Raw genomic sequence first — 71,555 nt, 5'->3', positions numbered from 1 at the left:
AGCAGATCAATGATAGAAGAAAACATAGTAATCAAATTCAAAAAGTGACCTGTAATGAGATCCCCAATGACTATCCCCTGGTCTTTTAAGTCCAATTTCCTAATACAAGCCATGTCCTGTTTGAAGTTCACCATCATTCAATGCTTATTTAATTTTTCAGCTTATTTCTCCTAGAGAATATCTCTATACTTGCAAGAAGCACCAACAACATTCAACACATTATCTGCTAAGTTAAATAATCAAGCAACATCATCATGATTTTTTTCAACTGCAACAATTTGTTAATTGAAGTTGATGTGCAAAACAATGAATAGAATGTGTTGACTTAACTTCTCTCATAATTAAGGTTTTTAGGCCATTAATCTACCATTGCATGTTGATAGCTCTATTATAATCTTGCCCACGTATACTAAATGAACTTAATGAATGTTTAGCAAGTAAAGAATCAATTGCTCCCCTTAATGACAAAGCATAGGTATCACCCACATCAACAAGACTAATAAATCACTCAATTATAATTTCCCTTTTATCAACATAACGTAAAACTAGAGCCATTTGTTCTTTATATGATATATACGAAACTCATCAGCTAATGTACTAAATAAATCATCATCAAGATAACTAATAATGGCATTAATTGTTTCTCCAGCACAAGCATGAATAATGTCCTTTTGAATAAAAGGTGCAATCATTTGTTGATTTCCTAGAGCATTTTCTAACATAACATTTTTTCACATTTTGATTTCGATCAGCGTATCATTATAAAAGTTTAAGAAAACTTTCTCTATTACTTGAGTATTCATGCTTATCAAGCCACAAAATGGCAAACCTTGTCGTAACAAAACTCCCAAACAATCAATTGATGCATTTACACGAATTTGATACTCATTTTTAGCTTGCTTATGTTGTTTATGGAATACAGCTACTATGGATTGCTTTCGCTTCATCAAATTTTCACATTTTATAACAGCTTGGTTATGACTACCATTACATCACCAATATGCAAATTCAATTTTTTTTTATTCCATGCCTTAAATCCTCCCTTGATAAAAGAATCACCTCCAATATGTTTTCAACAAATAAATAACAACACAAGCAAAAAGTTGCATCTTCTTTTATGCTATATTCTAACCAATATTGAAAATCATCAAACCAAGAAGGACTAAATCTATGAAGAACTCCATATATATTTTTCTTTGGAAAAAATTACGATTTGCGTGGTTGGCAAGGACGTCTTTATAAATATACTCTCCTTACTTCATCTTGATCATTTGGATGAAAAGTAATTATTCCTTTTCTTAATGCTAGATCGGCTTCAAGTGAATTAAGATCAACACCTCATTCTTGAAGTTGAACGTTACTCTTTTTTGTGATGAAGAACTAGAAGGAACTTGTCTTTTAAAGTATCTCTCCATTATCAATTGTTATAAAAAAAAAAAATTGATTAACAATATAATATATTGTATATTCTAATAAAAGAATAAGTTAATTAATTAAACAGGTAAAAGTAAGCACATATATTACTTCGTTTCAGCTCTATTTATATAAAAGTAAAATTCAGAATAGGCGAAGGACCATTATCTAGAAGATTTAATTATGGCAAATAGAATAGTAAAGATAATAAATTTATAATTAGCTACAAGAAGACTCGGACTTGACTAAAATATTTGCAAATAATAAACATCAATATTAGTTGGTATTGTTTATTTTCTTTTGGGGTAAAAAAAATATTTAATATCTATTTATTTTGATATAGTTAAATTGGTTTGTGGAAAGCTAACAAGCTGATTAAGACAATAAGCTAGGCAAGCCAACAAAACAAGGGGCAAAAAGAAATTAATAAATTTAGGTAAATACTACGGTAAAGCTAACAAGGTGGCATCATTTTTGAAATTGTTGAAATGCGTATGCTTTAAACTTAGACTTGGTTAAAGAAGGCTAGCTATATACAATGCTGAATGTAATTAGAATTATATAACATGCAATTCCTAAACGGTTAGGAATAGAACTAGCACTATATATGATACTAAAGTTTCTAAAATAGAAACTAAAAATTTTAATTTGACTTATTATTAATCATCAAAGATAGACCATAAATTAATTAAAAGAAAAGAAAATTTTAAATTAGTTATTATAGCTATAAAATTAAAATCAATCATGTCTTCCATGGAAAGCATAAAAGAGGGTTTATATAATTCAAATCAACAACTACAAGCAATTCATTAGGTAATACAATTTGAAATTAGAAAGAGTAAAAAATAGTATTCTTTATTGTTACGACCCGAAACCATGGGCTGTACCGGCACTAGGACCAATGTAAGCATAAGGCCCCCGAAGCCAGTAGTAAGTCTGAACCAAGAAATTCAACCATAATAATTTGAATTTCAAACAATCAGCCCATATTGCCATAACTAATAAATCTCATAATTATATTATACTTTGGCCCAAATCTAGCATCTTAAACATTTTATAGCTCGCCTAATTATAATACAAAACATTCATAATATGGGCTAACTGGTTCGTGCATTCATATAAATGAATAACTAAACATCCTCATAAGTTTATCGATTACAATCCTAAAACTGCGGAGTTCACTAGCAAATAAATATAAACAAGTTCTCGTATATATGCTCTATAATAAATTAATTACTGAAATTGAAAATTTTCTTTTCTAGCTCTGCGAAGAAGGAAACAGAGCTTTAGCCAGGACAAAGAAGAATCTACTTTCTAGGAAAGTTAAACAAAAGAAATGTGAGTTTAATAATGAATAGTAATTATTGTATAACACAAGCATTCACACGAAATGCTTCCTAAAATACTAAAATGAACCCACAGCCGATCAAGCATATGACACAACATCAGCATCCACAAGTAATTACACCTTCAGGTAATCAACAAGTGGAAATTGGTCAATGGCGTCACTGAAAACCCCCGATGAGCGGTCCTCACACATGGCCCATCCTCTCATGACGTGTGCAACAGGGAGCCGATCCCTCATACATGGCCGACCAGTCTAATCCTCACTTGACCAGCCCTCTCATTTTTTTATACTCTCTTTTCTTTCCATACCAACAAGAGCCCACCCCTGAGGTTTTCCATATAATCCATATCATCAGATGCACACGGGGACGCCAATCTCCCTATACATGGCCGACGGTATCAAAGACTGCCCTCACAAACCCATGGTGACCCACTTCCTCCTAATTCCACACAAGCAATGCATAGCAATATCACAACACAAATAATCAAACATCGCATTTAAATGCAACACATTAACAAACAAAGATTATGCAATTGTACAAATATTATGCAATTGTACAAATATACACATATATACAATAAGTAGAAAGTAATGAATTAAATAAGTAATAATCAAATAAATAAGTAATGATAGCATTATATGGTAATGTAACTATGCATGATGCAGATGGTAGTGCACTGTTTATTATTATTCACAGTGATGGAGAAAATAAGCTCTTAGATTCAGATTCACAGGAGCGGTGGACGAGCTCGGACGATTTAATAAATCATAAATGCAAAGGAAATAACTAAAGTAAATAAAGAGATTTATTTTGAATATATCAAATTAAAGAATTATACAAACAAACCTATTAACTTAGTCATTAAATATAACTAGCTTAGATTCGATCGAGATTTCGGCAGAACCTCCCCTAAAGATAGGACTTTCTACCTGTTAAGATAATGTCAACTACTCACAATATTTTTATTCAATCCACATAGCCCATACATCGGGCAATCAATCAAATCAAATGCCCATCCTCCTCTTAATACCATCACCAACATCCAACCATCAATTTACAGCTTACAATAACCTCCAATCATGTTCCAATGATATATCATTCTTTACTTCATATAATTATAACTAGCTTCTATAGCTCTTTACCTAACAAATGAAAGCTTTAATACATATACATTCGAATAAGACTTATATCATTACGTTAATTTCAATTACTTTCACTTGGTAGTTCCTTAGTGTCTAACTATTATGGTACTCTTCATCAAATCTTCATTCCTTTATCCTTGCTTAAAGATAACAACCACATATTTATACCTTTATTAAACTTTATATTAGTCACTAAGAACAAATGCTTCAATTAAACTAAAATTTAATGAATACATCTACTAAGAAATCCAACTTATAACTTAAAATATACCAACTAACTAATCCCTAGTAAGAATTAATTCTACTACTTCAAATATTCCAATTTATCTTGCACGTTTTTATTCATAACAATCATTCTAAATGACTTGTATTCATAAGTTCAGAATTAAGTGTATTTACCTATCGAGGTTCCCTAACAATAATCATAACAATTTAACTAGGCCTATTCGGCCACTCATAATTTCAACATAAAATCAAAACTCCTCTTATCCCAATTCATGTCAATTTCCATGCTTAGAAAACATTAAAATCCATATAAAGTTATAAAATCAAACAAGACAAATAATCACAATTAAATTCAGACCCAAATCAAATTGACTCAACCCATTTTTAATCACACCATTCACAATAAAATTCTTTGCCCAAAATCAAATTTTCTTAACTCATTCCAGCTAAACCATTAAGCTCACATTTTTTATTCTCCACACGTATAAACTAAAAATCAAGTGCATTTCACAATTAATCAATCATAACTCACAATCTTCTCAAAACTGTGCAAATTTTAAAATTAATGCATAAATATAAGCATTAATCGTTCATTGAAATTTCAACTACACCATTGCATTCACGGCACCGAGGAGAGAATTTCGTCTCTTGTCCTCGCTGGCCGGAAAACCGTGGCTTCTTAGAATCGAGCGCTCTTCACACCATCTAGCTCGAATTTCACTCAAGAGTTCATTTTTGGTATTGGTTGGGCGAGATCAACCCTCTAACTGCCCGGAATGGCTCAATTGCTTGTTGCGGCGATTGCAAATAAATGGGGAGGGAGAGAAAGACGACCCCGTCGCCGAGGAAGGCGTTGGAGTCGTTCGACCGTGATGGCATTGCTAGCAATGAACGAAGGCGTCCTGCACCGTTCACAGAGAAAGATTGTAGCTCGCCTAATTGCTGTGCTGTTCGTAGAAAGGAAAGTAGAGAGAGAGAGAGAGAAGCTAGTGATGCAGCGACAAAGAGAAATTGGCGTCGACTAGCTCAGCTGGTGGCCGGAAAATCAAAGAGAGGGAGGAACGGCGGGTCTAGCGCTGGACCAGGAGAGAAGAAAGAAAACAAAAGAGAAAAAGAGGGTTTCAACACATTCTAGGGCATTCTAGTTTGATTCAAACTGGGTTTGGTCCAACTCAATGGTTTGGTTCATTTTTAACTGATTTACATGTTTTTCGATTCAGTTTGACGATTTAAATTTGGTTTTCGGGTCGATTCGTAGCGTAGAAAATTATTTTCCATTAAATTTCTTTGCTTGAAATTTACGGTTAAATTTTTAAAAGAACAATTTTTGAAAAAAATTTCCCGGGTTGTTTCATTTATCTGTTAGAAATTGATGATGACTGGTGTCACGTTGTGTGTGTGTGTGTATATATATATATATATTGTGTTTCTTAACCCGTTTGACAAAATATCCAAGTGAGTTTTGGAAGAAAAACAAAAGCAACTCTTATAAAATTTTTAGCTTTAATAATAATAAAAAATTGGAGAATTAATTTATACATACCTTAAATTGCCCCAAATATGTACAATTTAGTTTAAAATTAGAAAGACTGAAAGAGTTAGAAGTAGAACTGCAAGTCTAGAAAAGGGTAAGAGATGAACGATAAAAAACATTAGAACGTTGAGAGGAAAAGAGTTTTGTTTGAAGTAAATTACATGACTCTGCCGTTTCCATTTGTTTCAATTTTCAAAAATATATTTTTTACTTATTTTAACTTTAAACTTGCAAGTGGTAGTGTTTTAATAGGATATTTAATTTTTTTTTAAAAAAAAAAAGGGTCAATTGACCCTCCTTTACGGACATACATCCGCCACTGATGGCAACCCGACAAACTCATACTTCTTTCCTCGAAACGAGCGAGGTAACATCATTTCAATATACAATACCTACTTTCAATACTTCTGCAGTGTCTTTCGACACACTTAATGGATCTATATCCTGTGTTAGGCACTTGTTTCATAATTTCTTTAAGATGATAATGGCACCCAATCAATAGACTCATCTAACATTTTCAAGCCTTCAACAACCATTTGTGAGTAGAGTTCAAACTCCTCACATGAGTGTCGATATAAATATTAGAGTATGGAGAAGAATATAAAGGCATTAGAAAAGATGCAGTACATCGAAATCCAGATCATAATAGAAAGCCTCCAATATCTGGTACAAGAGGATCCGTAGGTAGACTTTAATATGACTAATTTCCATATATTAGTTATTAAGACATTTTTAACGTAATACAAGTTCAACTCGAAGTACTTTATTGCTCTTGGTAATTTGTAATTGTGTAAGGAAACTTATGTTTTTATTATTTAACTTGAAGTATATATAAACCAAAACTACCAGATAATAGATGTGTTTTGGCGAAAAAAAATACTTTGACAAAACAAATATTTTTTTTATTAAAACCATTAGGTAACCTAGTGGACTCTTAACAAAATACTATTCTCTAATGTATTTTTTGTGACTGGTGGCCACATTCCATATTTGCACTAAATGAAAGGTTAATTATAAATTTAGTGTTTGAACTCTTTAAAATTTTCTATTTTAGTATCTGAACGGAAAATTTTTACAATTAAATAACTGAACTAAAAGACAAAATTCAACCAAGTCGATAGTGCCTATGTGGCCAGCCAAAAAAATTATTAGGATGAATTGGCCCCACAATACGAGGAGAGATTTGCTGATTAGGCAAAAACTAATTAAGCCATGTCAAACTCGGGATTGAAATGAATAAATTGTCCCTTTTCTTTTCTTTTGCTCCTGATTCAATTTAAACCCATATGGCTAAATTGAAATATCTAGACATTGAAGAATGAGAATTGCAGAGAGATGTAGTTTGTGGATAGTGATGATATTATGAGCCAATTTAATTAATCATTCCAAAACCACTTGTTCCTAAGATCTTAAGAAGTTTCTCCATTTACAGAAATATAAGTCGCACTATGTGTTAAATAGTAAAAACCAGTATCATAAAATTGTTCTTACTCTTCACAAACAGTCATATAAAAATAAATATATATATGACCAAATATAATTCAGAAGTTACTTAATATATGATAGACGTTAAGAAGTTTAACTCCTACACTACATATTTACAAATTGAGGAGGTGACATATGCAGACACAATTGATCCTGATCTTAGTTCCATTTCTGTCTGTCTGAACAGAAGAAAGTTTGACTGCTAAAGCCTCCTAGCCAAAATTTGAAAAAACATTAGCATTTTATATGATATGCTACTCAATGAGTAAAAACCAGCATAAATGATTATTTGAAATAACATAGCATATCATAAGCATCTCAAATAAAGCACATAGTGTAGTCCAATAATCCAATCATTTTTAACTCCTCGGGCCATCAATGCCTGGCATCAATAATTTTCAGATAATAATAGTCATTCATCAAATCATTCACAGCAACAATGTGCAGTGTGCAGATATCACATCATTCTCATCGACAGAAACCATAGTCATTCAAGGCATCACAAATACGGTGCTACAGAGATATACTTCAGAAGTATGATGTAGATGATTGTCAGATTATTTATGTTATGACTTGTCAAACCAAACTTTCACCCCCGAGGTATCAAATAACAGATTTCAAATATTAGATTTAGCTGGCCAGCTTTCAAATCAGATTTTTGAGCACGCAACTCCAGATTTCAGATTTATGAGCATGCAGCTCCAGATATAGATTCGAGCTTATAGCTCCAGCTAACAGATTTAAAAGCACGCAACTCCAGATACAGATTATGAGCACATAGCTCCAGATTCAAACTATGAGCACGCAGCTCCAGATACAGATTTACGAGTTGGTAATGACAGTCATAACTTTCGTTTATCTCAGATGCAGAATTAACAGAATTGCACTCACAGATTAGGTTCACATGCCTCAAAGTAATACACACCTTTTGCTTAATTCGTCACCCTTTTAGTACCACATCATACTCCTTTCAAAGCAGAACATCAAATACGTAGTACAGTGTATTGTTGTAACAGATATCACAAATAAACACCCATCACATATTAGGCTAATTGGCCTCAAGATAGTACATACCTTTTTACTTAGCTTTCCTTTTTCCAAGCTAAGAATCATGTTTTTACCATTGCAGGATAACAAGTATGGCACATGCCATAACAAATGTTAAAAGTGTTCATTCATTACATACAATTAAATATTAGATGCTTTTACTCACATTGTATAATGTAGTGGTATCAAGGCCTGAAAAAGTCTCCTCCTTCACCCCCTTCTAGGACTCTTTTACCTATATGAGTAAGCAAGCACCTCAATACTCATTTGGGCATTCAATCAAACACTTAGTATACATGACTTAAATGCTTAATATTTTTATTTCTCTTTGCATTTTGAACTCGTTAATTCAAAACGAAATGATCATTTCCATGATCATCTAGTGCTGGCCGAACCTCTATCCTTAGCCTCAGATATGATTTTCTCTTCAAAATGATCATTTTTGCGATTACTTCGAAATGACAAAACCTCCATCTTAGCCTCATATATGATTTTCTCTTCGAATGATCATTTCTACGATCATTTCAAACTGACAGAACCTCCATCTTTAACCTTAAGTATGATTTTCTTAATTCAATCAAATTTAAAGATCAATTCACATGTTATTCACTCAATAGCAACTAATTAACAACCAATCATGTCTACATCACTTATTAACATGAAAATAATCTCTCCTTTAATTTCTCTACTTTGAAACCCTAACCCAAAGTGCTCCAAATAATGAAAATAACATAAACTAAAAGAAGATTAAGTTACCTTAGATGATTCCCAACAAAAATCCTTTGAAAATCAAGTAAGATTTCCAATTCCTTAAGCTTTCTTCTTCTCCTCCTTCTTCCTTAGGCATTCGCCTCTTCTTCCTTTCTTTTCTTTGCTTTTGTTCTTTTAATTCTTTCATTCACTTATGTTTAATATCTACTAACATGTCATGTATAAAGCACATGACTCCTCATTCCCTTTTAAATCCTTTACGTCATGCATATTCATGCTTTTACCCACACTTGTTTTCATAACTTTCTTTTATGTTAATCAAATCTACAATCCTCCATTAACACTTAATTAATCTCATTTAGGCCTCAACTAAACATCTTAGATTATTTAACACCAAATTATTAAGTACTTAATCAAAACACTAATTGAGGTGCTTCACGTGCTAGCTTCTCATCGCCGTAACTAGAGCACGCTTGACCTTCTAATTGTTCCCCATAATCATTTTCTACTTTAATTAACTTACAATTTTGTGATTAACAATCTCTTACTAACACATTAAGGTAGTCTTAATCAATCTAATCACTAAAATAGACATAATTCTCCATAATAATTTCATTATTCTCACTTGAGTCAACTCATTCATAAACACCATATATAGGTGTACTAAAAGGCTTTAAAGAACATATATGCACCCTCTGTGTCAAAGATAGAGTGTCGAGCTTTTTGGGTTTAGAACTTATTCAGATTATGCATTTGCATATTCACATTCTTATCAGATGTTTATGTGCAAAGTTGTGTTTAGGCATATCATTGCCTATTATTTATCACAGATCGATGGCAAATGCATTAGTATACACATTCATGTCACATATATCATGTTCATAAATACAGATGTATGATCATAATATGATGCTTCAGGTCCAGGATGTTACACAACTAACATTTTACCAAAATCAAACCAAGTTAAAATTAACTCACTTGGGAACTTTTCAGCAAAAGTAAATCTCTCTAGATTTTAGTCATCTGCAAATTGAAAAATTGTAAAAGAGGAGTAATAAAAAAAAAAAGCATAATAAGAAAATTGGAGAGAAAAGTGGTGAAGATGGGTCGGCCAGCTGTCGATTGAGAGAGTAAGGTAAAAGAGATTTGGGTTTTATTATTTGAAGATTAGATTGCTTGATTTCTTGGGTAGTCTATGGAAGAATGGAATTCCATCTATCACACCGATAGAAAGAAGAGATGAGCAGGATAGGGAATGTGGAATGAAATTAGGAGAGAATAAAAATAAAGTCTCCTTTATTAAGTGTAATACAAGTCCGTAAAAATAAGAAATTCATTAAGCACCTGAGTTCTTCGAGCTCTACATCTCTGTACCTATTCTTTGATTCTTAGGGATTTCAATTTAGCCCACATGCTTTGAATTAGGTCCAAGAGAAATGGAAAAAGACAATTTAGTCATTCAATCTTAGGTCATGTGCATTGACCATGAGTCTGATGTGGGTCATTTAATTTGTGCCTAATCAGCAAATCTCTCATTATAATGTTGGTCCAGTCGTCCAAATGGCATTTCTGGCTGACCATATAAGCATTATATACATTTTGAAAATTTTTCATAGTTTAGACACTTGATTGTAAAACCTTTTTATTCAGAAAATGAAATAGAAATTTTTGAAAAGTTCGAAGACTAAATTTATAATTTATCACCAATAAATTGTGTGTCTTAGCGAGGTCATTTCACAATTTATTTGAATCGATGATCTCAATAATAAATAAAAATTATTATTTATTGTAAATTGTTTTGATTTTAAGTTAGACTGGGACATGTTTTTTTTTTTTTTTTTTTTTTTTTTTTTTTTTTTTTTTTTAAGAACCTCATTTTTGTCAAAAACCTTGTAATATTTGACGTCGACTTCTCAAATACCCTGGAAACCGACCATTGTTTTCTGATTTTATTTTTATTCATCAGCTAATTAGGATCCGAAGCATGGTGGACGGTAGTACCCGGCGTTTGCCTTCATGGATGGTCGCTAATGGAGATAAAAATAAGACGGCGACGGCAGAGCCTCTCTCAAATTGTGGAACTAACAATAAGAAGAAAGTTAAAAATGTAGTCAGCAGAAAAGGGGTTGGGAAAAAAAGAAAAGCCAACGATGCTGTTGAAGACGATGATGACATGATGGTTAAAGATTTCGTGAGCAGCGCTCAGGAGGTAATTTTAATACTCTTTTTGATTATTTGTCTATTTCTTGGCTGATGATTAACATTTCGTTTGTCATGTATGATTAGGATAAAAAGGTTGGTAAAAAAAGAGGAGGAAAAAAAACCGTTGAGGAAGATGATGAATTGACGGTTGAAGATTTAGTGAGCATTGCTCAGGAGGTAATTTTAGTACTCTATTTGATTATTATTGTCTGATGGTTAAGATTTGGTATGACATGAATGATTAGGATATGCAAAATTTATTTGGAATCTTTCATAGTGTTTTGGAATGTAGAATTCATTTGATTTCTGAATGCGTTTGTTTTTAATTAGTTGTAAATGAATTTTTATGTTCAGAATTTTTAATTATGCTTTAGCAATCATGAGCTACTCAGAGCTCGGATTGATAAGGTTTGCTTAAGCTAAGCTTGACTCATTTCGGCTCCCGAGCCAGTGCATATATAATATAATTATATACTAAATTACACAGGAGATCATTAAACCGCGATTGTTTCTAATTTGAACGCAAAACTTTCATTTGATGCATATGAATCATTAAGTTTAGTTTTTCTTTCGATTTGATCACAATTGAGATTTTTCGGCAAAAATCAGCCCAAAAGGCTATCTTGGATAGCCATATCACTTGTATAATTTGAGCTAGCAAACACACGGAGCTCACTCACAACAGAAAATACCCGTCTGTGAGCCAATGTGTTTAATAAGTGAGGTAGCAGTTTATGTCAACTATTCTAGCAAGTACTTGCTGGAAATTTCAAATGAATCGACTTAATAAAAAAAATTGAAGTTTATGATCAAATTAGTTTTTATCTAAAAGAAATTAATTTTTATGATCAAATTAGAAACAAGCTCAAGGTTTTGTGGTCTCCTGTATGTTTGTCTTATAGTTTTATGCATAAATATAATTTCTAAAAATTAGTTGTTAAAAAAAATAATTTTCAATAGTATAATAATTAAAGTTTACACATTTATCATAAAAAGTTGCAAGTATTATTAGATTTTTTTAATAAATTTATGAATTATTAAATTTATATCGTAAATTGACTAAAAAAAGGTTAAGCTCGTTAAGTTTTACATGAGCTTGATAATGATCGCCTCGGCTTGGCTTGGCTTGTTTATTGACAGCCACGCTGGCAAGCCAGGCTTCTAGCCAAAGCTTGGCTCATTTGCTTCCTGGCTTTTCTTTTGTTGGTTTAAAATTTTATAGCTTTATGATTTATCTCATATTAAGTTTATAATTCATCCATTCACAAATTTTATCAATTTTGATAGAATTTTGTTCAAGTATAACCAGTTACTTAGAATTAAAAATGTAAGATTAATTTTCATTTATACCAAACAAGGCTGTTGTAGATTTGCTCTCTAGCATATCATTTATACATAATATATCTATGTGCAGTATGTAAGGGACCATGAGGAGGATTTGGAGCCAAAGCAGTCATTGGAGAGAAAATGTTCAACAACAATAACTCCCTCTAGCAATGGTTGTAAGAGCGACCAGCAATTGCCCTGTGCTGAAATTGCTGATTCTTGCAGTTCAACTCTGAATTTGACAAGCCAACAAAGCTTCATCAAGGTTAGCACAATGGGGGATCCTGCTCAGGAAATGCTTCATCTGTTTTTGGGTCCCTTGCTGAAGAAACCACTAGAAGATGAAACCAAAAGTGTATTTTTCAGAAATGATATGGATTTTCCCTATGATTTGGGAAGGCAAACTCAAACTGATGTTGGACAGGAATTGGGTCCCCACACAAAAAAGAAGAGCAGTTTAAAAGACAAGGTTTCATCGTTACTTGACTGAATATGATCTGTATAGTTCCCTATGCACATGCAAACAGAAGTTTTGACCCTCTTCAATGGAACTTTTCATCAACGCAACAACTTTCACCACAGGTGTGTATTTCTGCTCCAGCATCCTGGTTCTGTCAATAAACTCAAGGATGTAGTTTAGGAGTAGTGTTCGAAATTTCATGTGCAGATATGAAACTCGCAGCAATGAAGTGGCATACTTCTGTCCATAAGGCTTTGTGGATAGAGCATTTCAATGGACTGCATATTTCAATACTTCTTTTCCCTTACTAGCTCCTTATGTGGTTTTCTTGTCCATTGGAACATGTAAATTTAGTAAAAGATTCAAACATGGTTTGTTAGTCTGTTGCATTTGTACCATTTTTGTCGTAATATGTAAAACACTTATGCATTGAATTGAAGATGGAAACCCTCTATATGAAAAATTGGAATTCATGGTTATCTTAAAAGTTTGGTGAGGTGGATTATAAACTAAATTTATATAATCTCCCTGATCTTTTTGCTTGTTTGCTTTGTTCTTCAAGATCTTTTCTTGTTCTTCTTGTTTACTTTCTGTTTCTTAATGTGATGGGCTATGTCTTGTTATGGAATCTAATAATACAGGTAAACTTGAAGCTTAAGTAGCTTCAGGGTTGATCATATGGGGGACTCCCAACAGTTCCTTCTGTACTTAGAGCGGAGCAGTCCATATTCTATCTCAAAGACAAATTTGAGGGTGGAACTCTTTTCTGATCTTTATCATGATTCTCAAGTGTCAAACAGACATCACAAGGTAAGGCTTTTTCTTTCTTTGAAATATTCTCTTAACAGTAATTTGATTGCTCTGTGTAGTGTTAAAAGTCATGTCTTATTGCCACTGCAAAAGTGTAGGTGTAAGTTGTGAGAGCAATGTCTTCCTGTAAAATTGTTGCAGTTTAGGTAATGCGAACAGCAAGTAGTTGTGGAAAATTGTTTAAAGACTTGAATACTTGAGAATTTCAGTATGGACCTTGTCCAATGCTTATTTGCAACTAGGGAATTGGGACAGTTTTGAGTATTTTCTAGCCATAAGCAAATAATATACAAAGAAATGATGAGTCATTGGCTAAGATCATAATGCCAGTTTGGGAAGATCTCTCGATTTAGGTTTTAAATCTCAGTACAAGTTGTTGCAGGCAAAAATAAAAAATAAAAAATAAAAAGGTGTCGCGGGAAAAGTAACAGTAAAAATTGGAATTACTGTGACTTTATCTTTCTCCTAAATAGCTTCCCAGAAAGGAAAGGAGGAAGAGAAGAGGATTATACTGTCTAATGGCAGTAATTGCTCTAGTGGCAAGTGTATGGTTTACTTCCTTATAAAAAAAGGCTTGTAATGTAATGCATGCTGAAAAGCTTTTTTGAAGGGCTGTTATGTGCTGGAGTGGATGTCCTTTAGAAGCATGTCTTAAGAGTAATGCCTTTTATTCCTGGAAGTCAGTTTAACAAGTATTGCCACAACCAGAAACTATTAAGTGATGCACCTCCTATCAAGTGTGGGTAAAGCTTATATTCTGACATCCCTCTTGAAGAGATTCATTGATATTGCTGACACACCCTTTATATTTGGAGTCCTAACTGTTTAGTGATTACTGTCCATTTAGGGAAGTCCCTTCCAAAGTTGGGAATTCAAATTTCCTACAATACTAAACAGTAATCCCATTTTTTGTAACTTATTTCAACAAAGAGCGGTCTTTTTAAGTGAATAAACCCAGCAAAACAGGCAATATTTCAAGCCATAATGACCAGGTATTTGTATGTTTATCGAGTTTTTTATAATTTTAGTACCAAAGATATCTTGATTTCTAGCTTTGGCAGAATGGGCTGATCAGCATATTTGAGGTCTTGGTATAGAATCCTAATTAGTCTGGCTGTTAGATCTAATTTTGTATTTGATTTTCAGGTCTCATAGAGATTAAGAGCTCAAGTATCTAGGTTTAAGATTTTAGTCTAAATGTATGCTTTTAATGATCTACTTTTCAGTGGAGTCTGTTGATCAATGCGTGACTCAGTTTTTTCATAACAATTTTGCTCCTTTGTATTGTTGATACTTGGATGTAATTTAACCCTGTGTAATGCCCTATAGGGACTTGGATCATGATTGCTAAGGTGGTTTTTGATGTGAAACTATAGAATCTTCTTCTATGTAGCAAGCAAATATATTCAATTTAGATTTGAAATTCCTTTTGTTTATCCCTAATTAAAAAGTACTAGTGTGCGAATTTTGATCAAATTTCTGTTTGGGTGTATAAAATTGAACTTTCTTTTCAATCAAGTGCTTAATGGATTAATAATTTTAATGAAGTGCATTTCTTTGGTTCCTCTCCGGAATGTTGATGTGGATTATAGGTTTATTTTGTAGATAAAATTGAGTTGGAAAAAAGAAAAAAAAAGGAAATCAACAAAATCACCTGATACTTGTGAGTTGAAAACTAAAAATAAGCCTTCTGTTTTTTAGCTCTCTCTTCTCCTTTCTCTTGTTTCTTTCTCTCTCTCCTCTCCGTCCCCATAAATTCTTCTGTTTATAGCTAGTCAATTCTGGTGAAAAAGAATCAAATGCCGTTGATTGGGAATGATTAATCAATTTAAGATTTTGATTTTTAAAAATTAAAGTTCACACTTTTAAAAAATTAAAATTCAAACACTTCCTCGTCTGTAAGTTTTGATATAACTTTAAATATCTGTTGAGGTAATATTAATGGGACCTGCAATTGTAAACATTTTCTTACATTTTTATCTCCAAGCATGGCCCTTTTCAAACTAATTACATTCACTAATCTTGTGCCCTTTAAGCTTTCGAAGGAACTGAAAAACCTGGCTTAATGAGACTGCATTTTCAGTGAAAAATGTCATTGCAAAAGCTGCATATTTGCTACTGAATTTTTTGTTAAAATATACTTTTGAAATCTGTTGAAGACATAACTTCAATAACCTGAGGGTTTTTTAATGTCCATTCGAGTTAAGTCTCATTTGTGTGAACATTTTTTTTTTTTTTTTTTGGCATCAAGCCTGATATTTTTGGCAATTGTTCGTGTATATGATGTGTTTAGACGGTTCTCGTATAAAGTTATAGTCATTAGATATTATATATATGTTGGAATATGAGTGTGGAAAATAAAGGAAGTAAAGAATGAGGAAGGGGCTTATAATGTTAAGGCCACCAAACCAAAATGGCTTGGAGGTGAGCTATGTCGAAGCCTAATCACAAGTCTAGCCCAACTTGATCCAACACCCATGGGCCCGAGATTCCAACATGGTATCAGAGTGGTGAGACCCAACAGCCGCAGATCCAAGAACCATTCAAGCATGGTGGGGTGAGCCTTAACAAGCCAGACCCATGAACTGAGATAATGGAGCCAGATTCAGGTGGACCCTTGGGCTAGTCAAGGAGAGCTAGACCCTGAGGGCTGAGTCAAGAGGAGCCAGACCCAAGTTTGATGGGTCACCCCATGCAGTGCCAAGTGACAACTGGGCCTTAACAAAGGTCCAGCTCATTTGCATTTGATGGGGAGTGCTGGAGTGTGAATGTGGAAAGGAAAGGAAGTAAAGAAAAAGGAAGAGGGCTATAATGTTAAAGCCACCAAACCAAAATGGCCATATCACAAGTCTAGCCCAACTTGATCCAACACTCATGGGCCTGACATTTCAACAATATATTGTTGAAATTATTAGAAGTGAAATAATTTTGATAGACTAATTTAAGTTGATAAAGTTAAAGATTAATTAGTAGCAAAAATTATTTGATATTAAAAATTGTATGCGATAACTAATAAATTATTTGGAAATGGTTTGCAGAATATATCAACAAAAAGTCTTAAGTAAAAACATGGCAACAATTAACAAATACTATATTGTCGATTTCAAAATTCTATAAGAAAAAGGAATCTCTAATTTCCATTAGAGCATTTATCAAGTATTCATTGCTATATGTTTAAACTTTTCCATTTTCATTACCAAATAGGAAAACATCTTTTGTCGTCAGCAATTTTGGATACAGAAGTTTTGTAGATACGGAAGCTAATGGTAATGGCAAACAAGACCCTAGTAACTAATAGTGGCAAGTTGTGGTGCTTTTGAAAGGCAAGACTGAATTACTAAAATATGGGTCACTTGAAAGAGACTTCATCAGTAGCTAATCATTGCAACTTGGGGCATTGGCAAGGCTATGCTAAGGTATCCTATTTCTCGGCAAGTTGAATTCTGTCAGGTTAAAACTTGTTTTAGAGGAACCTTTTTTGTCTCTTCATTTTGCTGATTTTGCCTGTTTTTGAGCTCTATGATACACATGGAAGAAGAGAAATTCATACTTGCAGAAATGATATGCTCATTCATGTTGTGGGGGATGCCTAACAATTCAAGTCTATAAGAGAAATGAAGCTCGAAGTATGCTCAAGGTAAGTCCTTTGGACAACAAACCGAAAATAGCTTTTGGAAATGGGAATAATTTTCTCCACATAGGCGGCTAAGCTTTTGTGGGTTTGCAGTTAAGATATATTCTCCAACTGCTTTTAAAATTTTGTTTTTTAATTTAGACGTTGAAAACTTGAAGCAGATGTTTTTTTTTTCCCCCTTTTTTCTTTCAGTTGGGCAGAGATGATGCCTTATGCATGTGATATCGGCGTATCATCAACCGCAAAGCATTATTGGGTCTGTTGGTGAACGGAATCCTGCATTTATAATGTTTATTTAGTCTAATGGCATTATTTTAATGGGTAAAAGCCCTCAGTTGTCTGTTTCTGTCTCACAAAGTTCATGGCTGAGAACATTCACACTATTTAGATATATTTTATTTCAATATTATATCCGTTTTTTCTAACAAAGGAATCCAATATATATATTTATCTTGTACAGAACAATGTGTTTTCTTGGAATAAATACAGGTATAACTGCAACAAACCAACTGGTGGTGGTTTCGCTTGGCTTATGGAATCAGTTTATGTCACAATCCTCCTCTGATGAATTGAAGTAGAGAGCCAAAATCTTGTCTTGGCTTTTGATTGTGGGTTAGTTTATGGGATCTGTCTGATGTGTATTTTAAAGTAAAAATCTTGGAAGTCCCATTTTATGGCCAGTTTTCTTGACATCTTCTTGAACTTGTCTCCTGTACTCCCCAAAAGTGAATTTTCTATAGACTGAAGGCTCTTTGCAACTTCCTATTAAAGAATCATAGGAAGGACAGAGAAAGTAGGCAACTGAATGTCTCTCCATCTTTGCATTGGCCATCACTTTGTGCTCCACACTCTTATAAAAATCATTACTCCATGCCTGTCAATATTATTCATTGTCTTAATTGGTTTGACATTTAAAAATTAAAAATTAAAAATTAATAGATAGGCAAATATAAATATACAAAATAGTAAATAGGCGGTCAGATCAGTAGAAATAAGGGGATAAACTATATACCTGGAAAAGATCTCCAATGTTGACTATAAGAGCATCTTGATTAGGCTTAACAGCGACCCATTTGGAATCCTTCATGAGTTGAAGTCCACCAACTTGATCTTGATAAAGGATGGTAAGAAAATCACTGTCAGTATGAGGCACTAAGCCAAAAATCTTCTCCGGTGGTAATGGACAGGGTGGGTAGTGATTCAAACGGAGAAAGCAATTGCTTTCCTCACAAATATTTCCAAACTCTTCCTTAGACTGACCCAAATTCTCTGCTAGGATCCCTGCAATCAACTTTGCTAGCCTTGACATTGCCGGTGCAAATTCCATCATCACATCCCTATAGTTCATGGAATTAATGATTAAGCGTAACTTTTCTTTATTAAAATATTAAACTGTCAAAGTTGTGTCAAAAGACTTGCAATTTCTTAATCGATGAGATTTTTTTTTTTTTTTTTTTTTATCATTTGTGGCCATTGATTTAGATATTTAAAGGTTTTGCCCCTTAATTTAAAATTGGTCAATAAAGGATAAAAAAAATGAGAATGAACCAGCATACCTTAAAGAGGTAAAGTCTCCATAGCAAGTTTCCTCAGAAATTTTGGTAAGAGGAATGTGGAAAGCCTCAGACCATGAAAATTGCTTTGAACAAGTAGCCGCTGGAGTTCCCCACCTATATGAATTATTCAAAATTCCACTACTAGCCTTTCTTTCAAAAGGTGTTCGAAACAACTTAACTTGCTCTCTTCTCATCTTCCTCAGTAACTCATTGTTTATGCCATGGTTTACTACTTGGAAGAATCCCCATTCTGATGCAGCTCTGCATATCGCTTCACAGCAAGCCACTCTCTCTCTCCGATCGCCGCTCTTTAGACCATTAAGGTCTATCAATGGCAGTTGGCATTCCTCCATCATTCCTCCATCAGTAGCTAATTCAGCTGATGAAAGCTCTGCATAAGAGCGTAGGAGAGGCGGAGTCGATTCTGTCATTGTTGCTATAATTTCAGTTTTCAGTGCAATTTATATATAGTATGACGGAGAGATTTAATTTCTTGAGTGAAATTACTATAACACCCTTCCCTTTTAGTTTTTGTCATGATTAAAATATTTGTCTTTATTGTTATACAATTAGTATTTTTAGTCTTTAAATTATTAATGACGTAATATTTAGTCCTTATTTATAAAAATTATTAAGTTCTTACTAAAGTTTATGACGTTTTAGGTTATATGTCACCTATATTCCTAATATTCAAAAACATAATACAATTCAATCATTAAGTTTTTCTATTATAAAAACACTTTAATTCATTAAAATTTCATAATTGATACCCAAATAATAGTCCATGATTTCTTTTTAGGACATAAAAAGAAAATTAAGCACTTTTCTTTTTAATTAAAGTCAATATATTAAAATATTATTCTATTAATAATATTCTCAAGATGACTCTTGTTGCTTTTTATATTACTTCGTCCATCTCTATTTTGGAAAATTTTTTTCTTTTCGTTTGTCATTTTAAAAAATTAAGGAATCAAATAATTATTTTTTGAATTTTACCTTTATTTTTTTATATATGCACTAAATAAAAATGAGTTACTTAAAGAATTAACAATAAATATTATTTTTAAGATTGAGATTATTTAATAATTTCTTAATTTTTAAGCAGTTTAAAATTGTAACACATTTAAATTGACAGAGGAACTATTGTCTTAAATAATTAATAAGTCAGTAAAATAAAAATATATGCCTTTTTCAAGTAATTTCTTTATTTTTAGGCTAAAAAGTAACTTGAATTTTGGAAGGAACTAAAGTTACCCGAGAGTCAAATTATTAATTTTAGGATATTTGAGACTAAAATGAGAATTATATAGAACATTATGGAGGTAATAGTAATTTTCCCTTGAGCTTTTGATGGATGAGTTCTTAGTCCAAGGAGGAGGAATTGGAGTGGACAAAAGTGTACAACGAGTAAAGGACAAAAGAGAAGAGCTCTCATATGGCGACAGTTGTTGAAAGGAGAGAAATTTGCTCTAAAGAAATGGGTTGGAGACGCAGGTAGACTATAATATTGACACAACACAAAAAGCATAATAGTACTAACCAGAACTATTTTCAGGAATTGGTGGAATCAAACCTAACTCCTTTTTTGACTTTATTATTCATGGACATAATAAGGTTTGATTCAATGGTCAAGGTAGGAGAGAAGACCCTTTCCTCTTGTCTTCGTCATTTTTTGTTCATTGCTACTAAATGAATCACCAAAATTTTCTTCTCCATTCCAAAAAAAATATCATAGGCTAGTTTGTTTTTTGGTTGGTAAATATGTCAAAATTCTATGATATTGATGAGAGTTTCATCATGAATTTTCTATCTTCAATTTTATTTTTAAAAATTTTCTTTTTCAATTCTGAAATTAATACCGATCTGAACTTAATTGTTTTCGATCTAACTTATATTTTGCTATTGACTAGTTATAAACTTTTTGGCCTTTTTATTTTTTTTCTTCATTTATTGACTAGTTACAGAAATATTCACTTCAATTTAGTTTAAGTCTAATTTTTCTATGCAGATTTCTGTCTAAAATCAACTTATCACTTGATCTGAGTAGTAGCTATTTGAAGTTAGGAATGAGCATTCAATTTAGCTAAATCAGCTAAATCGAGCAATTTAATTGGAGGATTCGATGTTTAGTTGTCGAGTCAATCAATAAAATTGTAATTTTGAGTGCTTCGCTAATAGTTGAATTTGAAGTAAATCCAACGACATTACCCAAATTACCTAAAGCGAAAAACACTACCGTTTTTAATTAATAAAAAGTAGTTAGAAATCATTAACTCTATTTTGGTTTTTGGTTCGATTAAATTTGATTTCATATTTAATTTTTTCGCATCAAATAATACAAAAATTAAATTGGCCAAATTGGTTAGAGCAAATTTCGTTAGATTTGTTAGTATTTAATTTGATTCAATTGACACTCTATTCCATTTGATTAATTCAATTCGATTAAAAATTTCACCAAAATCAGCTCAATGGATCGAATTTTAGCCCTCAAACTATTTTTTAATATTTTAAAGGTAGAAAGTATATATATCTATATAGTTACAAAGTTTTATATATATATATGTGCATTATCCATATATTCATACTGGTGATTTAGTATTTCTTAATAATAAAATTTTAATTTTAATTTAAATATGGAAATTTCTAATTAAATTTAAATATTAATCTTTAGTAATGTTTGCCTGTTTTTATTAAATTTTGATATTGAAATGTGGTTTTTTTATTTTTAATATTAGATACAAATATTAGTCATCATCATAATAATTGAGTTTAAGTATTAGTCATTTAATGTTATGATTTAATTATAATATTAAAATTATAATTAAGTTTAAATATTAATTCTTTCAAAGTCAATTATAAAATATTAATTTTTAAGGTTTCCAGTTGAGTTAGTTCAAATATTAGTAAGTTAATTGTTGCAGTAATTGTCAACTGTTTTACTTCCTAATAATTAACTGTTCGGAGGCTCTCAACCGCTGCCGTTGTATAAACTCAGATTTGTTTTCCTTATAACTGATCTGTCTTTTTGTTTTGTTATGGTTGGTTGTCTCCATATTTGAAGTTTTTCTTGTTCCTTCTTTGTAAGGGTAGTCCCTTCTTATGAGGGTTTATTATTAAATAATATTATGATATTTAATTTTATTTGATTGAAGACTTTAGATCTTGATTTGCAAGTGTGGATCTTCGATTAATGGACCTTGGTAGTGCGGTCTGTTCCTCCATTAATGCTATCGACGCATAGCAACGAAAACTCATCTATATTCGTCGTATGTTGCAAATTATTGGAAAAATAGTCCAGTTATAGAAAATTCAGAGAAGTTATTATTTTGATGTCCAAATCAATTAACGGACTAGTTGTTGCTATAAAAATTTCTATTTTTTGTAAAGATAAACTCCAAGCAAAAAGATCCAATATTATATTTTTTTTTAGTTTTAATTTCACATTTCAAAAGGATATGAATTCTTTTATTTCGTTAGAAGATCAGCGAATTCTAATAGTTAGTAAAATTCTATGTCTAATATGTATGTTTATTTGTAATTCTTAATATTAATGAATTACATTTTCAAAAAAAAAAAAGTTCAAATATTATTTCTTTAATAATGTTGTTAGTTATGAGATAACTCTTTCCTAATTAAAAAAAAAAAAAAATCTTTGAATGGAAATAAAGTGGTTCCAAATCTTATATTCAAAATATATCTTGCACATATGAAATATAAAAATTTTAAAAATTAAAATCCGCATAAAATTTTAATATATAATTTTTGAATTTCATAAAATCTACATCTAGATTTGTAGTTTTCTACTTGTGTCTAATTTTACTACTAAAAATGAGATGTTCCATATCTAAAATGGCCAAGAGCATTTTTTTTTTATACTCAATTGCAATTATAACATAATTTAATAAGCAAATGCTGGCCTAACAGGCTAGGATAAAGATCTTTTACATACGGGTTTAAATCTCACCCTAACCTCCTTTAATTTGTAATTAAGAAACACTAAATTTCTTATAGAAATATAACAACCAAATATAGAAAATCAATATGTTGATCGAAGAGTATTAAATTTCTTATAGAAGTAATGAAATAATTGGCTCTATTAATTAATTGTCCACTGACTTACTGTACGCAATATATATATATATATATATATATATAGCAAATTATCCATTAAATAGTGACACTCTTTCTTTCGAAAAGTGCAACGTGATAGTAAATTTAACGCTTCATTTATTTGTGGACAATAACATAATTTTGAAAAATAATTTTCACAATTTATTTTTTATTATCTGATTAAAATATTAGAAATTAGTTAAAAATATAAAATTTTATCGTTTAAATAGCAAAATAAAAAATTGATTGCCAATACTAAGGTAAGAAGTCTTGAACGCATCCTTTATAGGAAGCCTAAAATTATTTATAGTAAAATTCAAAAAAAAAAAAAATTGATAACCAAAAAAATAAAATTTATTTGATAAAAGAAATAAATTTTATGGCGATTTTTCTCCAGATAAAGTAAACACGTTGATAGAAGTGAAAAATGAAAAGTAGGCAATTCAGAGAAGGTGTGATTATATTGGATTTTTTCTATGCCCTTCCAAGGTGTTTGTACAAAAATTTATAGGAAAATAGAGTATTCGTTGCTTTAGTCCGATCAGAGGATTGAGCATTAATGACCGAGCAAGTATCACGAGTCATTAAATGGGAATTTTTGACCGAACATTACATATTTTAAAATGAATATGTAATGTTTGATATAATTACATTGATAAAATTACAGATACACTCTTGAATCATTTGTTCAAGGGTCATTTGTTTGGGTTGAATGCTGAATCAGAATCAACAACTTATTGAATTAAATAATTAAAGAGTGGTATTAAAAGCTTATTGCTGAATAATTAAGATTGTTTGGTAAACGAGATATCTGAATAATTTGAATGAGTATATATTTTTTTCCATATTTGACATTCTATATTTTTACATATTATGTATTTTTTACATAGTAATAAAATTTGATATTATATAATATAAGATAAACCAATTATATCCATTAATTCTTGAAGTATATGGCTCAACATAATAAAATATAAAATTAAATTATATCCAATAGAAAGTCCCTTTTATATAGTAGAATATAATTTGTGATTTCAAATATTAGGTGCGGATATTTTGTCTTCTGGTCAGAAAAACTATACAGCTTACTAAATAAGCTAAGAAAACTTAGCTTTTTGAATAAGCTAATATTTTTGCCTTCATATTCAGACAAACGATTGTATTTTGCTAAGGAAAGTGCCCTATAAAAATTGCTCTTGTTTTGCTTAACAAGTAGTTGTAAAAATAAAAGATCAGATTTTCTGCGTATCTTGGAATGCTAAGTCTATTACTTGAAATCTAATGATGTATAGATTTGTATTATCAAGTTCTGTAAAAATATGAAAGGATCAGATTTTTTTGGGTGTTGTAGAAGCATTTAAAAGTAGGGATAATCAAATGACCCGATCTGATTTGAATGGAGCAGATAAAATCCGATCCGAATGGAATGGATAAAATTTGATCCATTTTTTAGTAGATCAGATATGAAATTTTAAAATAAATCCATGCGGATATGGATCGGATATAGATATAGCATAATCCAATCCAAATCCGATCTGAGAAAAATAATTTTACTTTTTTCTTATATTTTTAAAATTGTTAATTGTAATTCTAGATTGTAGTTGTCTTTATTCTTCTCTTCCTTCCTCATTTTCTATTTATATTTTAAATTATTATCTCTAACTCTTTCATCCTTTTTGTATTTTTTTTTGTCTCTACTTCAAACAAAAGAATATGAGTTAAATATTACGACTACTAGCATAATTTCTTTTGCACTTAACAAATTTTTAAGTCTATTCTAGTTGCCATATTATACTATATTTTCAATTATTGTTAGGAATTTTTGTGTTTTCAAGCACAATAAAAACAGATAATATCTGATCCGCTCCGCTCTACTTCGGCATCAAATCCGATTCGAATCCGAATGGAGCAGGTATGGATATGGATGTATGAAAATCTTGGAAGAGTGGATATAGATTTTGCATAATTCAATCTAAATCTGATCCATGATTATCTCTATTTAAAAGTTGCAAATGGTAAGTGTCATAGTAAATTAATGCTTTGTTGGTTTAAAACTTGGAGATTTTTGTTGTACTACCGATTGTTGTAAGCAAGTTTTTTTGATGATGTATGGGTTTGTCTTACCAAGTTCTATCAAAATCTGAAACAATTATATTGTTGTGGGTGCTAGAAAAGTCTTTAAAAGTTGCTAATGGAAGTGGCATGTAAATTGCCGTAGGCAAATGTTTTAGCTTATGGAAGACTTCTTCTTATGGAGAATTTAAATGTGTGACTATTTGATTGCGGTTCAATAATCATAATAAATTCATACTTAATAAGATGATTCTCGAAAAGGGCCATCTCTCAAGAAAAAAAATGCATTTTAATACTAATTGGATAGATATAAACTGAAATTAAAAATGATCGTAAACATTCTAAATCAATTTTTTATTTTGAGGAAAATAAAACTTAAAAGTTAAAAGAAATCACAATTAAAATAATGCAAGAGATTAAAAACTAACAAAGGAGATTAGCAAAACAACGAGTTGTGGGAATGACAATGTCGTTATGATCTAAATATCATGGTCGACAAAAGTCTCATTCAAGTCACAACTCTACCAGCAGTAATAGAGGGTGAAAACCGCCGATTGTGGGTTCTTTCAAGTTAAATTATGATGATGCTATTGGAGAAAATGACAAATGTGATTTTGGTATAATCGTCGCAGACGCCAATAGTGAAGTGTTGGGTAGTGGATCATTCAAATTTCCTCATGCTCTCTCCCTTGAAGAAGCTGAAACAAAATTTGCAGAGGAGGTCAGCAGCAAGGACTGAATTGGAAATCAAAATTTTGAATTGTTGTTTGCTCTAGAGTCTTTGTAACTCCTTTTTGATTTCACATGTCCTTAGGGAAGGAAATAGAATAGCTCATTCTTCGGCAAAATTAGCTCTCACTCTTAAATGTAGAATGGCAAATTTAGATAAAGGACGTTCCTCCTTCTATCAACTCCATTGGTTTAGATGATAAACTTGATTTTCCTTAATAGAATTTGGATTATTATTCAAAAAAAAAAAAAAAAAGTCTAATAAACCAATAAAAAAATAATTCAAATAATATTTTATATTGAAAAAAATATGCATTAAGACTAATCTGATTATATTTAATCAAGAATCTAATACATGTCAAATAATTTAAAATTAAAAAATAATTTAATAAATACGATTTTATAAATAATATTAAGTAAAATAATTTTATAACTAAAATATTTAATAAATCAAATTATTTTTCTAATAGATCTTTAACATGACGTTAAGATGATTTATATATTCGGCAGACAAAATATTCCAAGAATAACCAAAAAGCAAAATCAACTTATTGTATAGAACAACTCATTCATCTTTCAAAAGGAAGGTGGGAAAATAATTGCAAGTGGATGTAAAAAACGCACGTGAATATGCGATGCCAATGGTGCCGTCCAAAACGAGGACTTTCTCTTATCATTAAATGTCTTATGATCGAATGACGATGCCCTGCCGCCCGCAGACGAAGCCAAACCATATAAAAAAAGAGTGGTTAACCAACGGATTTTTCTGAACGGAAAGAATTCCCAGCCTTCGATTATTGTAAATGAGAAAAATTTTAAATTCTCGCTGACAATATTTCTCCTTACGGCAAAGCACCAATAAAATTAGTCTGGGCAAAAATAAAAATAAAAATAAAAATAAAAATAAAGAAGTGATTGAGATTTGCTTTCGACAGGCAATTCTTGCAAAAGCAAGAGTTTAAAACAGCCCTATAAGATTAGTTTCATGGCTAAAAGAGTATATAAAAAATAAGAATAATTTTAATTTATCCCTTATTCATATACATTTAAACTAAAATTTTAAAAATCCACTTTAATAAATTTCAATTAGAAAATTAATTTTTCTCGTTTTCTGATTAGTTAATAGAAACGAGAGATACGTTATAAAAAAATTTAACAGTTATTTGATTTTTCTCAACTTAAACATATTATTCATTTTCACTTAATAACATAATCAAGTCATTTATTTCAATAAAAAAATAACATAATTAATTTTTTTATTGAAAGCATTATTTATTAAAGGTGATAAAAAATTTAATTTAAAATAAATTATACATTATGATTATATTCAAAGTATTAAAATAATCAATCATGTCCGATCTGTTTGGTCTTCTCACTTACGTGAAAGGTGAGAGGTCACGAGTTCGAGTCTTTTCGGTCACAAGTGTTTTCACCGATTGGTGAGTGCAAAGAAAGACTATTCATATTGTGTAATACGTAGTATTATTTCAGCCCATCGGCTTTTTAATAAATTAAAAGAAAAATAAGCATTATTCCAAAATAATATAAACACCACATAAACTTCAAACCCATGAACCCTATTGTTTTCAAATAAATATAAACTATGATACTGTGTTCGTTTGGATGAGACAAAATCTGACCTCAAACAGGAAATTCTGTCCATAAAACTTTCAACCCTATTTTTTTGAATAAATATAAAACTAATTTTTTTATAAAAAAAAAAAAAAAGAAAAAACGAACTACAAACCTAATTAATTGCTGGCATGTGCAAATTATAAGAATAAATGGAATGAACATGGACGATCAATAGCTTCCTTTTCCATTTGGAACAAAATGTTAATGACCATTTTTAAAAACTAAAGGAACCAAATTTGTTTTTTAGTTACAAGGAAGAAACATATTCATCATTTGGGACAAAGGTGTCTATTAGGATTTGGAATTCCAAAGATAAAGCCAAATTACAACTAAAGGCAAAGTCAATATTAGATGTTAGCATCATTTATCACTTTTCCCTTGGAACTTAATGCTCTATGTATAACACCATTAGTGTTTGTGATCAATAGGAAAATGGGATTTTTTTTCTTTTTTTTTTTTTTTTAATATGCTACTCTTGACTTTGTATCTACTCCACTTTCCAATCTCTTCCATCTAATAAGAATTCCCCACAATAATTTTATACACCTTCACACATAATTATAGACCTAATTTGAGTTTTATACAAATTGAAAAAAATATATATATAGCTAATGTAGTTAAAAAGTAATTTTTACTTAAATTTTTTTAATGTAACCTTATATTAAATATTAATAATCTACACCAAAAACAACTTGATCTATTGGTTTATATGCACTAAATTCTAATGTTCGATTGCAAGATCGAATTATGGAGTCAATATTTAAAAGCGATTTAATATAATCACTTTTCGACTTGAAAAGGATTAATATTTTATCCAACTCATATATAAACATCATATTTCAAAGTTATGAAATTAATTAATATGGGTGACAATAATAACTACTTTATTTATTTTAAGATTTAATTAATGGTAATGATAGTATATTTCTCGATAGAGATACATACTAGAGTGAATAGGAAAATAGGACGATAATTTGAGACAGACGAAAACAAAAGTGAATCTCTTTTACAAGACTTAAGAGAAATTCTCAAAGTTATATATTTCATTAGTTCAAAAATCATATTGTCCATTTGTTTTTTAGTATCCCAAAATAATAGTCTCATTTTTAATTTTAGAATTTTTTTTTTTTCACTTTCTCATACCTCTTAGTAATTTGTGTGAAAAATTCCTATCAGTTGAATTTGCTAGATAGTGGAAAAAAAATCTTAAAATAATTAATTCTGAAATTTTGTTATATTAATTATTTCTCTAATTTTTAAAATCTCAAGGAATTATTAATAAATAATTTTTAGTATCTTTAAATGCATAATAAGAAAAATAACTAACTATTCTTCAACCGTATATGTTAACACTTGCCCATAGGCGCCAATTGGCATAGCTTGGAAGCGAAAAAATTATAGAAATAATGCTAAAAGGGTCATTCGGGCTTAAAATCAGATTTTTTGGATCAAATAGGTTGCGGCCCGTGTGTCCATCTATCCCAAATCACTCATGATAGATGTAGGCCCAATGGACCCATAACCATTTTTGAACCCGACAAATATGAAAAAAATTTAAAACTATAAGTTTTGGACGAAGAGAGTAATATAGAAAATTTTATCCATTTTTAATACACTTATCGAGGCAGTAGATTTCCATCCAAAGCTTTGAAAATGATACATATAGTTTGTTTTTATTGACGTGATACATACAATATATGAGCATTTAGGTCAAACGAACGAGCAAAATGCAAATAAAAAAGTTCAATAAGTTTAGTTTTTTAGAAGAGATAAAACTAGGCATGGCCACTGGTCCATTTTGAACTGGAACCAACCGTACTGTAGATGAATTGGAATCGAATTGGAACCGTCGATTTAAAATTTTGAACTGGAACCGGCGGTTCAAGGGCCGGTTAAGGTTTATGCGAATGTTAAAATCTGAACCTGAACCGGCCCTGAACTGTCGATGATCCGGCGGTTCCGATCAGGTTCGAACCAGATTTCTATTTTTATTTTCAAAATAATAATCACTTAGCCTATTTTATACATCTCTAAAAGTTTCAATAATATTTCACTACATGATATATTTTACTTAAGTTTTTTTTTTTAAATACACTTTACTTTAAAAGTTGAAAATCTAAAAAGTAAAATGGTAAAAAAGAGAGAAATATTTAGTCTAAATTTAAAATTATTTACTAAGTTTAAAATTACATTCTTTTGAAGCATTTTTCAAAATTTTCTTATAATTTATTTAATTAATACATTTAAACAAAATAAAATGATAACTTATTTGATTATTTTGTAAAATTAATTAATTTTATTCTTATATGAGTATGATCATTCTATTTATTTAAAATAAAATTTTTCAATATTTTTTAATCTCATATTAATATTTTCGAAAGACAGATGTAACGTTAGAACATATTTTTTTTTAAAAAAAAAACATATATCGCCGAAAACCGTGATCAGAACTGTCGGTTTATCGGAACCAGCGGTTCAAGAGTCGGTTCAGGTTCAACATTTTAAAAATTTTGAACCGTCAGTTATGTGAACTGGAACCGGCGGTTCAATGAACCGGCCATGCCTAGATAAAACATGGTCCGGCGTTTCATTTGGATATTTGATTTACAATTAGTATACTTTTCTGAGCAGTGATTTTACAATTCTATTTCAACTAATCCACATTGATCACTTTTTCTCCTTCCTTTAAACAGAGTTACACAATAAAGATTTTACATTCAGACACAGGTACCTGCAACTAGAGAAAAATTAATAATTGCCCATCTAAGCCAAGAGGGGATACCGATCCAGAAATAAAAAAGGAACAAATAAGAGAGAAGTTCTTCAAGTTACACCTTCAACTGACATAGCTTTGAAAATAAGCCTTTTTTTTTTTTTTTTTGCTCATCTAATCGTTCACATCACTCTTGAGGATAATTAATTAGACAGTATAAATTATGAGATTTTTGTCTTTAGACATTGTATTTCATAAAAGCATATAAAGATTATATAGTAATTATCTTTAAGAATACTTTTCATAATTTACCGTCACTTGTCAAAGAATCTAACAATTGAACCTTATAATATGTTAGAAATATAATATAATTTTAGAAATGGAGATCCTTACTAATGTATTTAAGCAAAACCTAAGCACTACATAATATAATTACCCTATTTCTTATTTAGTCTAAGCTCTCCATGAAAACATTGTTGTCTTAGTATTTGAAATATCAGAAAGTATTGGAAAGGGGAGAGAACCGAAGAAGTTAGATTAGTTTGGTAAAATGAAACTTTAATATAAAATGCTTTTTGTGGGTGTTGTTTCTAAGCATTAAAGTATTTTCACCACCATACTAACCACTAGTACTATCAAATCGGAGGGCCCCGACCCGGCGCAGGCTTGGTCTCAAAATGGACCGAGCCAAAAAACCTTATTAAAAAGTAAGTTTCCAATATTCAGGCTCGGCTCAGACCACAACGAGCTTACGGCGGACGTGTCCATTTTTTAAAAACAATAGAAAATTAACTGTAATTTGAATATAGAAAATTGTGAAAATTTCAATAGACTAGTTGTAAAAATCTATCCTCTTTCTTTAAAATTTTACCTACACCAATCCTCACAGTTGATTTTTACCACAACATGGTTATGGTTTTCTCTACCCTCCTAAAGTGAGCAGTTTGCGGATCCATCCAGTTCGGCCCACGCAAGCTTCTCAAAATGGTCTGGTCAAATATATATAGGGTAATTATAATAGATGTCATATTTTTGAAAGTATATTTAGAGATTGTCAGTTTAACTTTTCAGTTTAAATTATTGTCGGTTTGGATTTATTTTTACTTTTATGCCTTTTTTTTATTTTGTTAGGCGCTAGTGTTTTAATTGCTTAGTGTTTTTTTTTTTATTAATTTTCTATTTTAATTATTAGTGTTTTAATTGCTTAGTGTTTCCTTTGTTATTAATTTCCTATTTTATTTTTCTGCTGCCATCTTTTTGCAGCCTTCATTATTTTCATCGTCATTCTTTCTCATTTTGTTGCCGTCTATTGTTTTTTTTATCATTATTTCTCTTTTTGCTCTTGTTATTTTCAGCCGTCAGTTGTTTTCTCATTATTGACGTTGGTCCATAGTTTTTTTTTGTTTTTCTCATTATTAGCATTGTTCCACGGTTTTTTTTATTCTATTTCTCTTCTGCAATTTCATTTTTATATGAGCGTATCAATGACTTAATTTTCGCTGAAACCTTGTCACCACCATGGATGTTATTTATGCTTTATAGTGACAAAGTAAAACTCTCGATTCAGTTTGGATTAATATTGATACAATATATATATACAAACACTGTATTTACTTGGTTTGATCTAATGTGTTAACTATATATATATATATATATATATATATATATATATATAAATACAATATATACAGCATATATATTGTATATAGCATATTTACCGTCGCTGTGGTCGCCGTCATAGGTTGTCATTCTCATTCTTGAATCACATAAGTTGTATATATAGGGTTTTTTTTTTTTTTCGACGTTTCTTTTTTTCAGCATTTTCTTTTTTTTCAGCATTTTCTTTTTTTCAGTATTTTCTTTTTTTTTTTCAATATATATATATATATATATATATATATAGACACGTTTTGAAAAAACAGTTCTAACTTCTCTTGTTCAAATTCAAAAAAAATACGGGCAAACTTAGGCCCATTTTGATAGTACTACTTACCACACTTGAAATTTATTGCTTTAAATTACTTAAAACAAACGGTTTTAATATTTTACGCATTACATTTTCATGATTAACACTTTTACTCCTTATTCAAGATCTTTATTCAAACATTTGCATTCCTAATACAAATTATAATTATAACTTATAATAATTCTTTTCTTATCTTATACAATATTATTTTCTCAAACTATATATTTTGATTATAAAAATTTGTAAAAAATTTAATATAATGATTTTAATTATTTTGTAAATTAGTATTCAATGAATTTTCTCACAAATTAAAATTTCAAAATATTAATGTGGATTAATGATAAATGGATATATAATCTAATAATAGATTCAAGTTCAAATCACCTTCCTCCAATACTCAAAAAAAAAAACAAAATGAAGACAACGTCACCGTGCAGCTTCAAATGATAAAAAAGGGAAATACCATGTCAGCACCGAGAAGGGTTATTTCTCCTCCATTTTTCTTTATTCTTATAGCCATAATTATTTTCTCAAGAAAAGTAAAGGAAAATCAATTCTATCTGTATTATTCTAATAGGTACACATGAACATGATTCCAAGAATATAACATGCTAGTAGTAGTTATAAATCAGGCACCAAATATTCCACTCCAAGGTATTGACATAAATTTGTACACAAGAAAACTTTAAACTCAAAATTCATCTTAAAAAAGGAAAAAAAAAAAAAAAAAAAAACAGTATTCTGGTTAGAGAATCTCCCTGGAGTGCAGGAACAATGGGCAGTCGACATTCTTATTATCCGGTGCTTGGTTCGATACTTAGCAAGGGAAACACTTAAGGTTCCAAAAATGGGATCTCTACAAATTTTTCCATTGGTGGGACCCGTATGTGTGACGATTTGTGTACATGAAAGGAAGAACCGCCTCCTACCAAACTGCTTAGCATTTACAGTAGTAAAATTTTGGTACTTACACAGACCAGATAAATTGAATCAACCACAAAAATTCTTCATCAGCACCTGGGCTCCTGCTTCAATTGGACCCCACTGAGCGAGCCAAACATTATCGACTGGATACACAGAAAAAGAAACAGTTAAAACATAAATTTTCGTTGCAAAAAGTTACTCCATGTACTAATTTTGATATTATGGAGGCATAGGTGATTGAAATTCTGATTAACATACGTGGTCATGAAATTAAAAGTTACATTTGAGCAGTGAAGTTACATTGGTACAAAACTTATAATTATATTGGTAGAAAACTTATATTTGCCAAAAAGTCCAAAAAGTAAATTTATATCAACACATGTTTTTGTTCTGATGATTCCAAACATTTGTTCCATTCATACAAGCAATATAAAATCAAGGATAGTAGATCCTAAAGAGACAGGACATGCCTCAACTCCCTCCCAAAAAAAGGAAACTTCTTGATTTGGCCCCACAATCATTCAATATAATTTAATTATCATTTGTTTGTTTTTCGCATGTCATTTGTAATTGATTTTAAGAATATACATTAAATCTTACAATTTCATTTGATTGTTCATTCTCAATGTTTAGAAGTAAGACTTCCATTAGAGACTCCAACCAGGATAGTGGGTTCCTGTTCATCTGACAGAACTGGCACTAGACCGAATGAATATTCTCATCCAACATTTACTTAGCTAGCTAGCATGGCATCCTCAGATTATGTAATTAAGTTGTTGCGCTGAGCTTACCTGAGTTGTGCTTGGTAATATACTATTTGCAAGATCCTCATTAATAGATACAGGCAGAGGTGGCATGTGGCTCATTATGCCAGGCATACCTCTCATGCTGCAAACAATCAGAACAGGAATTTTCACAATATTAGAAACATTAAAGTCAGTAGTAAGAAGTAGAAATAACTATAAATAGCCAAATCCTGAATTAAATTTATTGAAAAACGTCCACATACTCATTCAGGATGGCAGCAATATTGCTCCTCGTGCGACAGAAGAGGTCAATGTTATCCTGTAACTGTTTGTAAAATTATGTCATCTTTAGTAAACCACAACTTATTTTTAAATAAATTATACCAAGGAAAATATACATATCAAGCGCCAATAACAGGTGCAATTTTTTAAACAAAATGCATTATCACATTAACAGGAACAATTTCAGTTTCATCAATGAACAGATAGAAAAAAAAGAAGCCTATATAATGAGAAATTGCATCTTCGTTGTGGCTGTTGCATTCCCCAAGAGGACACATTTCATATAGAAAAAATGTATGCATTATGCCCAATGCAGAAATTTGTGCATATAACATTTTTCTTTTACATGTAAAAGAAATGGCTACTCCATAATCAGTATGTTGGACATCATTACCTACCCAGTTGTCACAAGTTACTCTGCCATCGTACAAATTGGAAAACTTCAAATTGCCAATATTCTCAAACCACTATTATCCAAAACAGTAATGTAATATTAAAATCTTTATAATCAGACGTGGCAACTCTTAGGTCCCCCCACCCCCCAAACAAAAAAACAGGAAGGGGGGGAGAGGGGGGGGGGGGATTTTGTGACAATTCCAACAAATAAGCATCCTGGCTTTAGTTGTTAAAGCACTATAAAAAGAGAAGGAACAGAATGCAAGAAAAGCGAATACAGAATGTTCATCAAAATTTAATAGATTTTCGTTATTTTGGAGTGCCCAGCACCCAACTTTTATCCCAGTAAAAGCACCAACTGCTTCAAACTAAAGGACCAGGACAAGATTTGTGAACACAAGTGCAAAACACACCTACTCAAAAAATGATTGCTTAAATAGAACCTCTTCTTCTAACAAATAGTAATCCTGTTAATTAAAATTGCAGTAAATTAACCAAATGAGCTAACCTTGATAATTAAAATTACTATTTGTCCAAAATTACCTGCCATGTATTTGGTTAATTAAATTGTAGTAATACTATTTGTGAATAGTATTAGACAAACAATTACTACTTATGCATGTTATCAAGAACAGCTCATAATAGGAGCAGTACTTATGCTCTAATAGGCATGTCCACAAACTGAAAGAGAGGTTGACGAGGAGAAAACCAACAACAACCACAGTGAAGCAGGAAAGAAAGAGTCGAAATGGATTTAAAACATAAGGTGGGTTCTTTATTATTATTTTTTTCTTTTGCCTTTTCTGGAAGAGAGTTGGGAGTGGGTAGGGGTGGGGACGGATTATTTAAGAAATTTTTCTTCAACTGGTTAAGTATTGAGAGAAGCTATTTTTAGTTTATAGGCATCCAACATGATCGCTTTACCATCTTCTGCTTCTTAAATCCAAAAACTGTAGAGTTGTAACTGTCAGTACTTTAGTTCTACCATATGAAAGGTAGGAGTGGTAAAGATATCAATCACACGATGGCAGAAAATTTACATGTAGAAGCAGGCACCATATCTGATGGGAAAGATCCCTGCTCAGGAGGTTGACAACTCATATTCAGCACTTAATTGCTCAAAATGTTCAACAAAACTACCTTTTCAGCCTTAATATTTTAAGTGCATTTGACAATACTTGTCTAAGAAACAGTTTCTACTTAATATGCTAAGTGAACATTAGTTCTTTCTTAACACCCACCATCATATTATCACCAAACTACCATACCTCTATCACTATCACACTCACTACCCACCATCACCATAGGAATGGTAAATGGACAGCTTTCGCCATCTCTATCCCTGCCCCCTTCCTACACCGCCCCCCACATAGTAACACAATACAAATGTGTTCAGGCATTCCCCAACCTATCCTCACCCCACTCCACCCTCTTTCATATAATGATTTTTTTCCCTTTCATTTTACCTTAGTTAGCTAAACAAATTCCAAAATGTCAAATATGCTCAATAAAATGAATTAAATAATATAGAAAACCATTAGAATTCGAACTTTGAAATCATTATACAAAATAGAATATCCAAATAGCATTATATATAACAGAAATAATTGTCATCAAGTACACGACATGCTGTACATCCAGCAAATTATTAGAAAAGATAAGATTAAAAATATCCTAACATAAAACAACAAATCTACAATCAACAAGGTATACATATAATCACTTCGTAAATTAAGGATACTCTAGCAGGTGTGCGCACTGTACACTGATTCATCTCATCTCTGATTTAATTCATTTTGAGTTTTCCCAAAAAAATGCCTCAACCATCGCCCGACTGGGGGGATTACATGGATACAGGTCCAATTTCCATCCCAGCATCATGACTATTATACAATATAATTGTCATGACCACCACACCATTGTTCCTAACACCATAATCATAGCCAGTGCCACTATGGTTGTCATCCACTTGCTATAACCACCATCATATTTATAATTTACCAATTACATTGAAATCACCAACATTACTATCGCAATATCATTACAATATCACTTAAACAACTCAGCTAAGCCTAGGTCAGGTCTGTCATTTCTTTCAATAATATTATTAAATATATCATTTTTTAGATTTAAAAGTTAGCTCTTGTTAATTGGTTATATTTCAATGCTATTTTTTTTCCCCTTCCACAAGTTGAGTACATCAAACACTATAACGACTTTAATCTTTTGACTGTGACAGAGATAAGAAACCTAAAATGGATGTAGAAACAGACGATCCAATTACACTATACAAAGGTGGAAGTACCATACATTCAAGAGCAGTTAAGTTAGAAGCAATTGAAATGGTTCAGCAAATCTAGCACATTTACCGTTTGTATAGCTATAAAATAGAGTACTAGTTACAAGAGTGAAAGAGAAAAAGATGTTTGAATCCAATTAAGGTAGAATTGAAGTTGAGTTGAGTTGAGTTCTTTTCTCAAACAGAACGGCATTCTGTTGTAATACTAAAAAGACTAGCTGCACTACAGTAGTTTAGTATCGCCTTTTGAATCAAATAACAAAGTAATATAAAAAATTTGAGCCAATCAAAGACTTAGCTGATCAATTTTTGTGCATATCCCTGTAAGGTTTAAGAAACACGTGTATCTCTAAACAAATTTATCCTCGTAAATTTGTCAGACACGTCTACAGATTCAAGACAAAAGTCTGAAATTATAACACACACACACGCACACACACAAACATATAGGTAGGACCTTATATTTTCACTGGCAGTCATGGTTGTAGTCATAGCTGCAGTTGTTGAATAGGGGACCATTAAGGACTAGTCACGGCAGTTAGTGTTTTTCTTTTTCCTCTATCTCTTCATATATATATATATATATATATATCCACTAAATCTAGCTAATTGATGACCAGACAATGCACCGAATAACAATGTTAATCATTCAAATCCTGAGCAAGAAGAATGTAAAATGGAAATCAATGCGAGTAAAAGAATTTGCCAAGGAAAATGAAGCCCTGACAATCTGTAAGCTAGAGTTTACCTATTACTTTTAGAAAGCACAATCAAGTTGGCTCTTTAAAAGTCTCACAATTTTGTAAGAGATTTGAGTGTTTCTAGTGTGTAAACAAGGGGGAATGTTTAAACCAGTCCAGAAATCATTATGTAAATGAACTAAGTTACATTCAGGAAACTTTCTTCCTTTTTTTTTTTTTTATAAATTTTAAACCAAGTTACTCCACTATATCCAAAATACCTGAGCAACAAAAAGAATGTTCTAAAATGAACATTGACTTCATGCACTATGTTGCATCAATTCAACATGCCATTGAGAGTGTCATAGAGATAGTGACACAATGATCAAATCCAATCTACACAGTGGTGAACCACATCTTTTTTTATAAGCTACCATTTATTGACTGAAAAAACGTTAAAAAATAAAAAATAAACAAAGAAGAGGATGGTTGTATTCACCTTGAAGGTAGAAAGGTTAGCAGTGATTTTACTAAAAACTTGGGCATTTTGTTCCAAGAGATGCCTGGCTGTACCACTTAATCCTGAGACCACCACAGTAACAAATACGTCAATAAAACCCATATTCTTTGACACTACAAAAATAAAAGAATTACTCGAGTTATGTAAATAAATAAATCAGAACATGAAAATGAACTGCAAAGGTATTTGTTTGAAAATATTGTATAAATCACATAGTTATATTTGGTTTAAATTTATTATATTTGTTTTCAATTTTAATTAAAAATTTTGACTTAGCATTTCTTTAATCAAGATTTTTAAGTGAAATATAGACAAACGTACCAAACAACTTAAAATAAATAAGTGCTGAGAATTTAATTCTAAGTATTGAAGGGTGTTATCAAGTACCTTACTATTCAAAAAAATCCTTCATGTAGCTATTATTAGTATTAATACATTGCATATTTAGTTCATATTTTTTATGTTAACTTCATTTATTTTATGAAGTTTTTAATTTATGAAAAAAAAGAAGATAAATTATCTTATATCTGTCAACATAACAATCCCGAACACCATCAATATCATTTTTTACAACCCTAATCATTAATGTCCGCAGATAGGCACAGAGAGGCACACTACAATCTAGGAAATAAGATAGATATGTCCTACCAAATCTTAATGAGCACTAGATATTGTCATAAAAATTTCTAAATATCCCAAAAATCCCAAGCAATCAAAACTTAAATATGTCTTTCATTTTCTCCATTAGCCAACCCTACAGTTGTCAAGGCGAGCCTCAATGAGACCATGGGGTTTGCACCATTGTCAAAATCATGAGTTAAACTCATGCGAGTTTACGATCCCACATCACTAAAATGTGTTGAATCGTTTACAATCTTGAGTGCTGACAAAATCAGTGTAAAGTTGGGTTGAAATCAGTAAACTCAGGTTAAAACAAACTGATTTTAGAAAAGAGGTGAAATAGTGGAATTGGGTAGCTAAATGGCCATTGGGCTGACTTTTTATGAGACCCAAAAAAAAATCATTACCTAAGATGGCTGTGTTTTGGTTAGAATAGAATTAGAGACAAAGTTTCACTCTCCCCTTCTCTCTTTGTTCTCTTCTGTGCATCACAATACTGCTCCATCACCACCTAGAATGACGCAACACAAGGAGCAGCAACACAAGCTGCACGCGACTTCAATCAAGATATGAATTAGTTTTTTTTTTTTTTTTTTTTTCCTGATTTGTTCATTTCTTTGATTTGTTTTTGTCTCTCTCCTCATCTCTGATTTGATTCTGATTTTAGTTCAACAGCGAGCCGAAAACAAAATTATCATAAAACACGTTAGGCAAAAATGAAAAAGAAAAAAAAAATACTTCAAAGAAAATAAAGTTTGAACACAGAGGATTACCATTCAAAAAATTTAAGCTGTCAAGTTTTTCCAAAGCTGCCTGCCTGTGTGTGTGGGTGTGCGTGTGTGTATTTTGTTATGCGAATTTTATTCTTTTTTTGTCATGGAGCTGGGTTATTTTATTTTAGGCTGTTTTTAAAACCTTTCAATTTTATGATTTGATTTTGTGGACTGCCTACCAATTCTAGTTAAAAAAGCAAGTTTGACAACATTGGGTTGCACTTGGGTCAGCCTAAGGCAAGGCACCATCTCTCAGTTTTTCCACCCCAAAAAGTTCAACAGCATCAGTCTCCCAACCACTAGAGGCAACATACAAGTCCTCCTTTCACCCATCCCTTTTTTATTCTTCCAATTCGATCTCTTTCCTTTCTTCATTTTTGCATCCTTTCTTATTTTATCTTTCATCTTGTTCATGTTCTTCATCTTAAGTGCTACTTTGACCCTTTTCATATTCTTACTTCTTCCCTATCCTTTTGACGCCTCCGCCTTTCCATTCAATGATCATTGATCTGATGTCAACCTTTCTTTCCTCCACTGCAAAACATGAACAAACAGGAGCATTTGCTTTGTGTCTTGCACATAGTCCCAAGTACAAACAGTGCCCCAGCAGGCCCTATGTTTTTGACATCTATTGCATTCCCTAGTAGAGAAAACTTGACCCTGAATCTCAGATAATGAAACTCATAGATAGCTTGAATTAAAACCCATCGACTCTATTCCAACTTCTCTTCGTTGTTTACGTCGTAGAATTAAATAAAATAACAATTTCTTCATCTTTTCAATTGGAATTTCAAGACTGATGAAATCAATTGCTTACTATATTTTTCAGATCCGATACGTTCAAGTTCAATGTCAAGTCTTAAAAATTGTACTTCTACCTCTCCAATGGTACATTCAGTTTCTCACACTTTTTGCAGGTTAGGTTCAGCTTGTTCCTTCACTCATGCGGGCATATATGAAGCAACTGGTAGGTGCTTCATTGTATGTTCACATAACATGATTGTTGCCTCACATTTTCTTTGAGGGATTCTTTACAAGTCTGAGTTTCATAATTATATATAATACTTACGTACTAGCCGCATGTTGATATTCTGTTATTCATTCCTGATAATGAAGTATACCAAATGGAAGTAATTCTAAGCAAGCAGCTCATAGAAGACATGTGGCATCAAATTGTCTAGATTTCATCTCTGAGAAAGGTCTTTCATACTGAGATGTTATCAGTACTTTTAGAAGCTTATCCTCCTTAACTTAGAATCCAAAATTGAAACTTTCTTTTGCTAACCTTAGCATTCACTAGCTCCACCACCATCCCAGTAAGACAGCCACCCAATATCCATTTATGAAGGCTGTCCTGAATAAAAAAAATAGGTAAAAGCCCAAAGATTTCAGGTCTTATCTTTTACCAATTTTCTGCAACTTCAACAAAGCGAAGTCCAAAAACCTTAAAAGTTCAACCTCAGAGGAGCAAAAGCACGTCTTTACCAGTTCTCTGTCAATACAATTGAACTTGGAGACAAAACTTGCTAATAAGTAGACAAATGCTGAACCCATGGAAAAACAATAAAAATCAATCTATCATATGGCAAACAAAAACTCAAATAGAAGTCATCAGATGCCTGAAAAGGCAGAACATAGGAGGTAAACTTTCGGCGTCACCTAGTATGACTTGCAGTTCCATCTTGAATACTTCAGTTTTCACTAAACACACAACTTTACAATTTTGAATTCTGTGATTTTTCTTTGAAGGCCAAACTAAGATTAGTTAGAACAGAATTACCAGAATTTTAAGTCCATCGTACAAATAAGTTACACAAATACATATATATGCTTGGAGAAATAGGAGAAAGATGGTTACCTAACTTTGACAGAACTTATAACATTCTTGTAAAGAACATCAAAATACTAACCTTCAAAATGCAAAGGTTCGCCCTGGTCTACTTGATGCATCATTAATGGATATGCAGTTATGTTCTGCGGCACAGCTGAAGATAAAGTCATCTTTGAGGATGATTCCACCAGCTTATCCTGAAGAAGCATGATCTTTAGAATACTGGTTCTTCAATCAACATAACATCCTAAAGACATTAATTGATTCAATAAATTAAAACATCAATCAGATCTTTAGCGCTGCAGTACAAGTAACTGATTTGTAAAAATTAAGATCCCTTCGGGTGAGTTTCTATAACTTATCCAGTAAGTAATCCGAATTACAGCTTCCATTAAAGTGCAAATTTCGCTAAGATCTAATGATAGCAACACATTTTCATCAACATGGAACTTCATGCGCTTCATAACACTTAGTATGAACCTGATGGAGACTATTCCTATATAACATAAAAGGTCCAAGTATTCATAACCTTAACTTTACAATAAAGTAAAGTACTGCAGCATAGGACATGGGACTACACCACGTACGGATAAGAAAGCATACGTAACCACCCAAACCCCCCCCCCCCCTCCCCACAAAAAAAAAAAAAAATTCTCTCTCTTTCACCCTCCCACACACATACAATACAGAACTTCCCTAAACTTCTACCTTAAAAATCCCTACATTCAAATCTGTAAATGTGATTGCTCAGCTATACTCCACTCAATATCATCAGACACCATGTTTTATATGCCACAGCATAGAAAAGGGTATAGCTGATAGACATATCAAAAGTGAAATTGAGGAACTAATCAAAATATAGCAAATTCAAAGCTAAGAAACTTAGATTATGACTAAAACTGCTGCTATATCCACTTATGGCCAACCAGATGAAAACCCATACTAAAAACAGAAATTGAAGGGAAATCGGGTGCAAAACCTATACTAAAAACAGAAATGAGCCAGCAGAAAGAATAAATAGCATTAGGGCCAGCCATAATATTGCTCTTATTCTTTTTAATTCAATATTGTTCTTATGCTATGACGGTAAGTGAAACTTCAGCATGCACAGGAAGAACAAATTTGTTTAACTGTAAACTGAAGCACAGTTTTTCTCCCAAAAACATCAACTACATAATAAAATTAAACAAAACAAAATTAAAAAAGTAAAGTCAATTTCATACAAAGATCTTCCTTACCTTCCTATTATTGACCTTCTTTCCCAAATTATATTCCTCTGCTTTCCTTCGCTTTCTCTATGAAAGGTGAAATAATATTTTAACTCAATGAACACATCAAAGGTAAGTTTTAATCATGCAAAACCAGTATGCAATGCATAATATTTGGCAACTAAAAATTGGGAAAATATAATCATGGTGACTGAACTTTCCACTACGTTCCAATTTGACCATAAATGTTGAGTTTGTACAATTAGATCATTAAACTTCAATTTAATATGAAATGAATCAAAAGCAACTAGAATCTGGAAAAAGACCCACTGGAAGTTGCTCAATATGTCATATTAGAAGGAAAATTGAGATACAAAATTAAAAGAGATGTTTTTTTTATAGAGTCCATAGATCTAACAATGGAAACAAAAAGTCATGAATTGGTAGCACATAAGCTTTTAAGGCGAATCTTTCACTGGATTCTGGGTCATTAGCTCACTTGTGACTATTTAATGTTTATGACCAAACTGAAACTGATTATTGTCCAATCAACATAGGTGCAGTTTTCCCTTAAAAACTTTTGTCAATGAAAAACGCGACAATTGAATACCTAATACACCAAAACATTAACATGCATCCACCTTAGAGAGTTCAAAAATATATCATCTTAAATGATTTATCAACACTAAGCACACCATCAAAGGTTCCATTCCCAACAATTTTCTCACACAGTAGACTACAGATTTATGCACAATGCCAACATTTTGAAATGACAATAATTAAAGAAATTCCAATCATAGCACTTTTTGACTTTCAACCAAAAGAATTTTCATAATGCAACAAACTAAGGGGTTTAAAAGCATTTCTTTTGAAGAATGAATGGCTGAGGGAAAAAAGATGAACATTTTAGTATCACGATCGAAGGGTGACCAACAAAACCAACCACATGTTTCAAAAAATACCAACCTGATAGACAACACAAGAAACTTCATACAAGGACAAAAAGACCCTACCGTCATCCATCTGCACCTCAATGCAACATCACGTACAGTCTTATCACGCAAGGTAGCCGCGATCTTGATGTACCTCATTATACTGGGCTCATCAGCAAATCTATATAGTAAAATAAAATGACATCAAGTTAAAACTGAAATGCAAAAGCACAGTTAAAAATATTATGCACCTTTAGGAAAACATAGTATAAAAATAATATTAATATATTAAAAAAAGAAATTTCAGACCATATCAAATAAACAGGGTAAGCAGTCAAGGGTAAAATAATCATGCCAATATAAATATTATAAGGTAATACACACCACAGAAAGCTGAGAAACAGTTTTCATAGCAAAAATTGGTTACTCTATTATATATAGATCTACATGCAAAGCCAGAAGCTAAGAGTATTTCGTTTGCAGTTAGTAGTTTAACAACACCAAATTCATTTCTTCATCTAATGAAATGTCACATAAATGCCCCTTTGAAACAAGTCAAAGCCTCATGAACCTTCAAAGAAGTTGAACAAGTACACCAGATACTAAAAAATAAAACATCAGATACTATAGCTAAGTGAAACCGTTTTTGCTCCGTTTAATTCTTTAATCTTTATTCTTTATGTTAATCATCAACAACAGAATCGAACCAGCTGGGTAAATACCTAATAAAAGTACAACAGCACTAACATAAAATCTTCCCGAGCATTTGCAGATAGTACAGATAAATTATAGCTAAAAGTTATCCATAAATTACAGCTAACAGTTATTTATAAAGCAAAAAGTAAAAGAAAGAAGATAAGCATAAACCCCAAAATCAAACAACCTACTTCTTTAGGCCTTCATCCAATTTGTGCTGTTCCTCAAGAGACCACTCTACAGCCAAGCCCGTATCATGCTTGAGGCCAGGATTAGAATCAAGAAGAAGAGAAGAAGCAGAAGAATTGACAGATTGAACATGAACTATTCCAGGAGGACTGCTGTTAATCAAGCTGGAGCTCCCAGGTAACATTACAGTACTAGGACTAATATTCATCGCATAATAACTTCCCATCGGAATGATCTCAGATGAGCTATTTATTGCATCAGATTGAAAGGATATCGAGTGTCGACTATGAGCAGAACCCAAGATTTCTTCTTTGTGAAACCCTGAGTTGGACTCCGCTGCCATTTTTCCCTCCAAAACTCTCTACCACACCATAATCCCACTGAAACAGCGGAAATTCAAAGTTCAAAGTCACATCTTACGACTTCACTTGCTCAGTCTGTCAAAACTCCGAGAAAATTAGCTGCTGTAGGAACACAAAAGTTATTCTAAAAGAAAGAAAAAAAATACACCAGAGCCCAATCTCCAACACGAATTGCCAAAAGAAACCAAAATTGCCAACCGAATTCTTCCGTAATCAGAAAGAAACCGTAATAACAATAATAAATAAACTCATACCCACGAAACTAAACCCCAAGACAACTAAAACTCAAGAACCAATCAAGAAAAAAAAAAAACTGAAAGCCCTAAACAGTACCAAATAAAAGTTAGTAAATAGAGGAGCAAGAAGTTCCAAAAACCCTAAACAGTGCAAAAATTGAACGTGTGGTGGTAAGATTGAAATAAAAAGGAAGCGTTGGATTACCTTTTGAGGGCCACTTTCCGACGGAGGCCAAATTGGCTAATTAGCTTTGCCTTTTGCACTCAGTTGCGCAAACATACATAATGCATAGTGACACTACTAAGCATACTTTTTTTCCTCTCTCTCTCTCTCTCTCTCTCTGTGTGTGTCTGTGCGCGCGTCGTAGAGAGACGAGACGAGATGGCCTACAGCTGCGCCAATAGCAAAGCAGAGAAAGAAAAGGCAAAAAGGCTTAACGTGCGCCTTTTATTTTTTATTTTTTTAAGAAAAATACATAAAACAAAAAAAGAAAAAATAAATAAATAAAGGATTTAAATAATTGATGTTTCCAGATCTTGGAATTCAGCAACAGTGCGAATCCCCATAAGCATTTGATGCCAATTATTGTGGAGTCTCCACCTTTCCTTTTTCTGCTTATTTTTTTTATTGTTTTATCTTTTGGATTTTTATTTGCTTTTTTAACTCAACTGCATTATCTGCACCATATACCATTCCCATAAATTAGGGCTGCTTGTATAGTGGGTATATTTATTTTCCATTTTTAAATGGTAAATTACAGTTTGGTTCAAGAATTTTAGCCTAACTAATAAGTTGGTCTTTCATTGTGAAGATCAATTCTTTTAATTTTATTAATTTTCTTGAACCAGCATTCTACGTTATTTATATTTGTTAATTTTTATAACATAATTTAATTTATATATTTTATTATTATTTTTATTATAAATAATAATATTATGAACCGTTTATATATAGTCTATCTTTCTACGTAAAAGTGAGAATGAAGTGAGGAATATTAGGACAAAAATATCATTATTAAGTTTATAAATTAATAAAAATGTCATTAAAGAATTTAATTTTATTAGTTGAAAAATATTTTGATTTTGATTTCATATTAACTTCCTATTTAAATCTAAATTCTGTTGGATAAAATCATAAATTATATTATATACTATATAAGATATATATTAAATATGGTAAGAATATAATATCTTTATAGATTTTAATTTTATTCATTCAAAAAATAAAGATAATTTAATTTTAATAGGTTATATTAATTTGCTATTCTTATTTCTATTGGACAAATTAAGAAATTATATTACATAAGGTATATATTAAACATGATAAGAATACAATATCTTTAAGAATTTTAATTTTATTAAATAAGAAATTATATTATATACTATATAAGATATATATTAAATGTTGTAATAATATAATATTTTTAAAGATTTTAATTTTATTGGTTGAAAAAATAAAGATAATTTAATTTTGATTGATATATTAATTTTCTATTTAAATCTAAATTTTACTGGATAAACTAAAAATAATATTATATACTGAAAAATCTCATAATTTTATTTTCAATTCATTTTAAGATTTTAAATAAATCAAAAATTTTATTTTCGAAGTTGCAGGCTCTATACGAAGACCTAGTGAAGGTTAAGGCCCATAATTGGTAATAGGGCCCAAATGGTGGTGGTGGAGTGGTGGTTTTGATGACGGCGATATTGGTGGTGGTAATAGTGGTGAAGTGGTGATGGTTGTGTGATTGGTGGTTGTGATGGTGATGGTGGTGGTGGTGGTGGTGGAGTGGTGGTGGTATTATTATTTGTTGTGGCAATATGATTGGTGGTGGTAGTGTTTTAATTACATTACGTCACATTACATATTTACAAACAAACATAAAAATAGAATGATGATTACATTCCATAAATTTTCTCAATTACATTACCAAAAATAGTAATGGAATCTTAATTAGATTCCATTACATTACATTTTTCATTGCATTATATTTTTTATTACATTGCACTGCATTACATCAAACCAAACACAGTGCAATGTAATTAAATATATAATGCAACGAAAAATGTAGTGGAATGAAATGTAATTAAGATTCCATTACTATATTTGGTAATGTAATTGATAAAATTTATGGAATGTAATCATCATTCCATTGGTATGTTTGTTTGTAAATATGTAATGTAATCAGCACTCCACCATCACCACCACCATATCAGCACTCCACCTCCACTACCACCACAACAACCACTCTACCCCAATCACCACCACCACAACCACAACCACCACTCCACCACCACAACCACTACTCCACTACCACCACATCATTATTAACACAAAAGAAATATTTATACCGAAAGTTATTTACTATATTATGCTATTAAAGACTATTTAGATTTATAAATTTATTTGAACCAAAAATATTAAAAGAAGATAAGCTGGGAAAAATGTAATGTAACAAAAATAAAAGTTAAAGAAATTAGCAATTATTTTTTTTCATATATTTTCGTTGAATAAATTAAATTATAATATAAAACTATGGGATTTTGATCTCTTTAGTGATTTTTTCATTCTATTCTTCGCATTCCTATTATAAAATAAAGAATAAAATATAATTTTACGTGTTGCATATTAAATATTAAGATATTATTTTTATTATGTGGTGGTGGAGTGGTGGAAGTAGTAGTCAGGGTAGAGTGGTTGAGGTGGTGGTGGTGTTGGTAGTGGTGGCAGCGGCATAGAGTGTAGGTTCTGGTGGTGGTGATAGAGTGGTTGTGGAGCAGTGGTGGTGAGGGGGGGGGGTAGAGTGGTGGAGGTGCTGGTGGTGGTGAGGCAGTGACTTAATGTAATTAGTATTACATGTGCTTGATATAATGAACAATATATGTGTTTTTGGATGTAATAAATATTACATCAATTTAATTAATAACAATTATACATGTAATCTCAATTACATTACAGTGTTATAAAAAAGTCTAACCAAACAATATAATCAGTCATGTAATGTAAAGTTCATTCCATTACTCTCATTCATCCATTGAACTTACCCTTTTATAACAACCTTCTCAACCTCTTAACCTACCTCTTTGTAAATGTCATGAATTTTTAAGTTCATTTACCTATTTAATCAAGTCAATCACTATAGTTGAATTTAGGCACCCCAATAAAAATAAACTCAAGGATACCTTACTTCCTTAAGCATTGTTAACTTACTTTTTTAATATGATTTTTCATTCAAAACTTCAATTTAATCTTGTAATCATCACGATCAATCTAAAGCTAACATAAATTTACTTAAACACAAATTAATCAAACTTCCTTCAAAAGCCCTATGCTTAACCGAACCATCACCAAGCATAATCTTAGGATTCATCTTCCTCCTTTTCAATTCCAAACATGAAATCATCTTATTTCCAAATTAAAAAAAAAAATTCATTAATTACTTCAATTTCAATTAAATCATTCAATTTCCAAAACCTCTAAATTGCTTAATCAAAATCAAAAACCCAAAAGCTCAATTCAATACATACTATGCAAAAGAGATATCAAAACCATGTTTAAACACTTATATTATGTTAAGATTACATATTTCAATCATCCTTCTCAAATTCCTTAATCGATTAATACTTCTCATATCCATGGTTTCATGGTTTGGTTTAATTCATGAAAAACCAAGAATTACACCACAAATTGAAGAGAGAAAACGATAATTTCTTATCTTAAATGATCTTCTTACTTAAATTCTTCTTAAAACCAAGAAACTTTCCCTAAAACCAAGCTTAGTATTATCTCCTCTCTTTCTCATGGTGTTCGGCCAAGATAAAGAATGAAGGAGGAGAAGGCTTCGGCTATGAAATGAGAAAGAAGGGGTAATGCTTGGCCAAATATAAAGCAAAAGGGAAGAGGTGGAATTTGTCCTTTTGTGTTTTTATGATTATAATCCTAAGCTTCCTTATAAATTCCTTCCATACCCTACCTTGGCCGAATTTTCAATTCATCTTAATTGTTTTCTTCTTCTTCTTCTTCTTTTTTTTTTTTTTCTAATTCTTTACTTTTAATCATTCTTTGAGTATTAGTAATTCAATTATATCAATTAGATCCTTAATGAAATACTTTAAACATTTAAATATTATTTTTTTAAGTATTTAATCAAAATGCTTGATTGAGGAGCTTCACGTGTTCGCTTCCTTCACCTGAATTAGGTTCACTTAATCTTATTCCAATTTAATTCTGATGACATAATTTAACTTTAATTTGCATTATAACTTACAATTAGTAGTCCTTTATATTAAAATTAAAATAATCCCAATTATTCTAGCTATCCAGATAATATTAATTATCAAGATAACTAGAATTCCTAGAACTACCAAATTGAGGATATCACATATGTAATTACAAATGGACACATGGTCGTGTAGTTTCTACATAGAGGAAGAAGACATAATGAATAATGAAGTAACTAAAAATATAACGAATACCTATAATCACTTATCAGCTCAATTACAATGCTCTCAACATTTATGGAGAAACATGATGGACAACTGGCAAAGATAAAGAACTATGGCTTTAGTTCAGCTTATCTATTACTTTGTACACTTTTTATTTTTTTTGGACATGTGAGCAATATTTACAAGAAGTCCTAGTAATAATATTGAAAGGGTGTTCATGCGTCAAAAGTTAATGGATCAACTTAATAACAGTAACGAAGACTGTCTTGTGTCAATACGTATGCATCCTAATGCATTTCACCAATTTTATGAGAAACTAAGAGGAACTGGTTTGCTAAAAGACTATAAATGTGCAACAGTATAAGAGTAATTAGCGAAATTTCTTTATATTTTAGGCAAAAATTTTAAGAATCGGGCTGTGGCTTTCTTTTTTCAATGTTCTGGTGAGACAGTGAGTCGACATTTTTACAACGTACTAAGAACAGTGATTACACTAGTACTACAAAAAAATCGGTAAATTGCAACCGATTTGAGACAGAAATTAATCAGTCACAAAAGTGCTCGTCACAAATAAATTTGAGACTGATTGTTTAAGCGATCGCAAATTAACGACCGACTAATCGATCGCAAACTATAAATATCGGTTGGTAATTAGCAGTGGCAAAAACTATCGGTCACAATTATCAAACGCGGTCCCAAATTGGTCGCAAATGCTGAAATTGATTGATTGGTGATCTGTTGCAAATTTAAATTTAACGGTTATAAGTTAATTGTAGTTCGATCGCTATTCGGTCGTAAAATATAATTACAGGGAAAAAGAAATAATTTAATAATATTAAAAACCATAATTTTTTTAACCTGTCAAAAATCGGCATATCTATACATATCACAAGCATCATCAGAAACAATAACTATCTAAGAAAGAACTGTAAATGTAATATACTATACTAAAAATGAAAAAACCAACGACAATCTAAGAAGCATCATACTCGTCTATGTGTACTGCATCCTCGCCCACGACCTCCACGCGAACCACAGATAACAGAACCTACATATGTATATATATAATTATATAAATTGTAGAACATGTGGTAAATATGTATAAATATGTATAAGGGTAACTATATATATGTAAACTTACTATAATATAAAGTGTACGATTCCTAATTTTTAGTTTTTAAAAAAATTTCGGCAGCACTTTCGATATAACATAATCAAATATCAAGTCAAAACACACTCACATAAACACTTCTATATAATCCTAACGTATTTCCAAAGTCAAAATGGCCATTACTAGGCCTCCAACTCAAACGCATCATTCATGTGATTTCCACTCAAATGAAAAAAGCTTATCAACGTAAAGTAATTTCAAAAAAATAAATTTCAATACATCATTGCATATTAGATTTTATAAAATATTTCAATTGACTATGTAGCTTGATTATCCTAATTTCTTAAATTTAAATTTAGACTACTATTGATTCAATACATTAATCAAATTTTAATTTATATTCAATACTACTTAATTGATTAGTATTTCATTAGTTTGATTAGTATAAAATATTTCAATACTACTTAATTTGATTAGTGAAAAATATTTCAATACTACTTAATTAGTTTGATTAGTATAAAATATTTCAATACTTAGTTTTATTAGTATAAATTTTGATTAGTATTAACTTACACTCATTAATTTTTTTACAAATTACAATTATTTCAATACTATAACCTATTTCTTGCACCAAATACTATAACTTTTGTTATAAATTAAACGCATTAATTTTTTTTCTTACAAAATACAATTAACAAAATCAACATAAAATAAAATACATAAAGAACAAAACTTAAAAACTTCATCAAATTTTCCAACAAATCCTATTAACAACAAAAAATATATTATCCATTCAAAATTACAATAAAAAATCTACAATCCAAAATAAACAAATTTGAGAAAAAAAAGTACCTCAGGTGAGTTTTCAAATGAAATTGCCACAACAACCAACTACAAATTAATAGCATAGCCTATAGGGAGCTAGAAAAAAAAAAAAAAAAAATCTTTCCTCAAGTTTATCAAACAACTAAAACTTGCAAATTAATTTATATATTATTCTAATCTTGCTTAGCTAGCTTCCCCTGATCAAGGTAACTTTAGGAATGAGTTAATAATATTTACACTTTAATTTAGATATCCTTTGCTTCATAACAAGTAAATTACATGCAAAATGATGTAATTTTAGAACTGACTTACTGGAGTAGTAATAATATTGAAAGAGGAATCAGCAATCAAAGATGATCAGTTACAAGGTTAAAAGGAGGAAAGAATCTGATAGAGATATAATTTTTGATCTATTTTATTTTCTCTTCTTATCATTTTTTTTAAAAATAAAAATACAAATGATTAATGCACTTTCGGTCACAAATTCAGTTTTTTAAAAAATTTTGGCAACATTTCGGCATAACATAATCAAATCTCAATCAAAACACATTCACATAAACACTTCTATATAATCCCAATATTCTCCAAAGTCAAAATGACCACTATTGGGCCTCCAACTCAAACGCATTGTTCATGTGATTTCCACTCAAATAAAAACACAAATCAACATAAATTAATTTCAAAAAAAATAAATGCCAATACACTTATTAATTTGATTAGTATTAAATTACACTCATTAATTTTTTTTCTTACAAATTACAATTATTTCTAATAATTGTGCATTATTTTTTATAATTTAGATTTCAGGTCTTTTTTCTATTATCCATTCATTAATACAATTTTACAACAAAAAATATTATCTATTCATACAAAATTACAACAAACAAAAATTCTATAAAAAGCCAAATACATAAAGAACAAAACTTAAAAACTTCATCAAATTTTCCAACAAATCCTATTTGCAACAAAAAATATATTATCCATTAATAACTACAACAAAAAATTCACCAACATTCACACAAAATAAAAAACAATTTACTCACAGATAAAATAAAATGCAGAACAAGATACGCAGATATACAAATCAAAGCAATATAATGCATATATATTAAAGCAATATACACACACTCATCATCTGATTTTTTTTATAGAAGAAAATGCAAATAAAATAAAAGTGTAACACCACCTACCTGAACGACGCGGCTTCTCCAGCGACAGGGGCTTCTCTAGTGACCGGCGCTGCAACTGGGATGGGAAGAACTACTGGAAAAGGAGAGAAAGGGGAGAAGGGGCGTGCTCGCAGGGGACCAGGGAGGTTATAAAGCTCTAATTTTTTACGACCGACAATTCATTTAAAAATCGATCACAATTTTTTATCATGCGATGTGGTTTAGTAATCAAATAAATTGCGATCGATTTGCGACCAAAAAAATCAGCCATAAATTTGTCACTGATCCCTGGCAAACCAGAAACTAAATTTGCCTATAAATTACAGCGTGCAATTTAGCGACAGACTGTGAGACGGTCGCACATCCATCGCAAAATCGGTCGCTAATTCATCGCAATTGCGTCGCAAGATAACAAACCAAGCTGGCGGGTGTTATTAGCACTAGAATTAGCAATGGATATGCAGTCAGTTGCAAATCCATCGCAAAATTTGTCGAAGATTGGTCGCAAATCCGTCGATGCATATTCAATCTATGTTACTTCAACATTCATCGCAAATGGTCGCAAAATCATCGCAATATTGCGACCGACACGTGGTGGTCGCAAAATTCGATCGCAAAACTACGTTTTTTTTTTTGTAGTGTAGCAACTAAAAATCAAGTTGCTTTGAAAGTCTTACATAACAATATATTTTATCCATACCTCAAGGTAAGAAAATAATCCAAAATCTAAGTATGAATAATAATTTATATTATTTATAATTAATACAACATATGCGTATTTAGAAAAATGTTAAACCTTGCACATTGGATTGTGTTAGTGCACTTGATGATACACATATACGTGTAAAAGTTCCACGAGAGGAAGCACTTAGATTTTGAGGGAGAAAAGACTAACCAACACAAAATGTTTTAGCAACATGTTCATTTGATATGAAATTCACTTATGTATTTCCTCAATCAGAAATTACTACATCTGATTCGAGAATTCTTAAAAATGCATTAACTAGGGAAGATAAGCTAATAATTTCCCTAGTAAGCATAATATTTGATAGAAGTAAAAAATGAATGAAAAGATAAATAGAATGTATTGATAGAATTATATTTCTCTCCTTCTAATAGCATATATTTATAAGGTAGACAAAGTAGTTGTTGTCCCATTATGAGTGGTAGACAAAGCTATTAAGTACTGAATGACTATCTTATAAATGCTTTCTTTGACCGAGCGTTACTTATTGATTTGTAACGATTGATATAATTGTTGTAACGCTCAGTATAATTGTTGTTACGATCGATATAATTATCGTAACGATCGATATAATTGTCGTAATGCTTGATATAATAGTCCATATTAAATATATTTAATACCTTTGATTTATTTATTAGTCTATCAAAAGTCCCCCCGATAAGTTTCGATGATTTACGTTCAGTCTCTTTTAGTCTTTCTGAATTCTTAACTTTGAGTTTCTTAAGCCTCAATAGTTAATTCTGAGCTTCTTAGGCTTAGAATATTATGAGCTCAAAATTTTCTTTCTGAATTTTTAACTTTGAGCTTCTTAAGCCTCAATAGTTAATTCTAAGCTTCTTAGGCTCATAATATCACCAGCTCGGAATTTTCTTTCAAAATTTTTAACTTTGAGCTTCTTAAGCCTCAATAGTCAATTCTGAGTTTCTTAGGCTCAGAATATTAGGAGCTCGGACTTTTCTTTTTGAAAGTCTAACTTTGAACTTCTTAAGCCTCAATAGTTAAATTCTGAGCTTCTTAGGCTCAGAATATTTTGGTGAGTGCATTTAGACTCAGTCTAAATGATGAGAGGCAGAGTTGGTTGAACAATGAGCACCAAGACTCGAAGCTGTTTAAGCTTAACAAATGGTGAGTGCTCGGGCTCTAAACTGTTTATGCTTGATCATTGGTGAACTATTTCAACATGAACTTAGCCTCTTTAGGACTCTATATGACGAACTATTTTTGCTTTGCTTTTTTTATCTAGAATACTTTTGATTTGGCTCAACGCCTCTTTATCCTTTTTGGACTTGGTTATGCATCATCAATTCACGATTTAAATCCATAGAAAACACATGTAAGTTGTTGCAGACAATAGAATCAAATATATATGATTCTCTAATAAATTATATAGTTATATGACTCAAATAAATAAATACTTATTTCACAAACAAATATAATTATTATAGGACACTCTAGACAATAATTAAGAATAAATTATCAATCAATATTTCATGCCAAATTAAATTTAGTTCATCTTATAAAGGAGGAATATGTGTACAAAATAATAAAATGTATATTGAGAGAAAACTTATCTTTTTCCTTTCTTTGGATGACACCATTGCCTGATATAATTTGAACTTTTGTCGTACCATATATAGCTTCACCAAGCAATGAAGAAAATCTTGTTCATCTTCTTCTTCTGTATTTCAAGGTATGTGCTTTTGGTGTGTTATACAATGCCCATACTAAATGAAGTAAAATCTTGCATGTTCGGCATATTTAGAATGTTTGGCATATTTATTTGTTCCTATCAGAAGTCCCCCGACATTATGCGGATCATTTATGTTCAGCTTTGAAGACTACCAAATGAAGCATTCTCTTGAAAAAGAAAATCAACATTAATACATACATCAATCAACTTTTTTTTTTTCACTTTATTTTTCTCATGCTCTCACTTGTCAACAATGAGATTACTACAAATAGTTATTCGCATAAATTCATGTATGGTGTTGGTATTTGAAAAGATAATATTGTTGGCTCAAGGGTCAATTTCTAAATCTCGGATTTTGATGATTAATTCAAAACAAATAAATTTAAAATTATGCTATTTGTGCTAATTTTATTTTATGCAGAATCTCTTTGGAAAGAAATCATACAAGGCAAGTCCTACATTGAGTGTGAAGATTTCGAAGAACCTAGTAGCTAGGTATTTAGGAAACTTTGTCGGATAGAGAGAAAATCCATATATGAGCACAAAAATCTTTTTGTCTCTCAAAAATATTTTTCGGAAAATTAGTTTTCTTCAAACAATTTATTTTCGAATATATTCCTTTAAATCGAAAAGATTTATTTTCCTAAAACTAAAGAGAATTCTTCTCTTAATGTTTTTGGTAATACAAATTACTCTCTTTTTCGGAAATATATTTTGAAAGATCTAATATACTTAAATTTATTTTCTTACCTTAAAAATGAAGGAGAATCTCTTTCGGTTTTAGTAAGAGCATTCTTCCGCAATAATATCTTTCCAAAATAAACGCTGTCGAAAATCTTTTCTAAAGGAAAGTGAAAATCGGGTTTTATTCTCTTACCAAAACGGATAAAATAGATTTTTGGTAACAAAAATTTTCATATCTTCTAAATAAGGAAAGAAGATATTCTGATTTCAATCTCTTTCCAAAGGTGACAGCTTCTTAGTTTCCTATATAAAGGAATGTTCATGCCTTAAACATTTGGTGAAGTAAGAGTTTTTGTTTTAATAGCACTCTCTCATTGAACGAATCCTTATCTCTGAAAACTTACTCTCTACCCCCATTTTCTTTTCATCTCTACACTTAACGTTTTCTATATTAAAGTGAAAAAAATTTTTACAATTGCTTTTGAAAAACAGTTCTGTATTCTAACTAAGCTTCTAATATGATAAAACTGTTTTTCCTGTGCTTATATAGGCGTTTCTTTCTGTCTATTTAGATTGTGTAATCTATAGTAGACAGGCTCTTTTTTTGTTAAACTTTTGTGTGTAATAGCTTAAGTTAGAAGCTATTGAGATAGAGGTTATCAAGCGACCTTCTCCATGTGTGGGATAGTAATGTCTTGAATTGAGTTTTCTGTACTCTGCCAAAAACAGAAAGGGTTGAGGTTAACTAGAACCTTTGGAAAATCTAGTGGGACAAAAAGGGTAGATCTAGGTTTTTGATCTATTGCCTTGTACTGTTGGTTTGTCTCTTACCCTTTAAAAGAGATAACTTAGTTGAGGATCTCAAGATGCATCTTGGGGAGTGGATATAGGCGAGTTAGTGCCGAACCACTATAATTCTCGGTGTTGATCTCTTTATTTCTGAAGTTTGGTTGATACTGTCTCTTTTACACTCTTATTTATTTCTTAGAAACGCTAAAATTGTTAATTATTCAGATGTTCTAAAACGGTAATAAGTCTTATCTATCCTGAACATTAGAACTCTGGTATTCTAATAAAGTGAATATAAAATGTTCTAATTGTTGTTCTATTCCCAGTATAATTCACTGTTTGGGTTTCTATTTTATTTTCTAGACTTTATGAGGATGTTCTAATCCTGATAACTCTCCATCATAAAGTTACTCTAATATTTGATTAAGGCTCTGTGAAGAAGTTCTGAATTTTAATAACTATCTTTCACATAGCTTTATATGGTTTTGCAAACTTTATGAGGAAGTTCTAAGTTCGATAACTTTCCTTCATAAAGAAGCTCTGATATTGTACAAGTCAGTGTGAAGCTGTTCTAATCAATAGCTGCACTTTGCACAAACTTTCTATATTTGAAATTAGAACATTATAAGGAGATTCTAATCCATATTCTACTCTCACAAAGTTCTGTATGTTTTCCGCTGCACTTAGAATTCTAATTTCTGTTTAGAATTTCTAAAATTTATTTTAGGTTTTAGAAAACCCAATTCACCCCCCTCTTGGGTTGTGCCATACATATTCGGGACCCACAATCTGGTATCAGAGCCTTGGCTCTTGACTTACCGAAGCTTAATCGCTTAAGAGATAAAATCCCATGGCAACCCCACTTCATCTTTCTGCTTTAGAAGGACAATCTGTTTCTAGACCTCCTTTGTTCAATGGCTCTAATTACTCTTACTGGAAAACTAGAATGGAGAATTTTATGAAATCAGTTGATATAAATTGTTGGAGAAATGTTATAACTGGTCCTCGTATTCCCATGAAAACTGTAGGAGATGAGCTAGTTAGAAAAACTGAAGAAGAGTATACCGATGGTGACTGGAATGACATTGCTGTAAATGCAAAAGCCATTAATATTCTTCATTGTGCTTTAGATGCAACTGAATATAACAAAGTGTCTGGATGCAAATCTGCAATAGAGGTATGGGAAAAACTTAAAGTCACCTATGAGGGTACAGACAGGGTAAAAGAATCCAGAATAAATATCCTTTGGAGAGAATATGAAATGTTTAGTATGAAAGAAGGAGAAACTATTGCAGAACTAAATTCTAGATTTACCAATATAGTTAATCCTTTGAGAACTCTCGGAAAGGAAATTTCAGAAGATGAGCTTGTTAAGAAAATCCTTAGAATTCTACCTAGAAAAGGGATTCTATAAGAACTGTTATGAATTACAAAGAGACTCCCGTCACTTATGATTATCTTATAGGAGCTCTTGTTTTAGAAGAAATGAAATCTTCCTTGACAACGAAAGATAAGAAAAAGAAAGGACTGGCTTTGAGGGTAGATTCTAGTGAAGAAAGTTCTTCTGATCTTGATAGTGATGATTTAGCACTTGTTGCTAAAAGATTTAAAAAGTTCTATCGAAAGGGTGGAAGGCCACAGAAAAAGTTTAATAAAAAGAACTTTCCATCTAAAAATAGTAACTTGCCTAAGAAAGAACCTTCTGAAGTGGTTTGTTATGAATGCAACAAACCTGGACATATCAAGCCTAATTGTCCTAAACTGAAAAAGAAGTCAACGAAAGAGAAGCTGAAGCAGGCTTTCGTAGCTGCTTGGAGTGATTCAGATGATTCTAATCCTGAAAGCCACGATGATCAAGAAGAAATTGCTAATATCTGTCTGATGGCTACTATCGACTCTGAATCTAAAGAAATCAGCACTCTGGCTTCAACACAGAAAGCTGGAATCAACGAAACAAATGCAACGATCCATGAGAATGATGAAAGCACTGTAAGTATTTCTGAACCCGAATCAGAAAATGATCTTCTAAATACTTACAATAATCTTTGCAATGAGTTTGAAAGACTTGTTAGAAAGCATAAAGTTCTAAAGAAAGATTTCAGAAAACTAAAATATGAAAGTAATCATTTAAAAGATGCTTTTTATCAAGAAGTTACATGCAAAGACCTCATTATAGAAATCAAAGATCTTAAAAGTTGTAATAATCATTTTTCTGAAAATCTGACACATCTTGAAGAAAAATGCAAAAATCTGAATTCTGAAAATGAATCCTTGAAAACTGAGATTAGAATTCTAAAGTCAATTTTAGAATCATTTTCTAAAGAGAAAACAAGTTCTAATAGCATTTCTAAATTGAATCATGTTTCTAATCAGAAAAATGCTGTTTCTAATGTTGTGACTTTAAAACATCAAAGTTTCAACAAAAAGAAGAATCATAGTGCACCTGTTACCACTAACCCTCCAGGACCCAATATGAGTTGGGTACCTAAATCTGCTTGATCTTTTCAGGTGCGCCTAAGGAGCGAGCTGAAAACAGAGATGTGGTACATGGACAGCGCTTGCTCTAGGCATATGACTAGTGACAAAAAGAAGTTCACTAGATTAGAAAAGAAAAAGGGAGGTACGGTAAGCTTTGGAGACAAAGCAAAAGGTAAGATCGTTGGTATTGGTGTGGTAGGTTCTAATCCTTCAATAGAAGATGTATGTTTAGTAGAAGGATTACATTATAACTTGTTAAGTGTGAGTCAGATTTGTGATAAAAATAGAAGAGTGATATTTGAACCTTCTCACTGTGAAGTTCAGAACATGCATGATAGTAAAACCTTGTTCGTTGGAAAAAGGTTTGGAAATATATACCTAATAGATCTCTCTGATATGCATAACCAGGATATATGTTTAGTTTCTATTGATAATTCTAATTGGTTATGGCATAGAAGACTTGGGCATGCAAGCATGCACCTTATTTCTAAACTGTCTAAGAAAGATTTGGTTCGTGGTTTGCCAAAGTTGAAATTTGAAAAAGATCACATTTGTGATGCTTGTCAAATGGGCAAACAAACCAGAACTTCTTTTAAATCTAAGGGCATGGTTTCTACTTCTAGACCTTTAGAATTGCTGCACCTTGATTTATTTGGTCCAATTACTCCTTCTAGTCATGGAGGAAAATTTTATGCATTTGTTATTGTGGATGATTACTCAAGATTCACCTGGACACTCTTTCTTAGAAATAAGGATGAGTTATATGACATGTTTGTTCATCTGTGCAAGAAAATACAAAATGAGAAAGGATACAACATCACGGCAATTAGAAGTGATCATGGAGGAGAATTTGAAAATCAGAAATTCAATGCTTTTTGCAACGAGACAGGAATCTTCCATAACTTCTCAGCACCTAGAACACCTCAACAAAATGGAGTGGTGGAATGCAAGAATAGAACACTTCAAGAGATGACCAGAACCATGCTAAGTGATTCTAAACTACCAAAGTATTTCTGGGCAAAAGCAGTCAACACTGCCTGTTATATTCTAAATAGGGCTTTGGTAAGATCTGAACTTAAAAAAACTCCATATGAGCTATACAAAGGTAGAAAACCGAATATCAGTTATTTTCATATCTTTGGGTGCAAATGCTTTATTCTAGATAACAAGAAAAATCATCTTGCTAAAATTGATGCAAAATCTTATGAAGGGATTTTTCTGGGATATTCTAATAATAGTAAAGCATATAGAGTATTTAATAAAAAGACTTTAGTTGTAGAAGAATCAATACATGTTGTGTTTGATGAAACTGACTCTACTTCTAGAACATTAGAAAGTGATGATGCTGTAGATTCTAATCCTGAGAAGCAGAATGAGCAATCAGAACAACTAGAACAGCCAGAAAGCGATCAGAACATCAATAATTAGGCTGAACCAGAATTAGAACATGAAGATCAGAACATAGTTGAAAGCCAAATACCAAAAACAGAAAATGAAGATTCTCAATTACGAAAAGAATGGCGATTTCATAAGTATCATCCCCAAGAAGACATTATGGATAATCCCTCAGAAAGGATGATGACTAGAGCTCAACTTAGAAGATATTTTGGTAATGTTGTTTTCGTTTCTCAATTAGAACCTAAAAATTTAGAAGATGCTCAAAATGATGAAAGTTGGATTCTTGCTATGCAAGAAGAGCTAAATCAATTTGAGATAAACCAAGTTTGGAAACTTGTTTCTAGACCTAAAAATCATTCTGTTATTGGTACAAAATGGGTGTTTAGAAATAAGCTTGATGAACAAGGTAATGTTGTGAGAAATAAAGTAAAATTAGTGGCTCAAGGGTACAACCAAGAAGAAGGCATCGATTTTGATGAAACCTTTGCTCCGGTTGCTAGATTTGAGGCCATTAGAATGCTTTGTGCATTTGCATGCTTTAAAAACTTCATGTTGTATCAAATGGATATGAAAAGTGCTTTTCTAAACGGTTTTCTAAATGAAGAGGTGTATGTAGAACAACCTCCGGGCTTTGAGATTTTTGATAAACCTAATCATGTTTACAAACTTACTAAAGCTCTTTATGGTTTAAAGCAAGCTCCTAGAGCTTGGTATGAAAGATTGAGTAAGTTTCTATTAGAAAATGGTTTTTCAAGAGGAAAGGTTGATACAACACTATTTATTAAAAACAAAGCACATGATATTCTAGTTATACAAATATATGTTGATGACATAATCTTTGGTTCTACTAACGACCTTCTTTGTAAGGAATTTTCTAAGATTATGCAGGGTGAGTTCGAAATGAGTATGATGGGAGAATTAAATTTCTTCCTAGGGCTTCAAATCAAACAATGTGAGAATGGAATTTTCATTAATCAAGCAAAATATACTAGAGAGTTGTTGAAACGATTCAAAATGGAAAATGCCAAGGTATGTAGTACACCAATGAGTCCATCGTCAAAATTAGAAAAAGATGAAAAAGGCAAAGACGTGGATATCAAGCTGTTTAGAAGTATGATTGGTTCTTTGTTATATCTAACGGCAAGCAGACCATACATACACTTTAGTGTTTGTCTATGTGCTAGATTTCAATCGTGTCCCAAAGAATCTCATTTAATTGCTGTGAAGAGAATACTAAGATATCTTTGTGGAACTTCTAATCTGGGTCTGTGGTCTTCTAAAGATGATACATTTGATCTTGTTGGGTATAGTGATTCTGATTTTGCAGGAAGCAGAATAGATAGAAAAAGCACGTCTGGGACTTGTCAATTTCTGGGTAGCGCCTTTGTATCATGGTTTAGCAAGAAACAGACATCTGTTGCTCTTTCTACTGCAGAAGCAGAATATGTTGCTGCTGGAAGTTGTGTTGCACAAGTTCTATAGATAAAACAATAGTTGGTAGACTATGGACTGAAATTAGAAACAGTGCCTATCAAATGTGACAACATAAGCGCCATCAATTTATCCAAGAATCCAATTCAGCATTCTAGAACCAAGCATATAGAACTCAGACATCACTTCATACGTGATCATGTACAAAAAGGTGATATCGTGATTGAGTTCATTCCCACAGAAAAACAATTGGCAGATATCTTTACAAAACCTTTGAATGAAAGTCAATTCTACTCAATTAGAAGAGAACTTGGTATGTTAGTTCTAAACTCGTAACTTTAGAACTCTGTAAGTATGTTCTAAACTCCTTTCTAATTTCGAGAATAGAAGATTTGCTATGTTCTAATTTTTTTTCTGTGTGAAAACTGATTTTTGTTTAAAAACGCACATTGCTCTGATATGACTTTCTAAAGTCATTATCAAAATCTTGCTTTAGACTAAAACAGTTATTTTATTGTGTTTGCTTTTATTATGTTTTTGTGTCTTTAGTGCTTTGGCGGTTTTAGGGTTTTATTTTTTTTATTTTGTTTTATTTCCTTTATTTATTTTATTTCTTTTGTCTTATTTGTCGTTTTGAATTCCATTTAAAAACTGTTCTTTATTCCGCCACTTAAGCGTCTCTATTCTGTGTTAACTGCTTAGCATTCTCTTTATCTTCTCTTTGCAAACTGAAACCCTAAGTTGCTTTTGAGTTTCGAAATCCGCAACAATGGCCGAATCCAGTTCAAATTCTTCATTCGACTCTCTTACCGAGCAAGAGCTTCAACTTCTGAGGAAGCTCTCAAAGCAATACGAACAGAAGGAATCGAAGGAGAAAAAGATAGAAGAGAAAACTAAGAAAAGAAAAATCGAAACAGGTACTTCACAGAAACAAGCAACGAAAGCTCATGACAAAGGTAAGTCGGTTCTCTCAACTTACCCTCTCATGCGTTCTTATGTGATTGATTGGAAGTTCTTTGGTGGTGATGAGTTTAATTTTAAGGAACTCTTTGAGTTCCAAGGCTGGATGAACTTTCTGTCTTTAAATGCACTATGTTATGAGAGTTTAGTGAAGGAATTTTATGGCTCGTTAAAAGTTAGTGGAACAGAGGCGATCTCTGTGAAACTTCAGGGTGAGACTAGAGAGTTATCGTATGATGATTTTGGGAAAATTTTTGGTATTCCAAATGTTGGGTCCAGAGTGACCAAAATCAAAGATGTGTCTAGGGTTAGCGACTACAAAAAGGAAGATTTTGTGAGAAAAATAGTGAAAAAGTTGTCTGCAGATAAGCAGGGCTCGATAGAATGCTCTAACTTAACAGAGTGCATGAAATGGCTGTACAAGCTTATTGTTCATTATATCTATCCCAAGAGCGCCTCTTTGACATATGTGAATCAGGTAGAATTATGTATAATGTGGCACATTGTTGGGAGAAAACCCCTCAACCTATGTCACATTATTTTTGATAAGCTGCAGAACAATCCCAAGAAGCTACCCTACGGGATGATTCTTACACCAGTTTTTGAGTTTCTGAATGTTAATCTGGATGAGCATGTTGGCAGTTCTGTTTCCAAGTTAGATAGCGGGTCCTTAAAAATGAAGGACGAGGAAGGAGGAGAAGAAAAAGAAAAAGAAAAAGAAAAGAAAGAAAAAGAAGAAAAGGAGGAGAAAATGAAGGAAGAAAAGGAAAAAGAAGAACAAAAGAAAGTAAAAAGAGAAGCTAAAAAGAAGAAAGAAAAAGGAAAAGGGAAGTTAGAAGAAATAGTGAAAGAAGAGAGGAAATCAGAAGAGAAAGAAGAGGAAAAGAAGTCAGCAGAAAGGCAAAAGAAGAGGAAGAAGGAACACAGGAAAAGGAATTAGAAGAGGAGAAAAAAGAAGAAACAGAAAAGGAAAGTACTGTAGAGAAAGAGGAATCAGAAAAAGAAACAGGAAAGATAGAAGAGCCGAAGAAGACAGAAAAGGGGAAGAAAGTGGAAGAAGGCAGTGATGCTGAAACTGAGAAGCTAGAGATTAGCGATGAAGAAAAGACAACTGAAGATAAGACAGAACAAGAGTCTGAGTTGCTATCTGCGCAAAGAAGCAGGGAAATTATGCTGGGGAGAATAGAAAAGGAACTCATAGAGGAGCACAACAAGGAAATTGATGAGGCGATACAGCAGTGTCAAACTATTATTGAACAGAATCAATCACTCATCAAAACCTTGGAGAAAATGAAGGATGTGAACACGAGGAGGTTAGCCACTCTCAGAGTGAAAGGGACAACCTACATCCCCTCCTCAGAAAAACCAAAGAATGTGAAGCACACTGCAGGAAAGCACAGGACTCATGGAAAGAAGCCTCCACTACACCCTTCTTCTAAAAGGCCAGAGAGTTCTTCTGAGACTGTTCCAGCTCAGAACCTGAGAAGTTCTAAGAGACTTAGAACTGGTTCTAAGCCTCTCTGATTTGTTTCTTATATGTTTTTGAACAATTTATTTTTTTGCTTTATCTTCGTAGGATTATATTTGTGGAACTGTTTATTTTTTCTTTCTTTCTTTATTTTTGCTGTGATTTTGTCTAACCCTTTTATATGATGACAAAAAGGGGGAGAACAGGTATTTTGGTGATATTTTGAACACTATTGGTACGTACTTGGCAACCAAAGTACTTATGTAGTGGTTTTCTGTGTGCTAATATTTTCTAATCTGTATGTTTATCGTTTTCTATATGGTCTGTTTTGGTGAGCTATATTTTCTATATGATAAGCTGTGTGATTTTAGAACTTAGATTCTTATTCTAACGACTGTTTTGCAGGTTGAATATAAGATCCTTTGTTCTATTTCTAATATCAGCTTTTATTCTTTTTCTCTGACCATATGTTCTGTTTATTAGAACTTAGAACATCTTGTCAATCTCTGCTAGTTCTAATATACATATGCTCTGATTGTTAGAACTTAGAATATCTTGCCTATTTTTGCTAGTTCTAAAATTAGTTTGTAAAAAGGCCTCCCTAGTTCTAATTTTCATAAAACAGTTTTACTGCATCTATTTTGGGGGAGCAAAATACATGTTCTAATTTGCTCTATACTAAAAATCTTTTGGCATGATTAGAACTTATATGCATAAAATTCAGGGGGAGCACATGGTTTTATGTTTGCTAAATTTATTGGTTTTGTCATCATCAAAAAGGGGGAGACTGTTGGCTCAAGGGTCAATTTCTAAATCTCGAATTTTGATGATTAATTCAAAACAAATAAATTTAAAATTATGCTATTTGTGCTAATTTTATTTTATGCAGAATCTCTTTGGAAAGAAATCATACAAGGCAAGTCCTACATTGAGTGTGAAGATTTCGAAGAACCTAGTAGCTAGGTATTTAGGAAACTTTGTAGGATAGAGAGAAAATCCATATATGAGCACAAAAATCTTTTTGTCTCTCAAAAATATTTTTCGGAAAATTAGTTTTCTTCAAACAATTTATTTTCGAATATATTCCTTTAAATCGAAAAGATTTATTTTCCTAAAACTAAAGAGAATTCTTCTCTTAATGTTTTTGGTAATACAAATTACTCTCTTTTTCGGAAATATATTTTGAAAGATCTAATATACTTAAATTTATTTTCTTACCTTAAAAACGAAGGAGAATCTCTTTCGGTTTTAGTAAGAGCATTCTTCCGCAATAATATCTTTCCAAAATAAACGCTGTCGAAAATCTTTTCTAAAGGAAAGTGAAAATCGGGTTTTATTCTCTTACCAAAACGGATAAAATAGATTTTTAGTAACAAAGATTTTCATATCTTCTAAATAAGGAAAGAAGATATTCTGATTTCAATCTCTTTCCAAAGGCGACAGCTTCTTAGTTTCCTATATAAAGGAATGTTCACGCCTTAAACATTTGGTAAAGTAAGAGTTTTTGTTTTAAGAGCACTCTCTCATTGAACGAATCCTTATCTCTGAAAACTTACTCTCTGCCCCCATTTTCTTTTCATTTCTACACTTAACGTTTTCTATATTTAAAGTGAAAAGAATTTTTACAATTGCTTTTGAAAAACAGTTCTGTGTTCTAACTGATCTTCTAATCTGATAAAACTATTTTTTCTGTGCTTATATAGGCGTTTCTTTCTGTCTATTTAGATTGTGTAATCTATAGTAGACAGGCTCTTTTTTTGTTAAACTTTTGTGTGTAATAGCTTAGGTTAGAAGCTATTGAGATAGAGGTTATCAAGCGACCTTCTCCATGTGTGGGATAGTAATGTCTTGAATCGAGTTTTCTGTACTCTGCCAAAAACAGAAAGGGTTGAGGTTAACTAGAACCTTTGGAAAATCTAGTGGGACAAAAAGGGTAGATCTAGGTTTTTGATCTATTGCCTTGTACTGTTGGTTTGTCTCTTACCCTTTAAAAGAGATAACTTAGTTGAGGATCTCAAGATGCGTCTTGGGGAGTGGATGTAGGCGAGTTAGTGCCGAACCACTATAATTCTCGGTGTTGATCTCTTTATTTCTGAAGTTTGGTTGATACTGTCTCTTTTACACTCTTTTTTATTTCTTAGAAACGCTAAAATTGTTAATTATTCAGATGTTCTAAAATGGTAATAAGTCTTATCTATCCTGAACATTAGAACTCTGGTATTCTAATAAAGTGAATATACAATGTTCTAATTGTTGTTCTATTCCCAGTATAATTCACTGTTTGGGTTTCTATTTTATTTTCTAGACTTTATGAGGATGTTCTAATCCTGATAACTCTCCATCATAAAGTTACTCTAATATTTGATTAAGGCTCTATGAAGAAGTTCTGAATTTTAATAACTATCTTTCACATAGCTTTATATGGTTTTGCAAACTTTACGAGGAAGTTCTAAGTTCGATAACTTTCCTTCATAAAGAAGCTCTGATATTGTACAAGTCAGTGTGAAGCTGTTCTAATCAATAGCTGCACTTTGCACAGACTTCTATATTTGAAATTAGAACATTGTGAGGAGATTCTAATCCATATTCTACTCTCACAAAGTTCTATATGTTTTCCGCTGCACTTAGAATTCTAATTTCTGTTTAAAATTTCTAAAATTTATTTCAGTTTTTAGAAAACCCAATTCACCCCCCTCTTGGGTTGTGCCATACATATTTGGGACCCACAAATATATCATGTAAGAATTGCTAATTATATATGGAAAATCATGTACATAAATCCAGCCATATGAGTTTTCCAAAATGAAGGATCATTTTCATAAAATAATGAATTTATTCATTTCATAAATTATAAATTATCAAAAAGCTAATAAGATATGGATCGTTATACAATATTTATGCAGATTATAATACCATAATTCTCTAAAGCAAATTGAAGAATATTATTTTACACGATGTGTAATGTAAATTTTGATGTGTATGATTCAAGTATATAGAATAAAATCAATATAAACTTATCTTTTATTTGCAAGGCCATTAGGTTCTTCTTCTTCCATGTTCTTGAACTCTTAATTGGTGAAAAGTAATTTGCATTTCCAACAGACGACATCAATTGATGAATCTCATTAGAAGATGGATCGATGCTCTATTATATTATTGTGGAAGGTGTGTTCCATGATCACCGCACCAATTTGATAGAAGTAAAAAATGAATGAAAAGATAAATAGAATGTATTGATAGAATTATATTTCTTTCCCTTCTAATAGCATATATGTATAAGGTAGACAAAATAGTTGTTGTCCCATTATGAGCGAGAGACAAAGCTATTAAGTACTAAATGAGTATCTTATAAATGATTTCTTTGACCGAGTGTTACTTTTTTTCTTTGTAATGCTCGGTATAATAGTTGTAATGCTTAGTATAATTGTCGTAACAATTGATATAATTATCATAATGCTCGGTATAATTGTCTATATTAAATATATTTAATACCTTTGATTTATTTGTTAGTCTATCAATATTCATCAATAAAATAGATAAATAAATAAATGTATGTTCATGACATACATTCATTTATTCATCTTGTTGCAAAGGAAATTTTATCTTGTGGATGCTGGATTTCCTTTTTGTACTGGATTGCTAACACCATACAAAGGTGTTTGTTACTATATGAAAGAATATTCAAGACATGGACCTCAGAATGCAAAATAATTATCCAACTACTGTCATGCATCTTTGCGTAATGTCATTGAGAGAGCTTTTGGAGTTGTCAACAAAAGATTTCCAATTATAGCTAGTGGTAATGAACGTAATTACTCATTCAAAACCATGGCTGAAATAGTATTAGCATGTTTTATAACACAACTTTCCAATGGGAGTAGATCAGGATGAAGAATTATTTGCAGAGGTTGATAGGGAGGTTTATGCAAATGAGTTTAACACTCATGTGGTAGGTAGTATACAAAGTAATGAAGATGATTCTAGGCAATTTAGGTTTTACGAGACAATATAGCTGCAAAAATGTGGCATGATTATCGATGTAATTCGTAAGTTAAATTTTGTTGAAGACATGGATTTTGCTGCTAGCATCTATCGTTATTTATTTATACTAATATATTGAACGAAGTAGACTTATTATTGATATATGTTGCAATTTATATTTACTATGATGTTTATTTGTCGTGATATATTAATATTATGATACAATGTAAAGTGAGTTATGTTATTGAAAATGTTAAAGAAATAATGCTTTACAAATCAAAAATGCCTAGAACAGAAAGAACTATTGAACTCGTTGGAGCAAGTTTGAAAAGAGATAATTTTGTGTGGAAACTCGAAATGGATGATTTGTTGATAGATGCAAAAATTAAGAAAGATCAAAAGGGGAATCGACCAAATGGAACATGGAATAGTTATGTATTTATGAACGTGTTAAATGTTTTAGAAATGCATTTGGACCTCACATTTAGCCAAATACCAAAAATAGAATTAGGACTTTAAAAGGTAGATTTGGTGAAAGAAAAGATTTTTTTGCTGGTCTTAGTGGTTTGCTTGGAATCCAATCACAAAAATGTTTGATGCAGAGCTTGATGTTTGGGAGCAATTAATTAAGGTTCGGACTATATTATTATCATAATATAATTCTTTGTTAATATATTGGAAAATTGTTAATTTTCACATATATGCACTTTGTTTTTCTTTTTAATTTGTGTGAATAAATAATGTTATTCATGTTATGTCGGAAAAATCCAAAGCGCGTAAATGGGTGCATACGCCAATTTATTCTTACTGATAAATTGTATTAGCTTTATGGCACACAATGGGAAACTGGCCAATATGCTGAGAATACATGAGAAAAAGGTACGACGTTGGCAAAGAGAGGGAACTTCCTCAGATATTGACTTGAACAATTCTTTGGAGTACTTGATATCTGATACTAAGGGAAATTTCTATGAGGAGATGGCAACTAATGAAGGTAATCAAACTAATTTCAATAGTCTACAGTATGCACCTTCACTTAATTCTCAAGGCACATCTTCTTCAAAAAGCTCAAAATGTAAGGCATCTATGATGGATGAGTTAGATAAAAAATATAAAAGGCTAAACACAGGGATTGAATGAGTGTGAGAAGTGTTGGCAGCAGGGAATGTTATGTTAGTTATATGCCCCATAACTAATTTGTTTGGTTATATTTTGGATAATATTTCATGTAATAAATATTTTATTATAAATAAAAGCTGTTTATTTATTTTTTATATTCTAATTATTGAATCTTGATAAAAGATAAAGCCCATGAGATAATGTTGCTTTGCAAAGTAAATTATAATGTGATTATAATTATGAGTTTAATTTTGCATTAAAATAAGGTCTCTAAATATTTTTGCTCAATGTTCTTCTCATTATTGGACGATGATTAAAGCTATTGAGACTGGTACATATTATATTCTCATAAGCTGAGATATATGTAATATCTGGAATTAATATGTAGGTGCTTGTTATTTGAACAAGTCCACTGAATTGACTTGCATGAGAATTCTATATGGAGAGTTACCTGCGTCTATGGAATACTCAAGTGATGGTTGTGTAAGTGATCCTTTGACTTGAAATTACTAAACTATCTTGTATGAGGATGATTATGTTTTGATTCTTCATTCACATTATTCATTTATAAATAATAAGCAGTGATTAATTGGACATAGTACGAACTGTATGGAGATACTTATATAATTAAGAGAAGATTCACCACCCTAGGTAAATTAGGGAAGATGTTCTAATTATTCTCTATTAGTATTGATTAAGAAATCCTTGTGCAACATAGAATAAAATTAGCAAATTAGATTTGGAATTTCATTTGAATAATTAATTACTAAGATTAAAAGAACTAACATGATTTAGTTAAGCAGTCACACTCCATGCTTAATTACTAAATCAGAACATTAATGGTGAAAAGATATTAATTACACTGATAAATTATGCACTGAAAGGTTAAATCAAACCATTTTGACTTTTCAAATATTTAGATAGTCATGACATGTTGCTAGACAATGTACTTGACCTTCAATTATTAATTAATTAATTTAATTTATATTTGTTGCCAAGATATTTAGAACCTAGAAGGCTACGAGAATGGATATGAGAAAGTGAAAACAAGAAATCGAATCAAGTATGATTTGATTACAAATAAGTTTTGGGACATTAAGGGCAAAATTGTAATTTATATTTAATTAAAATTTTACCTAAATTATTAAGTATTTACGTAATTGATTTATGTCTAAGATTTATCTTAATAAATTTTAGATTAAATAAACTTAATATTTTAATTATGATTTATTTATTTAAATAGTTAAATAAATAAATAAATAAAATTGATTAAAATGAAAATTCTATTACTATATGTATTATAATTTATTTATTTAAATTATTTAAATAAATAAATAGGCAAACACACAACCACGCACACACACACGCGCTCGCGCCTTCACACACACACACACACACACACACACACACACATATATATATATATATATATATATATATATATATATATATATATGTTAATTATAATTTATTTATTTAAAAAATATTTAAATAAATAACTATAATTTATTTATTTATGACTTAGAGTTTTCATATATAAGGTTTAAGAGACAGTCTAAAGACTGTTGTTATTCATAGCCACAAAACTAAACATAGAGTGTAAAATAGCTAGCATCATCATACTCACTAATTTCTCAACCCTTTAAAATAGTTTTAGAGATTTTCGATTAACTATTCGTGTGGATATTACTAGAGGCCAGACACTTGGACGACTTGTGGTTTACAATAACCTAGCCGTGCAGATTGGAGTTTTAAAGAATCTGCAAAATAGGTATTCTTCTAATCAATTTTATTGCTTTAATCGTTTAAAGGAATACCTATTGGAATAATTATTTTGTTATAATTATCTTATTCCGCTGCATATTTTTCATATTGAAACTCAACATGTTATTACTAAAGAATCCACTATAATTGCTAAAGAATCTAATGAAATTGCAAAGCAGTCTCTTTCAATCCTTCAATGTGGTAGACTAGATTATTATCGATAGGATGAGGTATATTCAGAGTTGGAAGTGATATGGTTGCATCAAGATCATTTCGTGGATGCATATTTCTATCTGTCTAATAATAATCCGGTAGCAATTTGTTCTTTCTTTAGTAGCCCTCGATCAAGATGTTTGGAATGGTTAATGAGGGCTGAGTTTAAGCATATTAAATAAAGATTAGTCCATCCATCTGACATTAAAGTACATCTTGTCTTACTCTATTCCTTTTATGCTTCTCTAGCATTGAATTCACATTGTCAACTTCCTTCTTCAAAAATGTAACTCTACCTTCATAGTAGCTAGGAAGTTTTAAACCTTTCCCATATTCATCAATCATTTTCATCATTGAAGTAGATAATGGACTCTTCACCAAGACAAAAGGTAATACATATCCATACAAAAACCTACAAATGCTTTGAACAACAGTTCTCTTTTTTTAAAGCATTTATAATTGTTTG

The 71,555-nt window shown here is 31.3% G+C and overlaps 3 protein-coding genes, 1 long non-coding RNA gene and 1 pseudogene across 9 annotated transcripts; 2 read left to right on the top strand and 3 right to left on the bottom strand.

Annotated features, from left to right (window-relative positions):
• Window positions 1–7,158: 7,158 nt before the first annotated feature.
• LOC119370949 (uncharacterized) lies at window positions 7,159–9,082 on the bottom strand. Its single transcript, XR_005178501.1, has 3 exons — window positions 8,952–9,082; window positions 8,362–8,430; window positions 7,159–7,360 (listed from the first exon to the last, which is right to left on the bottom strand). It is a non-coding gene; the product is annotated as an uncharacterized LOC119370949 (long non-coding RNA).
• Window positions 9,083–10,813: 1,731 nt separating this feature from the next.
• Window positions 10,814–17,607, top strand: LOC105641409 (uncharacterized). 5 transcript variants are annotated; one of them, XR_002285290.2, is made up of 7 exons: window positions 10,814–11,115; window positions 11,193–11,285; window positions 12,523–13,016; window positions 13,536–13,704; window positions 16,909–17,120; window positions 17,220–17,341; window positions 17,531–17,607. XR_002285290.2 is itself a non-coding variant. In XM_012225944.4 (3 exons), the coding sequence occupies exons 1-3, from the start codon at window positions 10,891–10,893 to the stop codon at window positions 12,922–12,924; spliced, it is 720 nt and encodes a 239-aa protein (XP_012081334.1). In that variant the 5' UTR covers window positions 10,814–10,890; the 3' UTR covers window positions 12,925–13,381. The 5 variants fall into 5 exon arrangements, 1 of the variants encoding a protein (XP_012081334.1); XR_002285289.2 differs by having other exon boundaries at window positions 16,909–17,341; XR_005178509.2 differs by having other exon boundaries at window positions 16,909–17,430.
• Window positions 17,608–17,744: 137 nt separating this feature from the next.
• On the bottom strand, window positions 17,745–19,329 carry LOC105641408 (gibberellin 2-beta-dioxygenase 6). Its single transcript, XM_089723027.1, has 3 exons — window positions 18,895–19,329; window positions 18,351–18,675; window positions 17,745–18,212 (listed from the first exon to the last, which is right to left on the bottom strand). Exons 1-3 carry the CDS (start codon window positions 19,323–19,325, stop codon window positions 17,982–17,984), a joined length of 987 nt encoding a protein of 328 aa, XP_089579153.1. The 5' UTR covers window positions 19,326–19,329; the 3' UTR covers window positions 17,745–17,981.
• A 13,662-nt stretch (window positions 19,330–32,991) lies between these two features.
• On the bottom strand, window positions 32,992–45,162 carry LOC105641407 (uncharacterized). Of its 2 annotated transcripts, XM_012225938.4 has the most exons (9): window positions 45,021–45,162; window positions 44,220–44,654; window positions 43,414–43,513; window positions 42,431–42,487; window positions 41,272–41,389; window positions 37,947–38,029; window positions 34,054–34,115; window positions 33,836–33,932; window positions 32,992–33,187 (listed from the first exon to the last, which is right to left on the bottom strand). In XM_012225938.4, exons 2-9 carry the CDS (start codon window positions 44,558–44,560, stop codon window positions 33,131–33,133), a joined length of 915 nt encoding a protein of 304 aa, XP_012081328.1. In that variant the 5' UTR covers window positions 44,561–44,654; window positions 45,021–45,162; the 3' UTR covers window positions 32,992–33,130. The 2 variants fall into 2 exon arrangements, with proteins under 2 accessions (XP_012081328.1, XP_012081327.1); XM_012225937.4 differs by lacking the exon at window positions 45,021–45,162 and having other exon boundaries at window positions 44,220–44,699.
• Window positions 45,163–68,275: 23,113 nt separating this feature from the next.
• On the top strand, window positions 68,276–71,271 carry LOC149495546 (uncharacterized; annotated as a pseudogene).
• Window positions 71,272–71,555: the final 284 nt, after the last annotated feature.

Source organism: Jatropha curcas, chromosome 6 (assembly GCF_041381405.1).
Source record: "Jatropha curcas cultivar XTBG-Jc1 chromosome 6, XTBG_Jcur_1.0, whole genome shotgun sequence".
NCBI lineage: Eukaryota > Viridiplantae > Streptophyta > Magnoliopsida > Malpighiales > Euphorbiaceae > Jatropha > Jatropha curcas.
This window is presented reverse-complemented; position numbering and strand designations above follow the sequence as displayed.

Excerpts from the sequence above, each read along its gene's own strand:
- LOC105641409 (XM_012225944.4), top strand. The coding sequence starts at position 10,891 with ATGGTGGACGGTAGTACCCGGCGTTTGCCTTCATGGATGGTCGCTAAT. Across the intron at positions 11,116-11,192 it reads TCGTGAGCAGCGCTCAGGAG|GATAAAAAGGTTGGTAAAAA; the intron begins GTAATTTTAATA and ends ATGTATGATTAG. Across the intron at positions 11,286-12,522 it reads TAGTGAGCATTGCTCAGGAG|TATGTAAGGGACCATGAGGA; the intron begins GTAATTTTAGTA and ends ATCTATGTGCAG.
- LOC105641408 (XM_089723027.1), bottom strand. The coding sequence starts at position 19,325 with ATGACAGAATCGACTCCGCCTCTCCTACGCTCTTATGCAGAGCTTTCA. Across the intron at positions 18,676-18,894 it reads GGAGACTTTACCTCTTTAAG|GGATGTGATGATGGAATTTG; the intron begins GTATGCTGGTTC and ends CATGAACTATAG. Across the intron at positions 18,213-18,350 it reads ACATTGGAGATCTTTTCCAG|GCATGGAGTAATGATTTTTA; the intron begins GTATATAGTTTA and ends TAATATTGACAG.
- LOC105641407 (XM_012225938.4), bottom strand. The coding sequence starts at position 44,560 with ATGGCAGCGGAGTCCAACTCAGGGTTTCACAAAGAAGAAATCTTGGGT. Across the intron at positions 34,116-37,946 it reads CTAACCTTTCTACCTTCAAG|TTACAGGATAACATTGACCT; the intron begins GTGAATACAACC and ends TTTTACAAACAG. Across the intron at positions 33,933-34,053 it reads ATTGCTGCCATCCTGAATGA|CATGAGAGGTATGCCTGGCA; the intron begins GTATGTGGACGT and ends GATTGTTTGCAG.